This window comes from Petromyzon marinus, unplaced genomic scaffold (genome assembly GCF_048934315.1).
Source record: "Petromyzon marinus isolate PM22_M1 ecotype Great Lakes invasive population unplaced genomic scaffold, UKy_Petmar_22M1.pri1.0 PM_Scaffold_385, whole genome shotgun sequence".
Lineage (NCBI taxonomy): Eukaryota > Metazoa > Chordata > Hyperoartia > Petromyzontiformes > Petromyzontidae > Petromyzon > Petromyzon marinus.
The window spans coordinates 1-72,089 of record NW_027423374.1 but is presented as its reverse complement, the minus strand read 5'-3'; the positions used below and the strand labels follow the sequence as shown (position 1 = coordinate 72,089).

The window sequence follows — 72,089 nt, the reverse complement described above, 5'->3', positions numbered from 1 at the left end:
TGAGTGTGTGTGAGTGAGTGTGTGAGTGTGTGAGTGTGTGGATGTGAGTGTGTGGATGTGAGTGTTTGTGTGAGTGAGTGTGTGAGTGTTTGTGTGAGTGAGTGTGTGTGTGAGTGTGTGTGAGAGTGTGTGAGTGTTAGTGTGAGTGTGTGTGTGTGTGAGTGAGTGTGTGTGTGTGAGTGTATGAGTGTGTGTGTGTGAGTGCGTGGATGTGTGAGTGTGTGTGAGTGTGTGTGAGTGCGTGGATGTGTGAGTGTGTGAGTGTGTGTGAGAGTGTGTGAGTGTTAGTGTGAGTGAGTGTGTGGATGTGTGAGTTTGTGAGTGAGTCTGTGTGTGAGTGTTTGTGTGAGTGAGTGGATGTGTGAGTGTGTGGATGTGTGAGTGAGTGTTTGTGTGAGTGAGTGTGTGTGAGTGAGTGGGTGAGTGGGTGGATGTGAGTGAGTGTGTGTGTGAGTGTGTGAGTGAGTGTATGAGTGTATGAGTGTGTGAGTGTGTGAGTGAGTGTTTGTGTGAGTGTGTGGATGAGTGAGTGAGTGTGTGGATGTGAGTGTGTGAGTGTTAGTGTGAGTGTGAGTGAGTGTGTGGATGTGAGTGAGTGTGAGTGTGTGTGAGTGAGTGTGTGTGAGTGTGTGGATGAGTGAGTGGATGTGAGTGTTTGTGTGAGTGTGTGGATGAGTGAGTGTGTGAGTGTGAGTGAGTGTGTGAGTGTGTGTGTGTGAGTGTGTGGATGAGTGAGTGAATAAGTGTATGAGTGTGTGGATGAGTGAGTGTGTGAGTGTGTGTATGAGTGAGTGTGTGAGTGTGTGTATGAGTGAGTGTGTGAGTGTGTGTGAGTGTGTGAGTGAGTGAGTGTATGAGTGTATGAGTGTGTGGATGTGAGTGAGTGTGTGTGAGTGAGTGTGTGTGAGTGTGTGGATGTGAGTGAGTGAGTGTGTGGATGTGAGTGAGTGAGTGTGTGAGTGTGTGGATGAGTGTGTGTGAGTGAGTGTTAGGGTGTGAGTGTGGATGTGAGTGTGTGGATGTGAGTGAGTGTGTGAGTGAGTGTGAGTGTGTGAGTGAGTGTGTGAGTGAGTGTGAGTGTGTGGATGAGTGAGTGGATGAGTGTGTGTGAGTGTTTGTGTGAGTGTGTGGATGAGTGAGTGGATGAGTGTGTGTGTGAGTGAGTGTGTGTGAGTGTGTGGATGTGAGTGTGAGTGAGTGTTAGTGTAAGTGTGTGGATGTGAGTGAGTGTGTGTGTGGATGAGTGTGTGGATGAGTGAGTCCGGCAAAACAACCCCCTACCTCCTCGCGGTGCCGGACGGGCAACTCTGTCGTGGACAGTGCTGTGGGGGGAGATCAAATTTTGATTGGCTCCTCCCCTCATGGCATATGTGTCCACCACAGGGGCTAAACGGGGGCTCTGGACGGGTGCGAGGGGCTGGTAACCCCTCCACCTTCAATTAATTACCACGAAACCACGAATTAAACTGAAATATGTAACTAAAAAGCTTGTGCCGGAGGCCCCGGGGGGCCAGGCGTCTATGACGTCTCCTGGCCAAACCCCAATTGGCGGAGCCAGGAGATTGAATACCTACCCTCGGGGCTACTCCAGAAACAACGAAAAGCCACTACGGGTGGCCACGTGGAATGTTCGAACGCTCACTGCAGAGGAGAGGCTGCCACTCCTTTGCCGGGAGCTGGACCGGTACCGCTTGGATCTATGCGGCATTCAGGAGGTCCGGTGGACCGGCTCTGGCTCCTGCCACCATGAGGGGTGGACAGTCCTCTACTCGAGGCAGCAGACTGCCAAACAACAGGGTGTGGGTCTTCTTTTGAATAAAAGAATGAAGGGGGCGTGGGAGCGTGGCGGTGAGGTGTGGGAAGCTGTAAGCCCCAGGCTACTTTGGGCTCGCCTTCCCATCAACCGGAGGCGAGGAATGGTGGTCGTGGTTACTTATGCCCCCACCGAAGATGAACATCCGTGGAGGGATGCAGGCAAAGCCGATGAGTCAGATGCCTTCTATGACCTCCTGTCACAGGTGCTGGCTAAAGTGGCCCCTCGGGATAGAGTCATCATGTTGGGTGACTTCAATGCCCGAGTTGGTCATGATACTGGCACCTGGTCTGGAGTGATTGGAGGGCATGGGCCAGATCAGCTCAATAACAACGGTAGGAGGCTGCTAGATTTTTGTGCAGCCCATGGGCTTGTAATTACCAACACGCTGTTCCGGCATCGGCGCATCCACACAACATCATGGATGCATGCCGGGTCCAAGCAAGAACATCTGCTGGACTACATAGTGACGGACCAGCGAATGTGAGCCCATGTCCTTGACACCAGGACCTACCGTGGAGCTGATCTGCCCTCTGACCATCGACTAGTCATCTGTAAGATGCGCCTGCCATTCTTCCACTCCGGTGGTGGGTGTACACCCAGGACCCCATTCCAACATAAAGTGGTCTGGTCTCAGTTATCTGATGAAAGTTGCAAGCGAGAATTTCATCATCGCTTGCGGCTGGGATTGGCATCGTCCCCGACTCCTCCTGATGTCGAGGGTAAATGGGCGAGGTTTAGGACTGTGACTCATTCAGCTGCAATGGCTGCTTTGGGTACGCGGTCGAGACCTCCCCAGAGACCCTGGCTGACAGAGGAGGTGTTCAGGATGGTTGAGAAAAAGCGACAGGCCCACTGTCATCGGCTACAGAATCCCACGTCAGAGAATGAGGAGGCTTACCGCAGCCTTCGCTCGGAGGTTCGGAGAGCCGTGAGGCGCTGCAAGGATGGGTGGTGGTCGCGGGTTGCTGAGGAGATGGAGTCTGCCTCAGTGGCCCGTGATCACAAATCTCTATTTAACTCCATCAAAAAAGTAACCTGCAGCGCCACACCTATTACCATCATTAGGGGAAAAAACGGTGATCCAATCTCCGACCCCCAGGAACAGGTTCGCAGATTTGCTGAGCATTTCTGTGAGGTCCTGGGGGAGGGAAAATCCCTCAGCCAGGAAAACATCGTGGCACAAAGTGAGGATGACCCTGCTGAGGCTGCGGTGCCTCAAATATTGGAAGAAGTCACCCCCTGTGAGTGGCTGGCTGAGGTGCCATCTGCTGAGGAAGTATTGAAGGCGATCCGGAGTCTGAGACCAGGAAAGGCAGCGGGCAGAGATGATCTCCCAAGCGAAATGCTGAGGGAGGGTGGCGTTTGTGCACAGACTGCCCTATATGGCATCATAACAACAGTCTGGACCACTGGACGGGTTCCGCAGGATTGGAAGGATGCCCTGGTGGTCCCCCTTTTTAAGAAGGGGGACCGCACAGACTGTAACAACTACAGGGGCATCTCACTCCTCAGTGTGCCGGGAAAGGTCCTGGCAAGGATTATTCAGCATCGCCTTGCCAGGCACGCTGAGGAGAGGCTTGCGGAGCCCCAATGCGGTTTCAGGAAAGGGCGGTCCTGCACAGATGCCATATTTTCTGTCCGTCTGCTACAGCAGAGGTGTAGGGAATTCCAATAAGACCTACATCTCTGCTTTATTGACCTGGTCAAGGCCTATGATACCATCAGTAGGCCTGGGCTCTGGGTCGTTCTTCGTGCTTTTGGAGTACCTGACCCTCTGCTCACGATCATTAAGGACCTTCATGATGGTGAGCGGGCCCGGGTAAAACTATGTGGCCGGGAGTCAGAGCCATTCCCTGTACACCTTGGGGTGCGACAGGGATGTCCTCTGGCTCCCACATTATTTAACAACTATTTTGACCACGTAGTTCGTGAAGCCTTCAATAGCTGTACCAGGGGAATCTCCATATGGTACAGATATAATGGGAGGCTAATCGATGCCCGGGTGCGGTCAAGGGATGGCTCCCTATTGCTCAACCACGTTATGTATGCTGATGATTTGGTAATAGCTGCTCAGTCAGAGGAGGAGTTGGAGACGCTGCTGCTGAGACTGGAGCGTGCCACTAAGAGGTGGGGCCTTACCATCAGCCCCACCAAAACTAAGCACCTGCCTGGGTATTTTGTACCATCGGACACTCCACCCCCACAACTCCCAATCGGTGATGGGGCAGTTGTGGAGAGAGTGGAGAGTTTCCCATACCTGGGCAGTGTGCTTATGACTGGCTCCAGTTGAACAGCAGAGGTCTCACTCCGAATCAGTCGAGTGGCAATATCTTTTCATCGTTTGCGTAACGCTGTGTGGAAGCTACCTGGTCTGTCGCTCCGCACTAAGCTTCAGGTCTTCTCGGCCACGGTCATTCCCTCCCTTCTCTACGCTTGCGAAACGTGGACCCCCCTAATGGAACATCTTCGCCGGTTAGGAACATTTAGGCTGGCCTGCCTACGATCCATCCTGGGTTTAACCAGACTGGATTGTGTGAGGAGCTCACAAATCCTTGAAAGATCTGGGCAGGGTCCCATCGGTGAGCTCCTCCGGCAGGCAAGGCTGCGATGGCTGGGTCATGTAGCCCGCATGCCCAGCCACCGCATGCAGAAACAGCTTTTGTTTGGCCGGATTGAGGGGGCTAAGCGGGCGCGGCACGGGCTAGAGAAGAGATGGAGTGATGTGGGACAGGAGGACGTGGAGCTGAGTGGACTTGCCGATGACTGGTACCAGCGGTGTCAAGATCGGCCTCTGTGGAGGAGGCTCGTGAAGGACGCTACTGGGCAGTTGGAGGTAGTCGCCCTCCAACAACAACGGAGGGCGGAGGAGCGACGCTCAGAACAACGAGCGGAGCGCCGGGTGGCTAAAGCACAGCAGGTTGGCACAGTAGGGGAAACAGGTGGTGCATCAGCCAGTCATCTCAGTCAGTCGACCCGTGGCACCTGGGTCTGCCCAGTGACCTCCTGCCAGCGGGCGTTCGACACTTCACGTGGCCTCACGGTGCACATAGCCTGGCACAAGCGTCGTGGTGACGTCACCGCCACTTACTGGCGAATGGCGGTTGTTGTTGTTGTTGGATGAGTGAGTGTATGAGTGAGTGTGTGAGTGAGTATTTGTGTGAGTGTGTGAGTGAGTGTTTGTGTGAGTGTGTGGATGAGTGAGTGGATGAGTGTGTGGATGTGAGTGAGTGGATGAGTGTGTGTGAGTGTGGATGTGAGTGTGTGTGAGTGAGTGTGTGGATGTGAGTGAATCCCACACATCACGATACAAACCGCGCTGAGAATTTTGCACATGGAAGTTGAAGGTAGTCGCCCTTCCTTTATTGAAGCTCTCACAAAGGCAAAGTTCCCCCGTGCAGCCTCTAGCAGGCTGCAGGGGCAAGTGCTGTCAGCGAACAGCGCCTGAGAAGGCTTCTGGGACTGTGGCTACACACGAGGGGTGGTTGGTGGCTACCAGCACCACGCCCGGCCGCCTTTGTCTCTCCCCGGTGTTCACCACGACACCAGCAGGTTCTCATGTTGAGGCTGAGTTGACCTAGGGGAGGCCCCAAGGTGGTGGTGGTGGGGGTGGTGGGGGTGGTGGTGGTGGTTGGGGTGGTGGTGGTGGTGGAGGTGGTGAGGGTGGTGGAGGTGATGGTGGTGTTGGCTGTGAGCGGGAATCGAACTCGGGTCGCCGGGTTCGTAGCGCAACGTAGCGCTAACCGCTACACAGTACACACACAGCACACACACAGTACACACACTACACAGTACAGACAGTACACTACACAGTACACACACACAGTACACACACAGTACACACACACAGTACAGACAGTACACTACACAGTACACACACAGTACACACACTACACAGTACAGACAGTAAACTACACAGTACACACACACAGTACACACACAGTACACACACACAGTACAGACAGTACACTACACAGTACACACACAGTACACACACAGTACACACACTACACGGTACACACACACAGTACACACACAGTACACACTACACAGTACACACTACACGGTACACACACAGTACACACTACACAGCACACACACACAGTACACTACACAGTACACTACACAGTACAAACAGCACACACTACACGGTACACACACACAGTACACACTACACAGTACACACACAGTACACACACAGTACACACTACACAGTACACACACAGTACACACTAAACAGTATACACACAGTACACACCACACAGTACACACACACAGTACACACAGTATATACACAGTATACACACAGTATACACACAGTACACTACAGAGTACACACACCACACAGTACACACACAGTACACACACACAGTACACACACCACACAGCACACACACAGTACACACAGTACACACACCACACAGCACACACACAGTACACACACAGTACACACACAGTACACACACCACACAGTACACACTACACAGTACACACACAGTACACACACAGTATACACACAGTATACACACACTACACAGTACACACTACACAGTACACACACCACACAGTACACACTACACAGTACACACACAGTATACACAGTATACACACAATATACACACAGTACACACACACAGTACACACACCACACAGTACACACTACACAGTATACACACAGTACACACCACACAGTACACACACAGTACACACTACACGGTACACACACACACAGTACACACAGTACACACACAGTATACACACAGTATACACACAGTACACACACAGTATACACACAGTATACACACAGAGACAAATATACTCATACACACTGCACGCACTCGGTACACACACAGCACACACAGTACACAGTACACACTCACATACTCACACACAGTACACTACACAGTACACACAGTACACTACACAGTACACACACTACACACTCACACACAGTACACTACACAGTACACACAGTACACTACACAGTACACACACTACACACTCACATACTCACACACAGTACACTACACAGTACACACACTACACAAACACACAGTACACACACACAGTACACACTACAAAGTACACACACAGTACACACACAGTATACACACACACAGTACACACAGTACACTACACAGTACACACACAGTACACTACAGAGTACACACTCAGTCACTCACACACACAGTACGCACACTACACAGTACACACACAGTACACACTACAGAGTACACACACTACACACACAGTACACACACAGTACACACAGTACACAGCACACACAGTACACACACAGTACACACTACACAGTACACACTACACAGTACACATACTACACAGTACACACAGCACACACACAGTACACACACAGCACACTCACATACTCACAAACAGTACACACACAGTACACACACAGTACACACAGTACACACTCAGTCACTCACACACTCACATACTCACAGTACACACAGTACACACAGTACACACTCAGTCACTCACACACTCACATACTCACAGTACACACAGTACACACACAGCACACTCACATACTCACACACAGTACACACTCAGTCACTCACACACAGTACACACACTCACACACACAGTACACACACACACAGCACACATACAGTACACTGCACTACACAGGGTGGGTGACGTCACGCGTCTACGTGTGGCGTCGACGTCATCGCGGGGGCGGGGCGGCGGTGACGTCACTTCTTCACCTGCGACGACACGGACGTGACGTCACGTTACACTGGACAAAGATCCCCCAGGTAGCCTCTAGCAGGGCTGTAGGGGCAAGTGTTGTTAGTAGCAAAGACAAAGATCCCCCAGGTAGCCTCTAGCAGGCTGTAGGGGCAAGTGGCTGTATATTTGGAGTCTGCATCTCTCTCCATCATCACGGTGGCTATGATAAGTTAACTACCTCGCCTGGTGTACAGGAGGTCGTGGGTTCGATCCCGTGACCCTGATAAGATGTTGACTACCTCGCCTGGTTTACAGGAGGTCGTGGGTTCGATCCTAGACCCTGTTAGATGTTGACTACCTCGCCTGGTGTACAGGAGGTTCGTGGGTTCGATCCTGTGACCCTGTGAGATGTTGACTACCTCGCCTGGTGTGCAGGAGGTCGTGGGTTCGATCCTGTGACCCTGTGAGATGTTGACTACCTCGCCTGGTGTGCAGGAGGTCGTGGGTTCGATCCCGTGACCCTGATAAGATGTTAACTACCTCGCCTGGTGTACAGGAGATCGTGGATTCGATCCTCTGACCCTGTGAGATGTTGCCTACCTCGCCTGGTGTACAGGAGGTCGTGGGTTCGATCCCAGACCCTGATGAGATGTTGACTACCTCGCCTGGTGTACAGGAGGTCGTGGGTTCGATCCGTGACCCTGATAAGATGTTGACTACCTCGCCTGGTGTACAGGAGGTCGTGGGTTCGATCCCGTGACCCTGTGAGATGTTGACTACCTCGCCTGGTGTGCAGGAGGTCGTGGGTTCGATCCCAGACCCTGTGAGATGTTAACTACCTCGCCTGGTGTACAGGAGGTCGTGGGTTCGATCCCAGACCCTGTGAGATGTTGACTACCTCGCCTGGTGTGCAGGAGGTCGTGGGTTCGATCCCGTGACACCACGAGATGTTGACTACCTCGCGTGGCCTGCTGCTGCTGCATATTTGGAGTCTGACCTTTGTGGTGACCTCTGCGGTGACCTCTGCGGTGGCATTTGTGACCTATGTGGTTACCTTTGTGACCTCTGCGGTGACCTGTGTGACCTCTGCGGCGACCTTTGTGACCTCTGCGGTGACCTTTGTGACCTCTGCGGTGACCTTTGTGACCTCTGCTGTGGCCTTTGTGACCTCTGCGGTGACCTTTGTTGCCTCTGCGGTGACCTTTGTGACGTCTGTGGTGACCTTTATGACCTCAGCGGTGAATTTTGTGACACCTGCGGCGACCTTTGTGACTTCTGCGGTGACCTTTGTGACCTCTGCGGTGACCTTTGTGACCTCTGTGGTGACCTTTGTGACCTCTGCGGTGACCTTTGTTATCCCTGCGGTGACCTTTGTGACCCCTGCGGTGACCTTTGTGACCTCTGCGGTGACCTCACCGTGGCGTTGGCGGCCGTGGCCACGCTCTGGGCGCCCTGCACCGCCTGCTGGGCGATCGAGTTGGCGCCCTGCACCACGGCCTCGCTGAGCACCCCCACCTGCAGCTTGGTTTGCTCCGTCACTAACGCACGGGTATAGGGCGTGGGGCGTACCAAGTGGGGAACAGAGGAGGAGGGGGGGTATATCAATATACTGAAATGTTATAAGTGGTATCCCCCATGTTGTAATTGGACTGATCCGTCACTAACGCACTGGTATAGGGTGTGGGACATACCAAGTGGGGAACAGAGGGGGGGTATATCAATATATTGCAATGTTAAAAGTGGTATCCCCCATGTTGTACTTGGACTGATCCGTCACTAACGCACGGGTGTAGGGCGTGGGACGTACCAAGTGGGTAACAGAGGGGGGGTATATCAATATACTGAAATGTTAAAAGTGGTGTCCCCCATGTTGTAGTTGGACTGATCCGTCACTAACGCACGGGTGTAGGGCGTGGGGCGTACCAAATAGCAAGATAGGGGGCAGATAACGATATTTCTCAATCTTAAAAATAGTATTCCCCCCCATATTGTAGTTGGACTGATCCGTCACTAACGCACGGGTATAGAGGGTGGAACATACCAAGTTCAATATAGGGGGGAGGGTAAATATTGATGTATCTAAATGGTAAAAGTTCACCTATTTTATTTTTATTGCACCCCCACGTGCAGCTTGGTTTGCTCCGTCACTAACGCACGGGTATAGGACGTGGGACGTACCAAGTGGGGAACAGAGGGGGGGTAGGGTATATCAATATTTTGCAATGTTAAAAGTGGTATCCCCCATGTTATACTTGGATTGATCCGTCACTAACGCACGGGTATAGGACGTGGGACGTACCAAGTGTAAACATGGGGGTATACATTTCAACACGAGGCGTTTCCCGTACGTGTGACTTGGTTTGTTCCATCAGGAACGCACTGGGGATCGGTACTTGGGAGAAACCAACTTTTAATGATAAAAAAGGGGAGACATCGATGCCCCATCAAATACAAAGTTACGGGACGAGGACTGTACCAATTGGTCCACGTGTATGGGGGTGGAAATGTATTCAGCATGAAGTCACCCCTTCTCACCAATTTGGTTTGCTCCGCCACCAACGCACAGGTATAGGAGTTGGGATGTACCAAGTGACTGAATGAGGGTGGCGGGGGGGGTTTACCTGTAGCGAGGCCTTGCTCCAGCTCTGCCTTCGTTTGTTCACCTGCAGGGGATGTGGCGAATAGGTGGAGAGACAAAGACAAAGATCCCCCAGGTAGCCTCTAGCAGGGCTGTAGGGGCAAGTGGCTCTTAGTAGTAAAGACAAAGATCCCCCAGGTAGCCTCTAGCAGGGCTGTAGGGGCAAGTGGCTGTTTGTAGCAAAGACAAAGCTCTCCCAGGTAGCCTCTAGCAGGCTGTAGGGGCAAGTGGCTCTTAGTAGTAAAGACAAAGATCCCCCAGGTAGCCTCTAGCAGGGCTGTAGGGGCAAGTGGCTGTTAGTAGCAAAGACAAATATCCCCCAGGTAGCCTCTTGCAGGGCTGTAGGGGCAAGTGCTGTTAGTAGCAATGACAAAGATCCCACAGGTAGCCTCGAGCAGGCGTTAGGGGCAAGTGGCTCTTAGTAGTAGCGAGGAGCAAAGACTGCTGCTGATGTGCCAGGCTTGGTGCATGAGGACGAGGTCACGTGACAGACCCAACAGGTGCCCATGGGTTGTACTGCTGTTAGGGGCAATTTAAGTGGTAGTTAGGGGCTAGTTGAGTGGTAGTTAGGGGCTAGTTGAGTGGTAGTTAGGGGCTAGTTGAGTGGTAGTTAGGGGCTAGTTGAGTGGTAGTTGAGTGGTAGTTAGGGGCTAGTTGAGTGGTAGTTGAGTGGTAGGTAGGGGTTAGTTGAGTGGTAGTTGAGTGGTAGTTAGGGGCTAGTTGAGTGCTAGTTAGGGGCTAGTTGAGTGCTAGTTAGGGGCTAGTTGAGTGGTAGTTAGGGGCTAGTTGAGTGGTAGTTAGGGGCTAGTTGAGTGGTAGTTAGGGGCTAGTTGAGTTCTAGTTAGGAGCTAGTTGAGTGGTAGTTAGGGGCTAGTTGAGTGGTAGTTGACTGGTAGTTAGGGGCTAGTTGAGTGGTAGTTGAGTTGTAGTTAGGGGCTAGCTGAGTGGTAGTTAGGGGCTAGTTGAGTGGTAGTTAGGGGCTAGTTGAGTGCTAGTTAGGGGTAAGTTGAGTGCTAGTTAGGGGCTAGCGAGTGCTAGTTAGGGGCTAGTTGAGTGGTCGTTAGAGGCTAGTTGAGTGGTAGTTAGGGGCTAGCTGAGTGGTAGTTAGGGGCTAGTTGAGTGGTAGCTAGGGGCTAGTTGAGTGATAGTTAGGGGCTAGTTGAGTGGTAGTTAGGGGCTAGTTGAGTGGTAGTTAGGGGCTAGTTGAGTGGTAGTCAGGGGCTAGTTGAGTGGTAGTTAGGGGCTAGTTGAGTGATAGTTAGGGGTTCGTTGAGTGGTAGTTAGGGGCTAGTTGAGTGGTAGTTAGGGGCTAGTTGATTGGTAGTTAGGGGTTAGTTGAGTGGTAGTTAGGGGCTAGTTGAGTGGTAGTTAGGGGCTGGTTGAGTGCTAGTTAGGGGCTAGTTGAGTGCTAGTTAGGGGCTAGTTGAGTGGTAGTTAGGGGCTAGTTGAGTGGCAGTGCGGGGCTAGTTGAATGCTAGTTAGGGGCTAGTTGAGTGGTAGTTCGGGGCTAGTTGAGTGGTAGTTAGGGGCTACTTGAGTGGTAGTTAGGGGCTAGTTGAGTGGTAGTTAGAGGGTACCGGTGTCCCGGACTCCCTTCTCCGTGGCGGCCGCTGCGTCTACGACTCCCTGGCGCGTGCGGGAGACAGCTTCACCCACACCACGTGACACCTGTACACAGTGTCACACACACACCACGTGACACCTGTACACAGCGTCACACTCACACACACCACGTGACACCTGTACACAGTGTCACCCAAACACCACGTGACACCTGTACACAGTGTCACACACACACACCACGTGACACCTGTACACAGCGTCACACACACACACCACGTGACACCTGTACACAGCGTCACACCCACACCACGTGACACCTGTACACAGCGTCACACCCACACCACGTGACACCTGTACACAGCTTCACCCACACCACGTGACACCTGTACACAGCGTCACACACACCACGTGACACCTGTACACAGCGTCACACACACACCACGTGACACCTGTACACAGCGTCACACACACACCATGTGACACCTGTACACAGCGTCATACACACACCACGTGACACCTGTACACAGCATCACACACACACACACCACGTGACACCTGTACACAGCATCACACACACACACCACGTGACATCTGTACACAGCGTCACACACACACCACGTGACACCTGTACACAGTGTCACACCCACACCACGTGACACCTGTACACAGTGTCACACACACCACGTGACACCTGTACACAGCGTCACACCCACACCACGTGACACCTGTACACAGCGTCACCCACACCACGTGACACCTGTAGTCAGCGTCACACACACACCACGTGACACCTGTACACAGCGTCACACACACACCACGTGACACCTGTACACAGCGTCACACACAAACCACGTGACACCTGTAGTCAGCGTCACACACACACCACGTGACACCTGTACACAGCGTCACACACACACCACGTGACACCTGTACACAGCGTCACACACACACCACGTGACACCTGTACACAGCGTCACACACACACCACGTGACACCTGTACACAGCGTCACACACACACCACGTGACATCTGTACACAGCGTCAAACACACACCACGTGACACCTGTACACAGTGTCAAACACACACGACGTGACACCTGTACACAGTGTCACACACACCACGTGACACCTGTACACAGTGTCACACACACCACGTGACACCTGTACACAGCGTCACACCCACACCACGTGACACCTGTACACAGCGTCACACCCACACACCACGTGACACCTGTACACAGCGTCACACACACACCACGTGACACCTGTACACAGCGTCACCCACACCACGTGACACCTGTACACAGCGTCACACACACACCACGTGACACCTGTACACAGCGTCACACACACACCACGTGACACCTGTACACAGCGTCACCCACACCACGTGACACCTGTACACAGCGTCACACCCACACCACTTGACACCTGTACACAGTGTCACACACACACCACGTGACACCTGTACACAGCGTCACACACACACCACGTGACAACTGTACACAGCGTCACATACACACCACGTGACACCTGTACACAGCGTCACCCACACACCACGTGACACCTGTACACAGCGTCACACACACACACACCACGTGACACCTGTAGTCAGCGTCACACACACACCACGTGACACCTGTACACAGCGTGACACCCACACACCACGTGACACCTGTACACAGCATCACCCACACACCACGTGACACCTGTACACAGCGTCACCCACACACCACGTGACATCTGTACACAGCGTCACACACACACCACGTGACACCTGTACACAGCGTCACACACACACCACGTGACACCTGTACACAGCGTCACACACACACCACGTGACACCTGTACACAGCGTCATACACACACCGCGTGACACCTGTACACAGCATCACACACACACACCACGTGACACCTGTACACAGCGTCACACACACACCACGTGACACCTGTACACAGTGTCACACCCACACCACGTGACACCTGTACACAGTGTCACACACACCACGTGACACCTGTACACAGCGTCACACCCACACCACGTGACACCTGTACACAGCGTCACCCACACCACGTGACACCTGTAGTCAGCGTCACACACACACCACGTGACACCTGTACACAGCGTCACACACACACCACGTGACACCTGTACACAGCGTCACACACAAACCACGTGACACCTGTAGTCAGCGTCACACACACACCACGTGACACCTGTACACAGCGTCACACACACACCACGTGACACCTGTACACAGCGTCACACACACACCACGTGACACCTGTACACAGCGTCACACACACACCACGTGACACCTGTACACAGCGTCACACACACACCACGTGACATCTGTACACAGCGTCAAACACACACCACGTGACACCTGTACACAGCGTCACACACACACCACGTGACACCTGTACACAGCGTCACACACACACCATGTGACACCTGTACACAGCGTCATACACACACCACGTGACACCTGTACACAGCATCACACACACACACACCACGTGACACCTGTACACAGCATCACACACACACACCACGTGACATCTGTACACAGCGTCACACACACACCACGTGACACCTGTACACAGTGTCACACCCACACCACGTGACACCTGTACACAGTGTCACACACACCACGTGACACCTGTACACAGCGTCACACCCACACCACGTGACACCTGTACACAGCGTCACCCACACCACGTGACACCTGTAGTCAGCGTCACACACACACCACGTGACACCTGTACACAGCGTCACACACACACCACGTGACACCTGTACACAGCGTCACACACAAACCACGTGACACCTGTAGTCAGCGTCACACACACACCACGTGACACCTGTACACAGCGTCACACACACACCACGTGACACCTGTACACAGCGTCACACACACACCACGTGACACCTGTACACAGCGTCACACACACACCACGTGACACCTGTACACAGCGTCACACACACACCACGTGACATCTGTACACAGCGTCAAACACACACCACGTGACACCTGTACACAGTGTCAAACACACACCACGTGACACCTGTACACAGTGTCACACACACCACGTGACACCTGTACACAGTGTCACACACACCACGTGACACCTGTACACAGCGTCACACCCACACCACGTGACACCTGTACACAGCGTCACACCCACACACCACGTGACACCTGTACACAGCGTCACACACACACCACGTGACACCTGTACACAGCGTCACCCACACCACGTGACACCTGTACACAGCGTCACACACACACCACGTGACACCTGTACACAGCGTCACACACACACCACGTGACACCTGTACACAGCGTCACCCACACCACGTGACACCTGTACACAGCGTCACACCCACACCACTTGACACCTGTACACAGTGTCACACACACACCACGTGACACCTGTACACAGCGTCACACACACACCACGTGACAACTGTACACAGCGTCACATACACACCACGTGACACCTGTACACAGCGTCACCCACACACCACGTGACACCTGTACACAGCGTCACACACACACACACCACGTGACAGCTGTAGTCAGCGTCACACACACACCACGTGACACCTGTACACAGCGTGACACCCACACACCACGTGACACCTGTACACAGCATCACCCACACACCACGTGACACCTGTACACAGCGTCACCCACACACCACGTGACATCTGTACACAGCGTCACACACACACCACGTGACACCTGTACACAGCGTCACACACACACCACGTGACACTTGTACACAGCGTCACACACACACCACGTGACACCTGTACACAGCGTCATACACACACCGCGTGACACCTGTACACAGCATCACACACACACACCACGTGACACCTGTACACAGCGTCACACACACACCACGTGACACCTGTACACAGTGTCACACCCACACCACGTGACACCTGTACACAGTGTCACACACACCACGTGACACCTGTACACAGCGTCACACCCACACCACGTGACACCTGTACACAGCGTCACCCACACCACGTGACACCTGTAGTCAGCGTCACACACACACCACGTGACACCTGTACACAGCGTCACACACACACCACGTGACACCTGTACACAGCGTCACACACAAACCACGTGACACCTGTAGTCAGCGTCACACACACACCACGTGACACCTGTACACAGCGTCACACACACACCACGTGACACCTGTACACAGCGTCACACACACACCACGTGACACCTGTACACAGCGTCACACACACACCACGTGACACCTGTACACAGCGTCACACACACACCACGTGACATCTGTACACAGCGTCAAACACACACCACGTGACACCTGTACACAGTGTCACACACACACCACGTGACACCTGTACACAGTGTCACACACACCACGTGACACCTGTACACAGCGTCACACACACACCACGTGACACCTGTACACAGCGTGACACCCACACACCACGTGACACCTGTACACAGCATCACCCACACACCACGTGACACCTGTACACAGCGTCACCCACACACCACGTGACATCTGTACACAGCGTCACACACACACCACGTGACACCTGTACACAGCGTCACACACACACCACGTGACACCTGTACACAGCGTCACACACACACCACGTGACACCTGTACACAGCGTCATACACACACCACGTGACACCTGTACACAGCATCACACACACACACCACGTGACACCTGTACACAGCATCACACACACACACCACGTGACATCTGTACACAGCGTCACACACACACCACGTGACACCTGTACACAGTGTCACACCCACACCACGTGACACCTGTACACAGTGTCACACACACCACGTGACACCTGTACACAGCGTCACACCCACACCACGTGACACCTGTACACAGCGTCACCCACACCACGTGACACCTGTAGTCAGCGTCACACACACACCACGTGACACCTATACACAGACCTCACACACACACCACGTGACACCTGTACACAGCGTCACACACAAACCACGTGACACCTGTAGTCAGCGTCACACACACACCACGTGACACCTGTACACAGCGTCACACACACACCACGTGACACCTGTACACAGCGTCACACACACACCACGTGACACCTGTACACAGCGTCACACACACACCACGTGACATCTGTACACAGCGTCAAACACACACCACGTGACACCTGTACACAGTGTCACACACACACCACGTGACACCTGTACACAGTGTCACACACACCACGTGACACCTGTACACAGTGTCACACACACCACGTGACACCTGTACACAGCGTCACACCCACACCACGTGACACCTGTACACAGCGTCACACCCACACACCACGTGACACCTGTACACAGCGTCACACACACACCACGTGACACCTGTACACAGCGTCACCCACACCACGTGACACCTGTACACAGCGTCACACACACACCACGTGACACCTGTACACAGCGTCACACACACACCACGTGACACCTGTACACAGCGTCACCCACACCACGTGACACCTGTACACAGCGTCACACCCACACCACGTGACACCTGTACACAGTGTCACACACACACCACGTGACACCTGTACACAGCGTCACACACACACCACGTGACAACTGTACACAGCGTCACATACACACCACGTGACACCTGTACACAGCGTCACCCACACACCACGTGACACCTGTACACAGCGTCACACACACACACCACGTGACACCTGTAGTCAGCGTCACACACACACCACGTGACACCTGTACACAGCGTGACACCCACACACCACGTGACACCTGTACACAGCATCACCCACACACCACGTGACACCTGTACACAGCGTCACCCACACACCACGTGACATCTGTACACAGCGTCACACACACACACCACGTGACACCTGTACACAGCGTCACACACACACCACGTGACACCTGTACACAGCGTCACACACACCACGTGACACCTGTACACAGTGTCACACACACCACGTGACACCTGTACACAGCGTCACACCCACACCACGTGACACCTGTACACAGCGTCACCCACACCACGTGACACCTGTACACAGCGTCACACACACACCACGTGACACCTGTACACAGCGTCACACACACACCACGTGACACCTGTACACAGCGTCACACACACACCACGTGACACCTGTACACAGCGTCACACACAAACCACGTGACACCTGTAGTCAGCGTCACACACACACCACGTGACACCTGTACACAGCGTCACACACACACCACGTGACACCTGTACACAGCGTCACACACACACCACGTGACACCTGTACACAGCGTCACACACACACCACGTGACACCTGTACACAGCGTCACACACACACCACGTGACATCTGTACACAGCGTCAAACACACACCACGTGACACCTGTACACAGTGTCAAACACACACGACGTGACACCTGTACACAGTGTCACACACACCACGTGACACCTGTACACAGTGTCACACACACCACGTGACACCTGTACACAGCGTCACACCCACACCACGTGACACCTGTACACAGCGTCACACCCACACACCACGTGACACCTGTACACAGCGTCACACACACACCACGTGACACCTGTACACAGCGTCACCCACACCACGTGACACCTGTACACAGCGTCACACACACACCACGTGACACCTGTACACAGCGTCACACACACACCACGTGACACCTGTACACAGCGTCACCCACACCACGTGACACCTGTACACAGCGTCACACCCACACCACTTGACACCTGTACACAGTGTCACACACACACCACGTGACACCTGTACACAGCGTCACACACACACCACGTGACAACTGTACACAGCGTCACATACACACCACGTGACACCTGTACACAGCGTCACCCACACACCACGTGACACCTGTACACAGCGTCACACACACACACACCACGTGACACCTGTAGTCAGCGTCACACACACACCACGTGACACCTGTACACAGCGTGACACCCACACACCACGTGACACCTGTACACAGCATCACCCACACACCACGTGACACCTGTACACAGCGTCACCCACACACCACGTGACATCTGTACACAGCGTCACACACACACCACGTGACACCTGTACACAGCGTCACACACACACCACGTGACACCTGTACACAGCGTCACACACACACCACGTGACACCTGTACACAGCGTCATACACACACCGCGTGACACCTGTACACAGCATCACACACACACACCACGTGACACCTGTACACAGCGTCACACACACACCACGTGACACCTGTACACAGTGTCACACCCACACCACGTGACACCTGTACACAGTGTCACACACACCACGTGACACCTGTACACAGCGTCACACCCACACCACGTGACACCTGTACACAGCGTCACCCACACCACGTGACACCTGTAGTCAGCGTCACACACACACCACGTGACACCTGTACACAGCGTCACACACACACCACGTGACACCTGTACACAGCGTCACACACAAACCACGTGACACCTGTAGTCAGCGTCACACACACACCACGTGACACCTGTACACAGCGTCACACACACACCACGTGACACCTGTACACAGCGTCACACACACACCACGTGACACCTGTACACAGCGTCACACACACACCACGTGACACCTGTACACAGCGTCACACACACACCACGTGACATCTGTACACAGCGTCAAACACACACCACGTGACACCTGTACACAGCGTCACACACACACCACGTGACACCTGTACACAGCGTCACACACACACCATGTGACACCTGTACACAGCGTCATACACACACCACGTGACACCTGTACACAGCATCACACACACACACACCACGTGACACCTGTACACAGCATCACACACACACACCACGTGACATCTGTACACAGCGTCACACACACACCACGTGACACCTGTACACAGTGTCACACCCACACCACGTGACACCTGTACACAGTGTCACACACACCACGTGACACCTGTACACAGCGTCACACCCACACCACGTGACACCTGTACACAGCGTCACCCACACCACGTGACACCTGTAGTCAGCGTCACACACACACCACGTGACACCTGTACACAGCGTCACACACACACCACGTGACACCTGTACACAGCGTCACACACAAACCACGTGACACCTGTAGTCAGCGTCACACACACACCACGTGACACCTGTACACAGCGTCACACACACACCACGTGACACCTGTACACAGCGTCACACACACACCACGTGACACCTGTACACAGCGTCACACACACACCACGTGACACCTGTACACAGCGTCACACACACACCACGTGACATCTGTACACAGCGTCAAACACACACCACGTGACACCTGTACACAGTGTCAAACACACACCACGTGACACCTGTACACAGTGTCACACACACCACGTGACACCTGTACACAGTGTCACACACACCACGTGACACCTGTACACAGCGTCACACCCACACCACGTGACACCTGTACACAGCGTCACACCCACACACCACGTGACACCTGTACACAGCGTCACACACACACCACGTGACACCTGTACACAGCGTCACCCACACCACGTGACACCTGTACACAGCGTCACACACACACCACGTGACACCTGTACACAGCGTCACACACACACCACGTGACACCTGTACACAGCGTCACCCACACCACGTGACACCTGTACACAGCGTCACACCCACACCACTTGACACCTGTACACAGTGTCACACACACACCACGTGACACCTGTACACAGCGTCACACACACACCACGTGACAACTGTACACAGCGTCACATACACACCACGTGACACCTGTACACAGCGTCACCCACACACCACGTGACACCTGTACACAGCGTCACACACACACACACCACGTGACAGCTGTAGTCAGCGTCACACACACACCACGTGACACCTGTACACAGCGTGACACCCACACACCACGTGACACCTGTACACAGCATCACCCACACACCACGTGACACCTGTACACAGCGTCACCCACACACCACGTGACATCTGTACACAGCGTCACACACACACCACGTGACACCTGTACACAGCGTCACACACACACCACGTGACACTTGTACACAGCGTCACACACACACCACGTGACACCTGTACACAGCGTCATACACACACCGCGTGACACCTGTACACAGCATCACACACACACACACCACGTGACACCTGTACACAGCGTCACACACACACCACGTGACACCTGTACACAGTGTCACACCCACACCACGTGACACCTGTACACAGTGTCACACACACCACGTGACACCTGTACACAGCGTCACACCCACACCACGTGACACCTGTACACAGCGTCACCCACACCACGTGACACCTGTAGTCAGCGTCACACACACACCACGTGACACCTGTACACAGCGTCACACACACACCACGTGACACCTGTACACAGCGTCACACACAAACCACGTGACACCTGTAGTCAGCGTCACACACACACCACGTGACACCTGTACACAGCGTCACACACACACCACGTGACACCTGTACACAGCGTCACACACACACCACGTGACACCTGTACACAGCGTCACACACACACCACGTGACACCTGTACACAGCGTCACACACACACCACGTGACATCTGTACACAGCGTCAAACACACACCACGTGACACCTGTACACAGTGTCACACACACACCACGTGACACCTGTACACAGTGTCACACACACCACGTGACACCTGTACACAGCGTCACACACACACCACGTGACACCTGTACACAGCGTGACACCCACACACCACGTGACACCTGTACACAGCATCACCCACACACCACGTGACACCTGTACACAGCGTCACCCACACACCACGTGACATCTGTACACAGCGTCACACACACACCACGTGACACCTGTACACAGCGTCACACACACACCACGTGACACCTGTACACAGCGTCACACACACACCACGTGACACCTGTACACAGCGTCATACACACACCACGTGACACCTGTACACAGCATCACACACACACACCACGTGACACCTGTACACAGCATCACACACACACACCACGTGACATCTGTACACAGCGTCACACACACACCACGTGACACCTGTACACAGTGTCACACCCACACCACGTGACACCTGTACACAGTGTCACACACACCACGTGACACCTGTACACAGCGTCACACCCACACCACGTGACACCTGTACACAGCGTCACCCACACCACGTGACACCTGTAGTCAGCGTCACACACACACCACGTGACACCTATACACAGACCTCACACACACACCACGTGACACCTGTACACAGCGTCACACACAAACCACGTGACACCTGTAGTCAGCGTCACACACACACCACGTGACACCTGTACACAGCGTCACACACACACCACGTGACACCTGTACACAGCGTCACACACACACCACGTGACACCTGTACACAGCGTCACACACACACCACGTGACATCTGTACACAGCGTCAAACACACACCACGTGACACCTGTACACAGTGTCACACACACACCACGTGACACCTGTACACAGTGTCACACACACCACGTGACACCTGTACACAGTGTCACACACACCACGTGACACCTGTACACAGCGTCACACCCACACCACGTGACACCTGTACACAGCGTCACACCCACACACCACGTGACACCTGTACACAGCGTCACACACACACCACGTGACACCTGTACACAGCGTCACCCACACCACGTGACACCTGTACACAGCGTCACACACACACCACGTGACACCTGTACACAGCGTCACACACACACCACGTGACACCTGTACACAGCGTCACCCACACCACGTGACACCTGTACACAGCGTCACACCCACACCACGTGACACCTGTACACAGTGTCACACACACACCACGTGACACCTGTACACAGCGTCACACACACACCACGTGACAACTGTACACAGCGTCACATACACACCACGTGACACCTGTACACAGCGTCACCCACACACCACGTGACACCTGTACACAGCGTCACACACACACACCACGTGACACCTGTAGTCAGCGTCACACACACACCACGTGACACCTGTACACAGCGTGACACCCACACACCACGTGACACCTGTACACAGCATCACCCACACACCACGTGACACCTGTACACAGCGTCACCCACACACCACGTGACATCTGTACACAGCGTCACACACACACACCACGTGACACCTGTACACAGCGTCACACACACACCACGTGACACCTGTACACAGCGTCACACACACCACGTGACACCTGTACACAGTGTCACACACACCACGTGACACCTGTACACAGCGTCACACCCACACCACGTGACACCTGTACACAGCGTCACCCACACCACGTGACACCTGTACACAGCGTCACACACACACCACGTGACACCTGTACACAGCGTCACACACACACCACGTGACACCTGTACACAGCGTCACACACACACCACGTGACACCTGTACACAGCGTCACCCACACCACGTGACACCTGTACACAGCGTCACACACACACCACGTGACACCTGTACACAGCGTCACACACACCACGTGACACCTGTACACAGCGTCACCCACACACCACGTGACATTTGTACACAGCGTCACACACACACCACGTGACACCTGTACACAGCGTCACACACACACCACGTGACACCTGTACACAGCGTCACACACACACCACGTGACACCTGTACACAGCGTCACCCACACACCACGTGACACCTGTACACAGCGTCACACACACACCACGTGACACCTGTACACAGCGTCACCCACACCACGTGACACCTGTACACAGCGTCACACACACACCACGTGACACCTGTACACAGCGTCACACACACACCACGTGACACCTGTACACAGGGTCACACACACACCACGTGACACCTGTACACAGCGTCACCCACACCACGTGACACCTGTACACAGCGTCACACACACACACCACGTGACGCCTGTACACAGCGTCATACACACACCACGTGACACCTGTAGGCAGCGTCACACACACACCACGTGACACCTGTACACAGCGTCATACACACACCACGTGACACCTGTACACAGCGTCACACACACACCACGTGACACCTGTACACAGTGTCACACACACACCACGTGACGCCTGTACACAGCGTCATACACACACCACGTGACACCTGTAGGCAGCGTCACACACACACCACGTGACACCTGTAGTCAGCGTCACACCCACACCACGTGACACCTGTACACAGCGTCAAATACACACCACGTGACACCTGTAGTCAGCGTCACACACACACCACGTGACACCTGTACACAGCGTCACACACACACCACGTGACACCTGTACACAGCGTCACACACACACCACGTGACACCTGTACACAGGGTCACACACACACACCACGTGACACCTGTACACAGCGTCACCCACACCACGTGACACCTGTACACAGCGTCACACACACACACCACGTGACACCTGTACACAGCGTCACACACCACGTGACGCCTGTACACAGCGTCATACACACACCACGTGACACCTGTACACAGCGTCACACACACACCACGTGACACCTGTACACAGTGTCACACACACACCACGTGACGCCTGTACACAGCGTCATACACACACCACGTGACACCTGTAGGCAGCGTCACACACACACCACGTGACACCTGTAGTCAACGTCACACCCACACCACGTGACACCTGTACACAGTGTCACACACACCACGTGACACCTGTACACAGCGTCACACCCACACCACGTGACACCTGTACACAGCGTAACCCACACCACGTGACACCTGTACACAGCGTCACACACACACCACGTGACACCTGTACACAGCGTCACACACACACACCACGTGACACCTGTACACAGCGTCACACACACACCACGTGACACCTGTACACAGCGTCACCCACACCACGTGACACCTGTACACAGCGTCACACACACACCACGTGACACCTGTACACAGCGTCACACACACCACGTGACACCTGTACACAGCGTCACCCACACACCACGTGACATCTGTACACAGCGTCACACACACACCACGTGACACCTGTACACAGCGTCACACACACACCACGTGACACCTGTACACAGCGTCACACACACACCACGTGACACCTGTACACAGCGTCACCCACACACCACGTGACACCTGTACACAGCGTCACACACACACCACGTGACGCCTGTACACAGCGTCACCCACACCACGTGACACCTGTACACAGCGTCACACACACACCACGTGACACCTGTACACAGCGTCACACACACACCACGTGACACCTGTACACAGCGTCACACACACCACGTGACACCTGTACACAGGGTCACACACACACACCACGTGACACCTGTACACAGCGTCACCCACACCACGTGACACCTGTACACAGCGTCACACACACACACCACGTGACACCTGTACACAGCGTCACACACACCACGTGACGCCTGTACACAGCGTCATACACACACCACGTGACACCTGTACACAGCGTCACACACACACCACGTGACACCTGTACACAGTGTCACACACACACCACGTGACGCCTGTACACAGCGTCATACACACACCACGTGACACCTGTAGGCAGCGTCACACACACACCACGTGACACCTGTAGTCAGCGTCACACCCACACCACGTGACACCTGTACACAGCGTCAAATACACACCACGTGACACCTGTAGTCAGCGTCACACACACACACCACGTGACGCCTGTACACAGCGTCACACACACACCACGTGACACCTGTAGTCAGCGTCACACCCACACCACGTGACACCTGTACACAGCGTCACACACACACCACGTGACGAGGGTGAGTGTGTAGGTGAGTGTGTGGGTGAGTGAGAGGGTGAGTAAGTGAGTGTGAATGTGAGTGAGTGTGAAGGTGAGTGAGTGTGTAGGTGAGTGTTTAGGTGAGTGAGGGTGAGTGTGTAGGTGAGTGAGTGTGTAGGTGAGTGTGTAGGTGAGTGTGTAGGTGAGTGAGTGTGTAGGTGAGTGAGTGTGTAGGTGAGTGAGGGTGAGTGAGTGTGTAGGTGAGTGAGTAGGTGAGTGTGTGGGTGAGTGAGTGAGTTTGTAAGTGAGTGTGTAGGTGAGTGTAGGTAAGTGAGTGTGTTGGTGAGTGGGTGAGTGAGTGTGTAGGTGAGTGAGTGTGTAGGTGAGTGTGAAGGTGAGTGAGTGAGTGTGTAGGTGAGTGAGTGAGTGTGTAGGTGAGTGAGTGTGTAGGTGAGTGTGAAGGTGAGTTAGTGTGTAGGTGAGTGTATAGGTGAGTGAGTGTGTAGGTGAGTGAGTGAGGGTGAGTGAGTGTGTAGGTGTGTGTGTAGGTGAGTGAGTGAGTGTGTAGGTGAGTGTGTAGGTGAGTGAGTAGGTGAGTGAGTGTGTAGGTGAGTGAGTTAGTGAGTGAGTGAGTAGGTGAGTAGGTGAGTGTGTAGGTGAGTAAGTGAGTGAGTGTGTAGGTGAGTGTGTAGGTGAGTGAGTGAGTGAGTAGCTGAGTGTGTAGGTGAGTGTGTAGGTGAGTGAGTACGTGAGTGAGTGAGTACGTGAGTGAGTGAGTACGTGAGTGAGTGTGTAGGTGAGTGTGTAGGTGAGTGAGTAGGTGAGTGAGAGGGTGAGTATTTGACCTGTGTAAATGCGTCCTTGAGGAAGTCCATTGTTGATTGAGAACTCCGATGAGACAAACTCACGACTCCAACTCCTCGCACAGAGAGAGGGAGACGGTGGGGGGAGAGGGAGGGGAGAGGGAGGGGTGAGGGTGAGGGGAAGGGGAGATGGAGCAAGGGGTGAGAGGTGAGATATAAAGAGAGCGGGAGAGAGAGAGAGTTGGATGAAAGGGGAGTAAGTGGGAAGATGGGTGAGGGAGAGAAAGAGTGAGTGGGTGTGTAGGTGAGTGTGTAGGTGAGTGAGTAGGTGAGTGAGTGTGTAGGTGAGTGTGTAGGTGAGTGTGTAGGTGAGTGAGTGAGTGTGTAGGTGAGTGAGTGAGTGTGTAGGTGAGTGTGTAGGTGAGTGAGTAGGTGAGTGAGTGAGTAGGTGAGTGTGTAGGTGAGTGTGTAGGTGAGTGAGTAGGTGAGTGAGTGTGTAGGTGAGTGTGTAGGTGAGTGTGTAGGTGAGTGAGTGAGTGTGTAGGTGAGTGAGTGAGTTTGTAAGTGAGTGTGTAGGTGAGTGTAGGTAAGTGAGTGTGTAGGTGAGTGTGTAGGTGAGTGTGTAGGTGAGTGTGTAGGTGAGTGTGTAGGTGAGTGAGTAGGTGAGTGTGTAGATGAGTGGGTGAGTGAGTGTGTGAGTAAGTGGGAAGATGGGTGAGGGAGAGAAAGAGTGAGTGAGTGTGTGAGTGGGTGAGTAGGTGAGTGGGTGATTAAGTGGGTGAGTAAGAGGGTGAGTGTGTGAGTAAATGGGAAGATGGGTGAGTAGGTGGGTGAGTAGGTGGGTGAGTGTGTGAGTGAGTGAGCGAATGGGTGAGGGAGAGAAAGAGTGAGTGAGTGTGTAGTTGGGTGAGTAGGTGAGTGAGTGGGCGAGTGAGTGGGTGAGTAGGTGGGTGAGTGCGTGAGTGAGCGTGTGAGTGAGTAAGTGGGTGAGTAGTTGGGTGAGTAGGTGGGTGAATGGGTGACTGAGTGTGTGAGTGGGTGACTGAGTGGGTGAGTGAATGGATGATTTGGTGAGTGAATGTGAGTTAGTGTGTGAATTAGTGGGTCAGTGAGTGATTGACACTGAACCCTGTGGGAGTCTCAGTCTGGCTCTGTGAGCCTCAGTGATTAACACTGAACCCTGTGCAAGCCTCAGTCTGGCGCTGTGAGCCTCAGTGATTAACACTGAACCCTGTGGGAGCCTTAGTCTGGCTCTGTGAGCCTCAGTGATTAACACTGAACCCTATGGGAGCCTTAGTCTGGCTCTGTGAGTCTCAGTGATTAACACTGAACCCTGTGAGAGCCATAGTCTGGCTCTGTGAGCCTCAGTGATTAATACTGAACCCTGTGGGAGCCTTAGTCTGGCTCTGTGAGTCTCGGTGATTAACACTGAACCCTATGGGAGCCTTAGTCTGGCTCTTTGAGTCTCGGTGATTAACACTGAACCCTGTGGGAGCCTCAGTCTGGCTCTGTGAGCCTCATTGATTAACAATGAACCCTGTAGGAGCCTTAGTCTGCCTCTGTGAGCCTCACTGATTAACACTGAACCCTGTGGGAGCCTTAGTCTGGCTCTGTGAGCCTCAGTGATTAACACTGAACCCTGTGGGAGCCTTAGTCTGGCTCTGTGAGTCTCAGTGATGAACACTGAACCCTGTGGGAGCCTTAGTCTGGCTCTGTGAGTCTCAGTGATGAACACTGAACCCTGTGGGAGCCTTAGTCTGGCTCTGTGAGCCTCAGTGATAAACACTGAATCCTGTGGGAGCCTTAGTCTGGCTCTGTGAGTCTCGGTGATTAACACTGAACCCTATGGGAGCCTTAGTCTGGCTCTGTGAGCCTCAGTGATTAACACTGAACCCTGTGGGAGCCTTAGTCTGGCTCTGTGAGTCTCAGTGATGAACACTGAACCCTGTGGGAGCCTTAGTCTGGCTCTGTGAGTCTCGGTGATTAACACTGAACCCTGGGGGAGCCTTAGTCTGGCTCTGTGAGTCTCAGTGATTAACACTGAACCCTGTGGGAGCCTCAGTCTGGCTCTGTGAGCCTCAGTAATTAACACTGAACCCTGTGGGAGCCTTAGTCTGGCTCTGTGAGTCTCGATGATTAACACTGAACCCTGTGGGAGTGAGCCTTAGTCTGGCTCTGTGAGCCTCAGTGATTAACACTGAACCCTGTGGGAGCCTCAGTCTGGCTCTGTGGGCCTCAGTGATTAACACGAACCCTGTGGGAGCCTTAGTCTGGCTCTGTGATTCCCAGTGATTAACACTGAACCCTGTGGGAGCCTCAGTCTGGCTCTGTGAGTCTCAGTGATTAACAACTGAACCCTGTGGGAGCCTTAGTCTGGCTCTGTGAGCCTCAGTGATTAACACTGAACCCTGTGGGAGCCTTAGTCTGGCTCTGTGAGCCTCAGTGATTAACACTGAACCCTGTGGGAGTGAGCCTTAGTCTGGCTCTGTGAGCCTCAGTGATTAACACTGAACCCTGTGGGAGCCTCAGTCTGGCTCTGTGGGCCTCAGTGATTAACACGAACCCTGTGGGAGCCTTAGTCTGGCTCTGTGATTCCCAGTGATTAACACTGAACCCTGCGGGAGCCTCAGTCTGGCTCTGTGAGTCTCAGTGATTAACAACTTAACCCTGTGGGAGCCATGGTCTGGCTCTGTGAGCCTCAGTGATTAACACTGAACCCTGTTGGAGCCTTAGTCTGGCTCTGTGAGCCTCAGTGATTAACACTGAACCCTGTGGGAGCCTTAGCCTGGGTCTGTGAGCCTCAGTGATTAACACTGAACCCTGTGGGAGCCTCAGTCTGGCTCTGTGAATCTCAGTGATTAACACTGAACCCTGTGGGAGCCTTAGTCTAGCTCTGTGAGTCTCAATGATTAACACTGAACCCTGTAGGAGCCTTAGTCTGGCTCTGTGAGTCTCAGTGATTAACACTGAACCCTATGGGAGCCTTAGTCTGGCTCTGTGAGCCTTAGTGATTAACACTGAACCCTGTGGGAGCCTTAGTCTGGCTCTGTGAGTCTCAGTGATTAACACTGAACCCTGTGGGAGCCTTAGTCTGGCTCTGTGAGTCTCAGTGATTAACACTGAACCCTGTGGGAGCCTTAGTCTGGCTCTGTGAGCCTCAGTGATTAACACTAAACCCTGTGGGAGCCTCAGTCTGGCTCTGTGAGTATCAGTGATTAACACTGAACCCTGTGGGAGCCTTAGTCTAGCTCTGTGAGTCTCAGTGATTAACACTGAACCCTGTAGGAGCCTTAGTCTGGCTCTGTGAGTCTCAGTGATTAACACTGAACCCTGTGGGAGCCTCAGTCTGGCTCTGTGAGTCTCAGTGATTAACACTGAACCCTGTGGGAGCCTTAGTCTAGCTCTGTGAGTCTCAGTGATTAACACTGAACCCTGTAGGAGCCTTAGTCTGGCTCTGTGAGTCTCAGTGATTAACACTGAACCCTGTGGGAGCCTTAGTCTGGCTCTGTGAGCCTCAGTGATTAACACTGAACCATGTGGGAGCCTTAGTCTGGCTCTGTGAGTCTCAGTGATTAACACTGAACCTTGTGGGAGCCTTAGTCTGGCTCTGTGAGTCTCAGTGATTAACACTGAACCCTGTGGGAGCCTTAGTCTGGCTCTGTGAGCCTCAGTGATTAACACTGAACCCTGTGGGAGCCTCAGTCTGGCTCTGTGAGTCTCAGTGATTAACACTGAACCCTGTGGGAGCCTTAGTCTGGCTCTGTGAGTCTCAGTGATTAACACTGAACCCTGTGGGAGCCTTAGTCTGGCTCTGTGGGCCTCTATTTATAGTCGAGGCGGTCCACGTGAACCCCGTGTCGACGTTTCGCGTCTATTTATAGTCGCCCGTGGCAGGCGGTGGGTGTCTGCTGCTCCCACAAAGGCAAATGATGCCCAGGTAGCGCGCACTCACAGCTGGGGCAAAGTGCCCGTGGTGACCCTGAGGGATGTTGACTACCTCGCCTGGTGTACAGGAGGTCGTGGGTTCGATCCCGTGACCCTGGTGAGATGTTGACTACCTCGCCTAGCATGCTGCTGCTGCTGTATATTTGGGGTCTGCGTCTCTCTCCCCGTGGCGGTGACCGCGTTGATGTGTCTCAGTGTCCTCGTCCCGTTCATCCCCTCCATGTCGCCACGCGTCCACGGTTATTCGGCTGCCACTCTCCATGTTTTTTTGTTTTGTTGTAGTACGGAGTTTAGACCGATGGCTTTAATCTAAGTTGTCTTGTGGTGGTTGTTGTTGTAGTACGGAGCTAGACTGACGGCCTTAACCTAAGTTGTCTTGTGGTTGTTCTTGTAGTACGGAGTTAGACTGATGGCCTTAATCTAAGTTGTCTTGTGGTTGTTGTTGTAGTACGGAGTTATACTGACGGCCTTAATCTAAGTTGTCTTGTGGTGGTTGTTGTAGTACGGTGTTAGACTGATGGCCTTAACCTAAGTTGTCTTGTGGTGGTTGTTGTAGTACGGAGTTAGACTGACGGCCTTAATCTAAGTTGCCTTGTGGTTGTCGTTGTAGTACGGAGTTAGACTGACGGCCTTAATATAAGTTGTCTTGTGGTGGTTGTTGTAGTATGGAGTTAGACTGATGGCCTTAATCTAAGTTTTCTTGTGGTTGTTGTTGTAGTACGGAGTTAGACTGACGGCCTTAATCTAAGTTGTCTTGTGGTTGTTGTTGTTGTAGTACGGAGTTAGACTGATGGCCTTAATCTAAGTTGTCTTGTGGTTGTTGTTGTAGTACGGTGTTAGACTGATGGCCTTAATCTAAGTTGTCTCGTGGTTGTTGTTGTAGTACGGATTTAGACTGATGGCCTTAATCTAAGTTGTCTTGTGGTTGTTGTTGTAGTACAGAGTTAGACTGACGGCCTTAATCTAAGTTGTCTTGTGGTTGTTGTTGTAGTACGGAGTTAGACTGATGGCCTTAATCTAAGTTGTCTTGTGGTTGTTGTTGTAGTACGAAGTTAGACTGATGGCCTTAATCTAAGTTGTCTTGTGGTGGTTGTTGTTGTAGTACGGAGTTAGACTGACGGCCTTAATCTAAGTTGTCTTGTGGTTGTTGTTGTAGTACGGAGTTAGACTGATGGCCTTAATCTAAGTTGTCTTGTGGTTGTTGTTGTACGGAGTTAGACTGATGGCCTTAATCTAAGTTGTCTTGTGGTGGTTGTTATAGTACGGAATTAGACTGACGGCCTTAATCTAAGTTGTCTTGTGGTGGTTGTTGTAGTACGGAGTTAGACTGATGGCCTTAATCTAAGTTGTCTTGTGGTTGTTGTTGTAGTACGGAGTTAGACTGATGGCCTTAACCTAAGTTGTCTTGTGGTGGTTGTTGTAGTACGGAGTTAGACTGACGGCCTTAATCTAAGTTGTCTTGTGGTGGTTGTTGTAGTACGGAGTTAGACTGATGGCCTTAATCTAAGTTGTCTTGTGGTGGTTGTTATAGTACGGAGTTAGACTGATGGCCTTAATCTAAGTTGTCTTGTGGTGGTTGTTGTAGTACGGTGTTAGACTGATGGCCTTAATCTAAGTTGTCTTGTGGTTGTTGTTGTAGTACGGTGTTAGACTGATGGCCTTAATCTAAGTTGTCTTGTGGTGGTTGTTGTAGTACGGACTTAGACTGATGGCCTTAATCTAAGTTTTCTTGTGGTGGTTGTTGTAGTACGGAGTTAGACTGACGGCCTTAATCTAAGTTGTCTTGTGGTTGTTGTTGTTGTAGTACGGAGTTAGACTGATGACCTTAATCTAAGTTGTCTTGTGGTTGTTGTTGTAGTACGGAGTTAGACTGATGGCCTTAATCTAAGTTGTCTTGTGGTTGTTGTGTAGTACGGAGTTAGACTGATGGCCTTACTCTAAGTTTTCTTGTGGTTGTTGTTGTAGTACGGAGTTAGACTGACGGCCTTAATCTAAGTTGTCTTGTGGTTGTTGTTGTTGTAGTACGGAGTTAGACTGATGGCCTTAATCTAAGTTGTCTTGTGGTTGTTGTTGTAGTACGGTGTTAGACTGATGGCCTTAATCTAAGTTGTCTCGTGGTTGTTGTTGTAGTACGGATTTAGACTGATGGCCTTAATCTAAGTTGTCTTGTGGTTGTTGTTGTAGTACAGAGTTAGACTGACGGCCTTAATCTAAGTTGTCTTGTGGTTGTTGTTGTAGTACGGAGTTAGACTGATGGCCTTAATCTAAGTTGTCTTGTGGTTGTTGTTGTAGTACGAAGTTAGACTGATGGCCTTAATCTAAGTTGTCTTGTGGTGGTTGTTGTTGTAGTACGGAGTTAGACTGACGGCCTTAATCTAAGTTGTCTTGTGGTTGTTGTTGTAGTACAGAGTTAGACTGATGGCCTTAATCTAAGTTGTCTTGTGGTTGTTGTTGTACGGAGTTAGACTGATGGCCTTAATCTAAGTTGTCTTGTGGTGGTTGTTATAGTACGGAATTAGACTGACGGCCTTAATCTAAGTTGTCTTGTGGTGGTTGTTGTAGTACGGAGTTAGACTGATGGCCTTAATCTAAGTTGTCTTGTGGTTGTTGTTGTAGTACGGAGTTAGACTGATGGCCTTAACCTAAGTTGTCTTGTGGTGGTTGTTGTAGTACGGAGTTAGACTGACGGCCTTAATCTAAGTTGTCTTGTGGTGGTTGTTGTAGTACGGAGTTAGACTGATGGCCTTAATCTAAGTTGTCTTGTGGTGGTTGTTATAGTACGGAGTTAGACTGATGGCCTTAATCTAAGTTGTCTTGTGGTGGTTGTTGTAGTACGGTGTTAGACTGATGGCCTTAATCTAAGTTGTCTTGTGGTTGTTGTTGTAGTACGGTGTTAGACTGATGGCCTTAATCTAAGTTGTCTTGTGGTGGTTGTTGTAGTACGGAGTTAGACTGATGGCCTTAATCTAAGTTTTCTTGTGGTGGTTGTTGTAGTACGGAGTTAGACTGACGGCCTTAATCTAAGTTGTCTTGTGGTTGTTGTTGTAGTACGGAGTTAGACTGATGACCTTAATCTAAGTTGTCTTGTGGTTGTTCTTGTAGTACGGAGTTAGACTGATGGCCTTAATCTAAGTTGTCTTGTGGTTGTTGTGTAGTACGGAGTTAGACTGATGGCCTTACTCTAAGTTGTCTTGTGGTGGTTGTTGTAATACGGAGTTAGACTGACGGCCTTAATCTAAGTTGTCTTGTGGTTGTGGTTGTTGTGGTGGTTGTGGTGGTTGTTGTTGTTGTGGTGGTTGTGGTGGTTGTTGTTGTTGTGGTGGGTGTGGTTGTTGTAGTACGGAGTTAGACTGACGGCCTTAATCTAAGTTGTCTTGTGGTGGTTGTTGTTGTGGTGGTTGTGGTTGTTGTAGTTGTTGTTGTTTGACTTTGCATCCCACTGGGATTTCCTTTACACGCAGCGTTCGTGGTGTAACCGTGCTTTTTTCTGGAATATTTTGCCGTTGTTGTTTTTTTCCATGGATTTTCTGTTTGCTCAAAGTCAGACGCAGTCACTTTAAGATGTTTTTCTTGTTCGTGTTTTTTGTTTTTTTTGTTTGGTGCGGTTGCCAAATGGCTCACGGGGGCGATACCAAAATAAATAAACTGAAACTGAAAACCGAAAATTGACGACGACGATGACACCTGCCACTCGTTCGAGCTGCAATCGTTTTTGCGTTGACCCAGGTCGCTTCTTGTGAATCAGCTGCACAGCAGCGAGCTCAGTGACGCCTTGCAGCCTGGGAATAATAAAAATACAGCGTTTCGTTTATGAGTCTGCATCTATATGGGTCTCTATCGGCCATTCACTCCCTCACCAACTCACTCACTCACCAACTCACTCACCTACTCACCCACCAACTCACGCACCCACTCACTCACCAACTCAGTCACCAACTCAGTCACCCACCCACTCACCCACCCACTCATCCACCCACCCACCCACGCACCCACCCACTCAATAACTCACTCACCCACTCACTAACTCACTCAACAACTCACTCACCAAATCACCCACCCATCCACCCACCCACCCACTCACTCACCCACCCACCCACTAATCCACCCACCCACCCACTCACCCACCCACCTACTCACCCACTCACCCACCCACTCACCCACTCACTCACTCAATCACCCACCCACTCACTCACTCAATCACCCACCCACTCACTTACTCACTCACTCACCCACCCACCCACCACTCACCCACCCACTCACCCACTCACTTACTCACTCACTCATCCAGCCACCCACCACTCACTCACCCACTCACCCACCCACTCATCCACTCACCCACTCACCCACCCACCCACCCACTCACTCACCACTCACCCAACCACTCATCCACCCACTCACCCACCACTCAACCACCCACTCACCCACCCACTCACCCACCCACTCATCCACCCACTCACCCACCCACTCACCCACTCACCCACCCACTCACCCATCCACCCACTCACTCACCCATCCACCCACTTACCCATCCACCCACTCACTAACCCATCCACCCACTCACTCACCCACCCACTCACCCACCCACTCATTCACCCACCCACTCACCCACCCACTCACCCACCTGTCCACTCATCCACCCACTCACCCACCACTCACCCACCCACTCATCCACCCACTCACCCACCCACCCATCCACTCACCCATCCACCCACTAACTCACCCATCCACCCACTTTCCCATCCACCCACTCACTCACCCAACCACCTACCCACTCACTCACTCACCCACTCACCCACCCACTCACCCACCCACTCACCCACCCACCCACTCACTCACTCACCAACCCGCCCACCCGCCCACTCACCCGCCCACCCACTCACCCACCCACTCACTCACCCACCCACTCACCCACCCACCCACTCACCCACCCGCCCACCCGCCCACTCACCCGCCCACCCACTCACCCACCCACCCACCCACTCAGTCACCCACTCACTCATTCACCCACTCATCCACCCACTCACCCACCCACCCACTCATCCACTCACCCACCCACCCACTCACCCACTCACTCATCCACCCACTCACTCACCCATCCACCCACTCACTCACCCATCCACCCACTCACTCACCCATCCACCCACTCACTCACCCACCCACCACTCACCCACCCACCCACTCACCCACCCACCCACTCACCCACTCACTCACTCATCCACCCACTCACTCACCCATCCACTCACTCACTCACCCACCCACCCACCACTCACTCACCCACTCACCCACCCACCCACCCACTCACCCACTCACTCACTCACCCACCCACCACTCACTCACCCACTCACCCACCCACCCACTCACCCACTCACTCACTCATCCACTCACCCACCCACCCACTCACTCACTCACCCATCCACCCACTCACCCACTCACTCACCCATCCACTCACTCACTCACTCAATCACCCACCCACCCACTCACTCAATCACCCACCCACCCACTCACTTACTCACTCACTCACCCAGCCACCCACCACTCACCCACCCACTCACCCACCCACTCATCCACTCACCCACCCACCCACCCAACCACTCATCCACCCACTCACCCACCACTCAACCACCCACTCACCCACCCACTCACCCACCCACTCATCCACACACTCACCCACCCACTCACCCACCCACTCACCTACCCATCCACCCACTCACTCACCCACTCACCCACTCACTCACCCACCCACTCACTCACCCACTCACCCACCCACTCACCCAATCACCCACTCACCCACCCACCCACTCACTCACTCTCCCACTCACCCACCCACTCACCCACTCACCCACCCACCCACTCACCCACCCACTCATCAACTCACCCACCACTTGTATAAGAAATCAGAATAAATTTATTGGGTTAAACATTTGCAATGGTTGAACAAGAGTCGCCTGTATACCTTCCCATCATCTCCATGGCAACTGCCCCCATCATCTCCATGGCGACCGCCCTCATCATCTCCATGGCGACCACCCCTCTCATCTCCATGGTGACCGTCCCCATCATCTCCATGGCGTCCGCCACCATCATCTCCATGGCGACCACTCCTCTCATCTCCATGGCAACTGCCCCCATCATCTCCATGGCGACCGCCCTCATCATCTCCATGGCGACCACCCCTCTCATCTCCATGGTGACCGTCCCCATCATCTCCATGGCGACCGCCACCATCATCTCCATGGCGACCACCCCTCTCGTCTCCATGGCAACCACCCCATCATCTCCATGGCGACTGCCCTCATCATCTCCATGGTGAACGACCCCATCATCTCCATGGTGAAAACACCTCATCTCCATGGCATCCACCCCATCATCTCCATGGCGACTGCCCCCATCATCTCCATGGTGACCCCTCCACACTCCCCCCCTCATCTCCATGGCGATCACTCCCCCTCACTCTGGCTTCCCACAATGCTGTGCGGCGCTGTCTCCCACCTCCTTCCTGCACGAGGGAGGGAAATCAGCAAATTCATTATTTAATTATTCACATGTGGCCTGCTCCAGGCCTCAGGGCCCAGGCCAAGGCCCCAGGCCCCCAGACCCCCAGGCCCCAGGGACCAAGGCCCCAAGGCCCCAGGGCCCTAGGCCCCAAGGTCTCAAGGCTCCAGGCCCCAGGCCCCAGGAACCAAGGCCTCAAGGCGCCAGGACCCCCAGGCCCCAAGGCCCCCAGGCCCCAAGCACCAGGCCCCAAGCCCCCAGGCCCCAAGCCCCCAGGCCCCCAGGCCCCAAGGCCTCAAGGCCCCCAGGCCCCCAGGCCCCAGGCCCCAGGGCCCCAGGCCCCAGGGCCCTAGGCCCCAAGGCCCCAAGGCCCCAAGTCCTCAAGGCCCCAGGGCCCCAAGGCCCCAGGCCCCAAGGCCTCAAGGCCCCAGGCCCCAGGCCCCAAGGCCCCAGGCCTCAGGCCCCAAGACCCCAGGCCCCAAGGCCTCAAAGCCCCAGGGCCCAGGGCCCAAGGCCCCAGGGCCCTAGGCCCCAAGGCCCCCAGGCCCCAAGCACCAGGCCCCAAGCCCCCAGGCCCCAAGCCCCCAGGCCCCCAGGCCCCAAGGCCTCAAGGCCCCCAGGCCCCCAGGCCCCAGGCCCCAGGGCCCCAGGCCCCAGGGCCCTAGGCCCCAAGGCCCCAAGGCCCCAAGTCCTCAAGGCCCCAGGGCCCCAAGGCCCCAGGCCCCAAGGCCTCAAGGCCCCAGGTCCCAAGGCCTCAAGGCCCCAGGCCTCAGGCCCCAAGACCCCAGGCCCCAAGGCCTCAAGGCCCCAGGGCCCAGGGCCCAAGGCCCCAGGGCCCTAGGCCCCAAGGCCCCAAGTCCTCAAGGCCCCAAGTCCTCAAGGCCCCAAGGCCTCAAGGCCCCAGGGCCAAAGGCCTCAAGGCCCCAGGCCCCAAGGCCTCAAGGCCCCAGGCCTCAAGGCCCCAGAGCCCAAGGCCTCAAGGCCCCAAGGCCCCCAGGCCTCAAGGCCCCAGGGCCCCCAAGGCCTCAAGGCCCCAGGCCCCCAGGCCCCAGGGCCCTAGGCCCCAAGGCCCCAAGGCTCCAGGCCCCAGGCCTCAAGCAGTTTGATTTCTGGCTCCGTGACTCAAAATTCTTGATTAAATTTTACACCGCATACTGTACAGCCCGTTACCATGGCGATGATGGTGATGCTGCTGCTGATAATGATTCTGATGATACTGCTGATGATGCTACTGATGATGCTGTTGATGATAATTATGCTAATGATGATGTTGCTGTACTTACGGCTGTTTGTGGACATCTTTCACAACAACCTCCTCATCCTCATCTGTTTCATCCTCATCTGTCTCATCCTCCTCCTCCTCACTGAGCGTAGATTCGGTCTGGGAGTTGAACCCAGGACCAGCCAACTCTGGGGTGGAGGTGGTGGAGGTGGTGATGGGCGATGGGGGCTTCTCAGTGGGCGGGCTCAGCGGAGCGTTGAGAAAGAGTTCGATGTAGCGACGGCCTGCAACACACACACAGATACACACACACAGACACACACGTAGATATATATACACACACACAGATACACACACAGATATACACACACAGACACACACATAGATATATATACACACACACAGATACACACAAACACAGGCACACACACAGACACACACGTAGATATATACACACACACAACAACAACCGCCATTCGCCACTAAGTGGCGGTGACGTCACCACGACGCTTGTGCCAGGCTATGTGCACCCTGAGGCCACGTGAAGTGTCGAACGCCCGCTGGCATGAGGTCATGGGGCAGACCCAGGTGCCACGGGTCGACTGACTGAGATGACTGGCTGATGCACCACCTGTGCCCCCTACTGTGCCAACCTGCTGTGCTTTGGCCACCCGGCACTCCGCTCGTTGTTGTGAGCGTCGCTCCTCCGCCCTCCGTTGTTGTTGGAGGGCGACTACCTCCAACTGCCCAGTAGCATCCTTCACGAGCCTCCTCCACAGAGGCCGATCTTGACACCGCTGGTACCAGTCATCGGCAAGTCCACTCAGCTCCACGTCCTCCTGTACCACATCACTCCATCTCTTCTCTAGCCCGTGCCGCGCCCGCTTTGCCCCCTCAATCCGGCCGAACAAAAGCTGTTTCGGCATGCGGTGGCTGGGCATGCGGGCTACATGACCCAGCCATCGCAGCCTTGCCTGCCGGAGGAGCTCACCGATGGGACTTTGCCCAGATCTTTCAAGGATTTGTGAGCTCCTCACACAATCCAGTCTGGTTACACCCAGGATGGATCGTAGGCAGGCCAGCCTAAATGTTTCTAACCGGCGAAGATGCTCCATTAGGGGGGTCCACGTTTCGCAAGCGTAGAGAAGGGAGGGAATGACTGTGGCCGAGAAGACCTGAAGCTTGGTGCGGAGCAACAGACCAGGTAGCTTCCACACAGCGTTACGCAACCGATGAAAATATATTGCCGCTCGACTGATTCGGAGTGAGACCTCTGCTGTTAAACTGGAGCCGGCGATAAGCACACTGCCCAGGTATGGGAAACTCTCCACTATTTCCACAACTGCCCCATCACCGATTGGGAGTTGTGGGGGTGGAGTGTCTGATGGTACAAAATACCCAGGCAGGTGCTTAGTTTTGGTGGGGCTGATGGTAAGGCCCCACCTCTTAGTGGCACGCTCCAGTCTCAGCAGCAGCGTCTCCAACTCCTCCTCTGACTGAGCAGCTATTACCAAATCATCAGCATACATAACGTGGTTGAGCAATAGGGAGCCATCCCTTGACCGCACCCGGGCATCGATCAGCCTCCCATTATATCTGTACCATATGGAGATTCCCCCGGTACAGCTATTGAAGGCTTCACGAACTACGTGGTCAAAATAGATGTTAAATGTGGGAGCCAGAGGACATCCCTGTCGCACCCCAAGGTGAACAGGGAATGGCTCTGACTCCGGGCCACGTAGTTTTACCCGGGCCTCTCACCATCATGAAGGTCCTTAATGATCGTGAGCAGAGGGTCAGGGACTCCGAAAGCACGAAGAACAACCCATAGCCCAGGCCTACTGATGGTATCATAGGCCTTGACTAGGTCAATGAAGCAGAGATGTAGGTCCTGTTGGAATTCCCTACACCTCTGCTGTAGCAGACGGACAGAAAATATGGCATCTGTGAAGGACCGCCCTTTCCTGAAACCGCATTGGGGCTCTGCAAGCCTCTCCTCAGCGTGCCTGGCAAGGCGATGTTGAATAATCCTTGCCAGGACCTTTTCCGGCACACTGAGGAGTGAGATGCCCCTGTAGTTGTTACAGTCTGTGCGGTCCCCCTTCTTAAAGAGGGGGACCACCAGGGCATCATTCCAATCCTGCGGAACCCGTCCAGTGGTCCAGACCGTTGTTATGATGTCATATAGGGCAGTCTGTGCACAAACGCCACCCTCCCTCAGCATTTCGCTTGGGAGATCATCTCTGCCCGGTGCCTTTCCTGGTCTCAGACTCTGGATCGCCCTCAGTACTTCCTCAACAGATGGCACTTCAGCCAGCCACTCACAGGGGGTGACTTCCTCCTCCAATATTTGAGGCACCGCAGCCTCGGCAGGGTCATCCCCACTTTGTGCCACGATGTTTTCAAGGCTGAGGGATTCCCCCTCGCCCAGGACCGCACAGAAATGCTCACCAAATTTGCAAACCTATTCCTGGGGGTCGGAGATTAGATCACCGTTCTTTCCCCTAATGATGGTAATAGGTGTGGTGCTGCAGGTTACCTTTTTCATGGAGTTAAATAGGGATTTGTGATATAGATACACACACAGATATACAGACACACGGAGAGATAGATAGATAAATACACATATAGTATCTGCTGCCTCTACAGTAGTATCTACTGACTATGTCTCTGTGTGTGGCTGTGTGTCTCTGCGTGTGTGTTTGTGATCTCCGTGTGTATCCGTGTGTGTCTCTTTGCCTCCGTGTCTCTGTGTGTCTCCATGTCTGTGTCTCTGTGTCTGTGTCTGTCTGTGTGTGTCTCTGTGTGTATCTCTGTGTGTCTCTGCGTGTGCCTCTGCGTCTGCGTGTGTCTCTGCGTGTGTCTCTGCGTGTGTCTCTGTGCGTGTCTCTCTGTGTGTGTCTGTGCATGTCCCTGTGCGTGTCTCTCTGTGTGTCTCTGCGTGTGTCTCTGTGTGTGTCTCTGTGCGTGTCTCTCTGTGTCTGTGAGTGTCTCTGCGTGTCTCTCTGCGTGTCTGTGTGTGTCTCTGCGTGTGTCTCTGTGTATCTCTGTGTGTCTCTGTGTGTGTCTCTGCGTGTGCCTCTGTGCGTGTCTCTGTGTGTCTCTGTGTGTCTCTGCGTGTGTCTCTGTGTGTCTCTGTGTGTCGCTGTGCGTGTCTCTGTGTCTCTGCGTGTGTTTCTGTGTCTCTGTGTGTGTCTCTGTGTGTCTCTGTGTGTGTATCTGTGTGTGTCTGTGTGTGTCTCTGTGTGTGTCTCTGTGCGTGTCTCTGTGTGTCTGTGCGTGTCTCTGCGTGTTCAGCACCCATGTGTTTGTGGTCTCGCTCCATGGCTGTGACGGCGTCTCCGCTGGTGCTGAACTCCACGTCCGCCTCGCCGGTCGGACGGCCGGAGCGAGACACGGACACAGACACACGCACTGGGACAAGCGGGGAGAAGAACTACACAGGCAGAGACACGGGGAGAGAGAGAGACGGGGAGAGAGAGACATGGGGAGAGAGAGACACGGGGTGAGAGACACGGGGATAGAGACACGGGGAGAGAGACACACGAGGAGAGAGACGCGGGGAGAGAGACACGGGGAGAGAGAGACACGGGGAGAGAGAGACACGGGGAGAGAGAGACACGGGGAGAGAGAGACACGGGGTGAGAGACACGGGGATAGAGACACACGGGGAGAGAGACACGGGGAGAGAGACACGGGGAGAGAGAGACACAGGCAGAGACACGGGGAGAGAGAGACACGGGGAGAGAGAGACACGAGGAGAGAGAGACACGTGGAGAGAGAGACAGGGGGAGAGAGAGACACGGGGATAGAGAGAGACACGGTGAGAGAGAGAGACACGGTGAGAGAGAGAGACACGGTGAGAGAGAGAGACACGGTGAGAGAGAGAGACACGGGGAGAGAGAGACACGGGGAGAGAGAGACACGGGGATAGAGACACGGGGAGAGAGACACACGGGGAGAGAGAGACACGGGGTGAGAGACACGGGGATAGAGACACGGGGAGAGAGACACACGGAGGGAGAGAGACACGGGGAGAGAGACACGGGGAGAGAGACATGGGGAGAGAGACACGGGGATAGAGACACGGGGAGAGAGACACGGGGAGAGAGACACGGAGAGAGAGACACGTGGAGAGAGAGAGACACGGGGGGAGAGAGACACGTGGAGAGAGAGAGAGACGGGGAGAGAGAGACACGGGGAGAGAGACACATGGAGAGAGAGACACGGGGAGAGAGAGACACGGGGAGAGAGAGACACGGGGAGAGAGACACGGAGAGAGAGAGACGCGGGGAGAGAGAGACACGGGGAGAGAGAGACACGGGGAGAGAGAGACACGGGGAGAGAGAGACACGGGGAGAGAGACACGGGGAGAGAGAGAAACACGGGGAGAGAGAGACACGGGGAGAGAGAGACACGGGGAGAGAGAGACACGGGGAGAGAGAGACACGGGGAGAGAGAGACACGGAGAGAGAGACGCGGGGAGAGAGAGACACGGGGAGAGACACGGGGAGAGAGACACGGGGAGAGAGAGACTCTGTCTCTCTGTCTCAGCATCTCTCTCCGTGTCTCTGTGTCTCTATGTCTCTCTCTCGCTCTCTCCGTGTCTCTGTCTCTCTGTGTCTCCGTGTCTCTCTGTGTGTCTCTCTCTGTCTCTCTCCGAGTCTCTGTCTCTCTGTGTCTCATCATCTCTCTCCGTGTCTCTGTCTTTATGTCTCTCTCTCTCTCTGTCTCTCTCCGTGTCTCTCTGTGTCTCAGTATCTCTCTCCGTGTCTCTCTGTGTCTCTATGTCTCTGTCTCTCTCCGTGTTTCTGTGTGTCTCTCCGTGTCTCTGTCTCTCTGTGTCTCCGTGTCTCTCTCCATGTCTCTCTGTGTGTCTCTCCGTGTCTCTGTCTCTCTGTGTCTCCGTGTCTCTCTCCATGTCTCTCTGACCTCCCGGATGTCTTGCTCCGTGGCTTCAAAAGGCAATCCTCGCATGTGAACACAGAACCCGGAGCCTGGACACACACAGACACACACAGATACACACTCAACAACAACAACCACCATTCGCCACTAAGTGGCAGTGACGTCACCACGATGCTTGTGCCAGGGTATGTGCACCCTGAGGCCACATGAAGTGTCGAACGCCCGCTGGCAGGAGGTCACGGGGCAGACCCAGGTGCCATGGGTCGACTGACTGAGATGACTGGCTGATGCACCACCTGTGCCCCCTACTGTGCCAACCTGCTGTGCTTTAGCCACCCGGTGCTCCGCTCGTTGTTGTGAGCGTCGCTCCTCCGCCCTCTGTTGTTGTTGGGAGGGCGACTGCCTCCAACTGCCCACTAGCGTCCTTCACGAGCCTCCTCCACAGAGGCCGATCTTGACACCGCTGGTACCAGTCTTCGGCAAGTCCACTCAGCTCCACGTCCTCCTGTACCACATCACTCCATCTCTTCTCTAGCCCGTGCTGCGCCCGCTTAGCACCCTCGATCCGGCCGAACAAAAGCTGTTTCGGCATGCGGTGGCTGGGCATGCGGGCTACATGACCCAGCCATCGCAGCCTTGCCCACCGGAGGAGCTCACCGATGGGACCTTGCCCAGATCTTTCAAGGATTTGTGAGCTCCTCACACAATCCAGTCTGGTTAAACCCAGGATGGATCGTAGGCAGGCCAGCCTAAATGTTTCTAACCGGCGAAAATGTTCCATTAGGGGGGGTCCACGTTTCGCAAGCGTAGAGAAGGGAGGGAATGACCGTGGCCGAGAAGACCTGAAGCTTAGTGCGGAGCGACAGACCAGGTAGCTTCCACACAGCGTTACGCAACCGATGAAAAGATATTGCCGCTCGACTGATTCGGAGTGAGACCTCTGCTGTTAAACTGGAGCCGGTCAGAAGCACACTGCCCAGGTATGGGAAACTCTCCACTCTCTCCACAACTGCCCCATCACCGATTGGGAGTTGTGGGGGTGGAGTGTCCGATGGTACAAAATACCCAGGCAGGTGCTTCGTTTTGGTGGGGCTCATGGTAAGGCCCCACCTGAATTTGGAGCTTTTGCGACTGCAGGAATTATTCTTTGTTTGTTATTTTTTTCGGTAAAGTCACGTAGAAATAATAAAATAACATAATAGTGTACGACGTTTCGATTGCAACACAAGCAATCATCATCAGGTACAGAAGAGCTAAATTTACGAGAGAGAGGAGACACATAACCGCAGATATATATATACAGACACAGATACAACAGGGGATAAAGAGAGAGAGAAACGTGGGAGCACACTAAATCAAACAGGTTTTAGCAAGATTTGGAAACTATATAACGCAACACAGACGGTCGGTCAAAACACAATTAACGCAAGGTCAGGTTGATTACGTTATTTCAAAGATTGCTAGATTGTAAGTTAAGTGTGAAATATGGTTTCCAAATCTTGCTAAAACCTGTTTGATTTAGTGTGCTCCCACGTTTCTCTCTCTCTGTATCCCCTGTTGTATCTGTCTGTATATATATCTGCGGTTATGTGTCTCCTCTCTCTCGTAAATTTAGCTCTTCTGTACCTGATGATGATTGCTTGTGTTGCAATCGAAACGTCGTACACTATTATGTTATTTTATTATCTCTACGTGACTTTACCGAAAAAAAACACAAAGAATAAAGATCCCAACCTCTTAGTGGCAAGCTCCAGGTTCAGCAGCACTGCCTTCAACTCCTCCTCTGAGTGAGCAGCAATTGCCAGATCATCGGCATACGTAACGTGGTTGAGCAATAGGGAGTCATCCCTTGACCGCACCCGGGCATCGATAAATCTCCCACTGTATCTGTACCAGATGGAGATTCCCCCCGTACAGCTATTGAAGGCTTCACAAACTACGTGGTCGAAATAGATGTTAAATAATGTGGGAGCCAGAGGACATCCCTGTCGCACCCCAAGGTGTACAAGGAATGGCTCTGACTCCCGGCCTCGTAGTTTTACCCGGGCCCGCTCACCATCATGAAGGTCCTTAATGATCGTGCGCAGAGGGTCAAGGACTCCAAAAGCACGAAGAACAACCCAGAGCCCAGGCCTACTGATGGTATCATAGGCCTTGACCAGGTCAATAAAGCAGAGATGCAGGTCTTGCTGGAATCCCCTAAACCTCTGCTGTAGCAGACGGACAGAAAATATGGCATCTGTGCAGGACCGCCCTTTCCTGAAACCGCATTGGGGCTCCGCAAGCCTCTCCTCAGCATGGTGCCCGACAAGGCGATGTTGAATAATCCTTGCCAGGACCTTTCCTGGCACACTGAGGAGTGAGATGCCCCTGTAGTTGTTACAGTCTGTGCGGTCCCCCTTCTTAAAGAGGGGAACCACCAGGGCATCCTTCCAATCCTGCGGAACCCGTCCAGTGGTCCAGACTGTTGTTATGATGTCATATAGGGCAGTCTGTGCACAAACGCCACCCTCCCTCAGCATTTTGCTTAGGAGATCATCTCTGCCCCGCTGCCTTTCCTGGTCTCAGACTCTGGATCGCCTTCAATACTTCATCAGCAGCTGGCACCTCAGCCAGCCACTCACAGGGGGTGACTTCATCCAATATTTGAGGCACCGCAGCCTCAGCAGGGTCATCCCCACTTTGTGCCACAATGTCTTCCTGGCTGAGGGATTTCCCCTCCCCCAGAACCTCACAGAAATGCTCAGCAAATCTGCAAACCTGTTCCTGGGGGTCGGAGATTGGATCACCGTTTTTTCCTCTAATTATGGTAATAGGTGTGGCGCTGCAGGTTACTTTTTTGATGGAGTCAAATGGAGATTTGTGATCGCGGGCCACTGAGGCAGACTCCATCTCCTCAGCAACCCACGACCACCACCCATCCTTGCAGCGCCTCACGGCTCTCCGAACCTCCGAGCGAAGGCTGCGGTAAGCCTCCTCATTCTCTGACGTGGGATTCTGTAGCCGATGACAGTGGGCCTGTCGCTTTTTCTCAACTATCCTGAACACTTCTTCTGTCAGCCAGGGTCTCTGGGGAGGTCTGGACCGCGTACCCAAAGCAGCCATTGCAGCTGCATGAGTCACAGTCCTAAACCTCGCCCATTTCCCCTTTACATCAGGAGTGGGGGACGATGCCAACCCAAGCTGCAAGCGATGATGAAATTCTCGCTTGCAACTTTTATCAGATAACTTAGACCAGGCCACTTTAGGTTGGAATGGGATCCTGGGTGTACACCCACCACCGGAGTGGAAGAATGGCAGGCGCATCTTACAGATGACAAGTCGATGGTCAGAGGGCAGATCAGCTCCACGGTAGGTCCTGGTGTCAAGGACATGGGCTCCCATCCGCTGGTCCGTCACTATGTAGTCCAGCAAATGTTCTTGCTTGGACCCGGCATGCATCCATGATGTTTGTGTGGATGCGCCGATGCAGGAACAGTGTGTTGGTAATTACAAGCCCATGAGCTGCACAAAAATCTAGTAGCCTCCTGCCATTGTTTTGAGCTGATCTGGACCATGCCTTCCAATAACTCCCGACCAGGTGCCAGTATCATGACCAACTCGGGCATTGAAGTCACCCAACAAGATGACTCTATCCCGAGGGGCCACTTTAGCCAGCACCTGTGACAGGAGGTCATAGAAGGCATCTGACTCATCGGCCTTGCCTGCATCCCTCCACAGATGTTCGTCTTCGGTGGGGGCATAAGTAACCACGACCACCACTCCTCGCCTCTGGTTGATGGGAAGGCGAGCCCAAAGTAGTCTGGGGCTTACAGCATCCCACACCTCAGCGCCACGCTCCCACGCCCCCTTCATTCTTTTGTTCAAAAGAAGACCCACACCCTGTTGTTTGGCAGTCTGCTGCCCCGAGTAGAGGACTGTCCACCCCTCATGGTGGCAGGAGCCAGAGCCGGTCCACCGGACCTCCTGAATGCCACAGAGATCCAGGCGGTACCGGTCCAGCTCCCGACAGAGGAGTGGGAGCCTCTCCTCCGCAGTGAGCGTTCGAACATTCCACGTGGCCACACGTAGTGGTTTAATGTTGTTTCTGGAGGAGCCCCGAGGGTAAAGATTCAGTCTCCTAGACAGAGACACACGCAGACAGAGACACACTAAGAGACAGACGCAGATAGACAGACACGGAGAGATAGGCATGAAGATAGATGCACACAGATAGACACACAGATAGACACACGCAGAGAAAGACACACACATACACACACAGATACACACATACACACACATATACACACACACAGATACACACACACATACATACACACACACATACATAAACACACATACATACACAGATACACACACATACACATACATACACACAAAGATACACACATACACACATACACAACAACAATAACAACCGCCACTCGCCACCGATTTACGGTGACGTCACCACAATGCCTGTGCCAGGCTAGGTGCATGAGGAGGTCACGGGACAGACCCAGCAGGTGCCATGGGTTGACTGCTGCTGCTGTGCCAGGCTAGGTGCACGAGGAGGTCACAGGACAGACCCAGCAGGTGCCATGGGTTAACTGCTGCTGTGCCAGGCCAGGTGCATGAGGAGATCACGGGACAGACCCATAGACCCATAGAGACCCACAGAGACTCCTACAGAGATTGATATAGTCCTATAGAGACACCCAGACCCATACAGACCCACAGAGACCCAGAGACATCCATACAGACCCACATATTAGCACAACACACACTACACTACGCGCTACACACTACACTACACACACTAACTAGACGCTACACTACACACACTACACTACACACACTACAATACACACACTACACTACAATACACACACTACACTACACACACTACACTACGCACTACACACACTACACTACACACACTAACTAGACACTACACTACACACACTACACTACACACACTACACACACTACACTACACTAACTAGACACTACACTACACACACTACACACTACACTACACTACATTCTCCACTACACTACACACACTACACACAATACACTACACTACGCACTACAGACACCACACTACACTACACACCACACTACACACCACACTACACTACACACCACACTACACACACTACACTACGCACTACAGACACTACACTACACACACTACACACCACACTACACTACACACCACACTACACACCACACTGCACACAACACTACGCACTACACACACAGACACAATCCAGATCCTCACTCTGCTCTCCATGGCTCCGCTCCAGGTTTTGGTAAACTCCGTCTCGCCACACTCCGCCGCCACCCCCCCAGGGCCCCGACGCCCGACGAGAGCGGGGAGCCCTCCCAAAGCCCGGAGCGGGATCCACAAACCGGGATCCGGAGCCCGAGTCCGGAAATTGTTTATTCTGCTTCTGGAATCCCGGATTTGGATTTTGGAATCCCGGATTGGGATTCTGGAATCCAGCATTGTGATTCTGGAATCCCGAATTGGGATTCCGGAAACCAAGATGCGGATTCTGGAAACCTGGATTCGGATTCTGGAATCCAGGACTGGGATTCTGGAATCCAGGATTGGGATCCGGGTTCTGGAATCCAGGATTGGGATTGTGAAATCTAGGTGGGGAGTTTTGTAATCCCGTGGCCGGGTTTTGAAAGTTCGGGTTGGAGTATCCAAAATCCGGGCCGGAGTTCCAATCTCCGGTTCGGGGATTCCGGAATCCCGAAGCGGCATTGGGGATTCTGGCTCCGGGATTTGCGGACTTCTGCCGGAGAGCCTTGGAGGGGATGACGGTGACGATGTCCTCACTGCGGCAGCGATAGACCTCCACCATCCTGCAACAACAACAACAACGTCAACAACAACGTCAACAACATCGTCAACAACATCAACATCGTCAACAACAACAATGTGAACATCGTCAAAATCAACAACGTCAACAACAACAACATCGTCAACAACAACAACATCGTCAACAACAACAACATCGTCAACATCGTCATCATCAACATCGTCAACAACATCAACAACGTCAACGTCAACAACAACATCGTCAACAACATCAACATCAACAACATCGTCAACAACAACATCAACAACATCGTCAACAACAACATCAACAACGTCAACAACAACATCAACAACAACATCAACAACAACGTCAACAACATCAACATCGTCAACAACATCAACATCAACAACATCGTCAGCAACAACATCAACAACGTCAACAACAACAACATCGTCAACAACATCAACATCAACAACATCGTCAACAACAACATCAACAACGTCAACAACAACATCAACATCAACAACATCGTCAACAACATCAACAACGTCAACAACAACATCAACAACATCGTCAACAACATCAACAACGTCAACAACAACATCAACAACAACATCGTCAACAACATCAACAACAACGTCAACAACATCAACATCGTCAACAACATCAACATCAACAACATCGTCAACATCAACAACGTCAACAACATCAACAACATCAACATCAACAACAACGTCAACAACAACAACATCGTCAAGAACATTAACATCAACAACATCGTCAACAACATCAACAACATCAACAACGTCAACAACAACATCGTCAACAACATCAACAACATCAACAACGTCAACAACAACAACATCAACAACATCAACAACAACGTCAACAACAACGTCAACAACAACAACATCAACAACGTCAACATCAACAACAACGTCAACAACAACATCGTCAACAACATCGTCAACAACAACATCAACAACAACATCGTCAACAACATCGTCAACAACAACATCAACAACAACATCAACAACAACGTCAACAACAACATCAACAACGTCAACATCAACAACGTCAACAACAACAACATCGTCAACAACAACATCGTCAACAACATCAACAACGTCAACAACAACATCAACAACATCGTCAACAACAACATCAACAACGTCAACAACATCAACAACAACATCAACAACATCGTCAACAACATCAACAACAACGTCAACAACATCAACATCATCAACAACATCAACAACATCGTCAACAACAACAACATCAACAACGTCAACAACATCAACAACATCAACAACATCAACAACAACGTCAACAACAACAACATCGTCAAGAACATTAACATCAACAACATCGTCAACAACATCAACAACATCAACAACAACAACATCAACAACATCAACAACAACGTCAACAACAACGTCAACAACAACAACATCAACAACGTCAACATCAACAACAACGTCAACAACAACATCGTCAACAACATCGTCAACAACAACATCAACAACGTCAACGTCAACAACAACAACAACATCAACAACATCAACAACGTCAACATCAACAACGTCAACAACAACAACATCGTCAACAACAACATCGTCAACAACATCAACAACGTCAACAACAACATCAACATCAACAACATCGTCAACAACATCAACAACGTCAACAACAACATCAACAACAACATCAACAACATCGTCAACAACATCAACGTCAACAACATCAACGTCAACAACATCAACATCGTCAACAACATCAACAACATCGTCAACAACAACAACATCAACAACGTCAACAACATCAACAACATCAACAACATCAACAACAACGTCAACAACATCAACAACATCAACAACATCGTCAACAACATCAACAACATCGTCAACAACAACAACATCAACAACATCAACAACGTCAACAACATCAACAACATCAACAACATCAACATCAACAACAACGTCAACAACAACAACATCGTCAAGAACATTAACATCAACAACATCGTCAACAACATCAACAACGTCAACAACAACAACAACATCAACAACAACGTCAACAACGTCAACAACAACAACATCAACAACGTCAACATCAACAACAACGTCAACAACAACATCGTCAACAACATCGTCAACAACAACATCAACAACAACATCAACAACAACGTCAACAACAACAACAACAACATCAACATCAACAACGTCAACAACAACAACATCAACAACAACATCAACAACAACGTCAACAACAACAACATCGTCAACAACAACAACATCGTCAACAACATCAACAACATCGTCAACAACATCAACGACATCGTCAACAACAACTTCTTCACATCCACCTTTGTATCCCCTCCCCCCCCCCCACTCTCTCACCTGTAGCCCCCACTCACTCACCTGTAGCCCCCCACTCTCCTGTGCCCCCCACTCTCTCTCACCTGTAGCCCCCCACTCTCTCACCTGTAGCCCCCCACTACCTGTAGCCCCCCACTCTCTCACCTGTAGCCCCCCACTACCTGTAGCCCCCCACTCTCTCACCTGTAGCCCCCCACTACCTGTAGCCCCCCACTCTCTCACCTGTAGCCCCCCAATACCTGTAGCCCCCCACTCTCTCACCTGTAGCCCCCCACTCTCTCTCCTGTGCCCCCCACTAACTGTAGCCCCCCCACTCTCTCTCCTGTAGCCCCCCACTCTCTCACCTGTAGCCCCCCACCCACCTGTAGCCTCCCACTCTCTCACCTGTAGCCCCCCACTCTCTCTCCTGTAGCCACCCACTACCTGTAGCCCCCCACTCTCTCTCCTGTAGCCCCCCACTACCTGTAGCCCCCCACTCTCTCACCTGTAGCCCCCCACCCACCTGTAGCCCCCCACTCTCTCACCTGTAGCCCCCCACTCTCTCTCCTGTAGCCACCCACTACCTGTAGCCCCCCACTCTCTCACCTGTAGCCCCCCACTACCTGTAGCCCCCCATTCTCTCTCCTGTAGCCCCCCACTCACCTGTAGCCCCCCACTCTCTCTCCTGTAGCCCCCCACTCACCTGTGCCCCCCACTCACCTGTAGCCCCCCACTCTCCTGTGCCCCCCACTCTCTCTCACCTGTAGCCCCCCACTCTCTCACCTGTAGCCCCCCACTACCTGTAGCCCCCCACTCTCTCTCCTGTAGCCCCCCACTACCTGTAACCCCCCACTCTCTCACCTGTAGCCCCCCACTACCTGTAGCCCCCCATTCTCTCTCCTGTAGCCCCCCACTCACCTGTAGCCCCCCACTCTCTCTCCTGTAGCCCCCCACTCACCTGTGCCCCCCACTCACCTGTAGCCCCCCACTACCTGTGCCCCCCACACTCAACTGTGCCCCCCACTACCTGTGCCCCCCACTACCTGTGCCCCCCACTACCTGTGCCCTCCACTCACCTGTGCCCCCAACTCACCTGTGCCCCCCACACTCACCTGTGCCCCCCACTACCTGTGCCCCCCACACTCACCTGTGCCCCCCACACTCACCTGTAGCCCCCCACTACCTGTGCCCCCCACTACCTGTGCCCCCCACACTCACCTGTAGCCCCCCACTACCTGTGCCCCCCACTCACCTGTGCCCCATCATCTCTCCGTGTCTCCGCGTGGCTCTCTCAGCGGTCTCTGGGCTGTCAAAGACCACGAAGCCCAAGCCGGAGCCTCTCCCAAACTCGTCCACACACAGAGTCACCGACTCTGTCTCTACGGGGATGTCTACACACAGACACAGAGACACAGAGACACGGGGAGAGAGACACACTCACTCATACACTCACTCATACACTCACTCATACACTCACTCACTCAAACACTCACTCACTCATACACTCACTCACTCATACACTCACTCACTCGCTCACACACTCACTCACTCACTCATACACTCACTCACTCACACACTCACTCACTCACACTCTCACTCACTCGTCCACACACAGAGTCACCGACTGTGTCTCTACGGGGATGTCTACACAGAGAGACACAGAGACACAGAAACACACTCACTCACTCACTCATACACTCACTCACTCACACACTGACTCACTCATACACTCACTCACACACTCACTCACTCACACACTCACTCACTCACTCATACACTCACTCACTCACTCACCCACTCACTCATACACTCACTCACTCACTCACCCACTCACTCACCCACTCACCCACCCACTCACCCACTCACCCACCCACTCACTCACTCACTCACCCACTCACTCACCACTCACTCACTCATACACTCACTCATACATTTACCCACTCACTCACCCACTCACTCACTCTCTCACTCACTCATTCACTCACTCACTCACTCATACACTCACTCACTCACACACTCACTCACTCACTCACACTCTCACTCACTCGTCCACACACAGAGTCACCGACTGTGTCTCTACGGGGATGTCTACACAGAGAGACACAGAGACACAGAAACACACTCACTCACTCATACACTCACTCACTCACACACTGACTCACTCATACACTCACTCACACACTCACTCACTCACTCATACACTCACTCACTCACTCACCCACTCACTCATACACTCACTCACTCACTCACCCACTCACTCACCCACTCACCCACCCACTCACCCACTCACTCACTCACCCACTCACTCACTCATACACTCACTCATACATTTACCCACTCACTCACCCACTCACTCACTCTCTCACTCACTCATTCACTCACTCACCCACTCACTCACTCACCTACTCACCCACTCACGCACCTACTCTCTCACTCACTCACCCACCAACTCACTCACTCACCCACCCACCCACTCACCTACTCACCCACTCACCCACCTACTCTCTCACTCACTCACCCACCAACTCACTCACCCATTCACTCACCCACCCACTCACCACCCACCCACCCACCCACTCTCTCACTCACCAGGAAAGAAGAGTTGAACGTCGTGGACTGAGGCTTCGTAGAGGAGTCCCCGCAGCCGGACGCAGCGCTCCCGGGCGAGAGAGACTCTCCAAGTCTCCTGGGCGAGCTCCAGCTGAGACAGCGAGGACTGAGTGACTGGGGAGAGAGTGGGGAGAGTGGGTAGAGAGTGGGGAGCGTGGGTGGGGAGAGAGTGGGGAGAGAGTGGGGGGAGAGTGGGGAGAGAGTGGGTGGGGAGAGAGTGGGGAGAGAGTGGGGAGAGAGTGGGTGGGGAGAGAGTGGGTGGGGAGAGAGTGGGGAGAGTGGGGAGAGAGTGGGTGGGGAGAGTGGGTGGGGAGAGAGTGGGTGGGGAGAAAGTGGGGAGAGAGTGGGGGGAGAGTGGGTGAAGAGAGAGTGGGGGGAGAGTGGGGAGAGGGTGGGGAGAGTGGGGAGAGAGTGGGGAGAGAGTGGGGAGAGAGTGGGGGGAGAATGGGGGGAGAGTGGGGAGAGTGGGGAGAGAGTGGGTGGGGAGAGAGTGGGTGGGGAGAGAGTGGGTGGGGAGAGAGTGGGTGGGGAGAGTGGGGAGAGAGTGGGGAGGGAGTGAGTGAGTGAGTGGTGAGTGAGAGACTGAGTGAGTGACTGAGTGAGTGAGTGACTGAGTGAGTGAGTGTGTGAGTGAGTGAGCAAGTGAGTGAGCAAGTGAGTGAGTGGGTGAGTGACTGAGTGAGTGAGTGTGTGAGTGAGTGACTGAGTGAGAGACTGAGTGAATGTGTGAGTGAGTGACTGAGTGAGTGGTGAGTGAGTGAGAGAGTGGTGAGTGAGAGACTGAGTAAGTGACTGAGTGAGAGACTGAGTGAGTGAGTGACTGAGTGAGTGAGTGTGTGAGTGAGTGAGCAAGTGAGTGAGTGTGTGAGTGAGTGGGTGAGTGACTGAGTGAGTGAGTGTGTGAGTGAGTGACTGAGTGAGAGACTGAGTGAATGTGTGAGTGAGTGACTGAGTGAGTGGTGAGTGAGTGAGAGAGTGGTGAGTGAGAGACTGAGTAAGTGACTGAGTGAGAGACTGAGTGAGTGACTGAGTGAGTGAGTGACTGAGTGAGTGAGTGTGTGAGTGAGTGAGCAAGTGAGTGAGTGGGTGAGTGGGTGGGTGAGTGACTGAGTGAGTGAGTGACTGAGTGAGTGAGTGTGTGAGTGAGTGACTGAGTGAGAGACTGAGTGAGTGAATGACTGAGTGAGTGACTGAGTGAGTGACTGAGTGAGTGAGTGACTGGGTGGTGAGTGACTGAGTGAGTGAGTGAGTGACTGAGTGAGTGACTGGGTGGTGAGTGACTGAGTGAGTGACTGAGTGAGTGAGTGACTGAGTGAGTGACTGAGTGAGTGAGTGAGTGACTGAGTGAGTGACTGAGTGACTGAGTGAGTGACTGAGTGAGTGACTGAGTGAGTGAGTGTGTGACTGAGTGAGTGACTGAGTGAGTGAGTGAGTGACTGAGTGAGTGAGTGAGTGACTGAGTGAGTGAGTGACTGAGTGAGTGACTGAGTAAGTGACTGAGTGAGTGACTGAGTGAGTGACTGAGTGAGTGACTGACTGACTGAGTGAGTGACTGAGTGAGTGACTGAGTGACTGAGTGAGTGACTGAGTGACTGAGTGAGTGAGTGAGTGACTGAGTGACTGAGTGAGTGACTGAGTGAGTGAGTGACTGAGTGAGTGACTGAGTGAGTGAGTGACTGAGTGAGTGAGTGAGTGACTGAGTGAGCGAGTGAGTGACTGAGTGAGTGAGTGAGTGACTGAGTGAGTGACTGAGTGACTGAGTGAGTGACTGAGTGAGCGAGCGAGTGACTGAGTGAGTGACTGAGTGAGTGACTGAGTGAGTGACTGAGTGACTGAGTGACTGAGTGAGTGAGTGACTGAGTGACTGAGTGACTGAGTGACTGACTGAGTGAGTGACTGAGTGACTGAGTGAGTGACTGAGTGACTGAGTGAGTGACTGAGTGACTGACTGAGTGAGTGACTAAGTGACTGACTGAGTGAGTGACTGAGTGAGTGAGTGACTGAGTGAGTGACTGAGTGAGTGACTGAGTGTGTGACTGAGTGAGTGACTGAGTGAGTGACTGAGTGAGTGACTGAGTGACTGACTGAGTGAGTGACTGAGTGACTGACTGAGTGAGTGACTAAGTGACTGACTGAGTGAGTGACTGAGTGAGTGTGTGACTGAGTGACTGAGTGAGTGAGTGACTGAGTGAGTGACTGAGTGACTGAGTGAGTGACTGAGTGACTGACTGAGTGAGTGACTGAGTGAGTGACTGAATGACTGACTGAGTGAGTGACTGAGTGAGTGTGTGAGTGACTGACTGAGTGAGTGACTGAGTGAGTGACTGAGTGAGTGAGTGACTGAGTGAGTGACTGAATGACTGAATGACTGAGTGAGCGAGCGAGCGAGCGGCCGACCCGCCATCCCCTCCCTGCCCCTCACCCGTCACGTATCTCCCGCCCATGCGGTCGCCGTTCCGTGCCAGCGCCTTGCTCAGCTCCTCCTCCGCGCCCTCCGGGCCCCCGCCGACCACCACGAAGCTCTCCCCTCGGGGCAGGCCCGAGGGGAGGAAGGTCGGCACCAGGAGACGGAGCGTCACACCGGGCCCCAGAAAGGCCGCTACGCGCGGTCCGCTGGCTGAGCTGGCGTACGGCAGCCCGGACAGCAGTAGCACCGCCACCGGTGGTGGTGGTGACGGGGGTGGTGGTGGTGGTGGTGGTGGAGACGCGGAGGTGGTGGTGGTGGTGCTGTGGGGGAGATGGTGGGGAGGAGAGGGGAGAGAGGGTGAGGTGGCGGTGGTGGTGGTGGTGGGGGTGGTGGTGGTGGGGGTGGTGGTGGTGGGGGTGGTGGTGGTGGTGGAGGTGGTGGTGGTGGAGGTGGTGGTGGTGGAGGTGTTGGTGGTGGTGGTGGAGGTGTTGGTGGTGGGGGTGGTGGTGGTGGAGGTGGTGGTGGTGGAGGTGGTGGTGGTGCTGGGGGTGGTGGTGGTGGTGGTGGAGGTGGTGGTGGGAGTAATGGTGGTGGTGGTGGAGGTGGTGGAGGTGGTGGTGGTGGCGGTGGTGGCGGTGGAGGTGGTGGTGGTAGTGGTGGAGGTGGTGGTGGTGGAGGTGGTGGTGGTGTTGGTGGAGGTGGTGGTGGAGGTGGTGGTGGAGGTGTTGGTGGTGGGGTTGGTGGAGGTGTGATGGTGGCGGTGGTGGGGGTGGTGGTGGAGGTGTTGGTGGTGGGGTGGTGGTGTGGGGGAGAGAGATGGGGAGATGAGGAGAGGAGGTAGGGGAGGCTGCGGATGATACTGATTATGATGATGCTGATAATGATACTGCTGATGATACTGATTATGATGATGCTGATGATACTGCTGATACTGATTATGATGATGCTGATGATGATGATACTGCTGATACTGATTATGATGATGCTGATGATACTGCTGATACTGATTATGATGCTGATGATGATACTGCTGATGATGCTGATGATGGTGCTGCTGCTGATGATGTTGATGATAATGGTGCTGATGCTGATTATGATGATGTTGATGATGATGGTGCTGATGTTGATGATGATGGTGTTGATGCTGATTATGATGATGCTGATGATGATAATGATTCTGATGATGCCGATGATGATGATGCTGATGATGCTGCTGATGATGATGCTGCTGATGATGCTGCTGATGATGCTGATGATGATGCTGCTGATGATGGTGATGCTGCTACTGCTGATGATGCTGCTGATAATGATGCTGCTGATGATAATGATTCTGATGATGATGATGCCGATGATGATGATGCTGATGATGCTGCTGATGATGATGCTGCTGATGATGATGCTGATGATGCTGCTGATGATGGTGATGCTGCTACTGCTGATGATGATGCTGCTGCTGATGATGCTGCTGATGATGATGCTGGTATCATACTCTGCCCTCTGCTTGTCGGTGTCTCTGAGGGGGTACTCGGGAAGCGGTGGATAACCTCCTCCTCCACCTCCATCATCATCATCATCAGCAGCAGAGGAGGAGGAACCCTACACACATCATCATCATCAGCACCACCACCTTCATCATCATCATCACACACACAGACACACACACAGACACACACATACAACAACAACAACCGCCATTCGCCACTAAGTGGCGGTGACGTCACCACGATGCTTGTGCCAGGCTATGTGCACCCTGAGGCCACGTGAAGTGTCGAATGCCCGCTGGCAGGAGGTCACGGGGCAGACCCAGGTGCCACGGGTCGACTGACTGAGATGACTGGCTGATGCACCACCTGTGCCCCCTACTGTGCCAACCTGCTGTGCTTTAGCCACCCGGCGCTCCGCTCGTTGTTCTGAGCGTCGCTCCTCCGCCCTCCGTTGTTGTTGGAGGGCGACTACCTCCAACTGCCCAGTAGCTTCCTTTCACGAGCCTCCTCCACAGAGGCCGATCTTGACACCGCTGGTACCAGTCATCGGCAAGTCCACTCAGCTCAACGTTCTCCTGTACCACATCACTCCATCTCTTCTCTAGCCCGTGCCGCGCCCGTTTAGCCCCCTCAATCCGGCTGAACAAAAGCTGTTTCGGCATGCGGTGGCTGGGCATGCGGGCTGCATGACCCAGCCAACGCAGCCTTGCCTGCCGGAGGAGCTCACCGATGGGACCGTGCCCAGATCTTTCAAGGATTTGTGAGCTCCTCACACAATCCAGTCTGGTTAAACCCAGGATGGAGCGTAGGCAGGCCAGCCTAAGAAGATGTTCCATTAGGGGGTCCACGTTTCGCAAGCGTAGAGAAGGGAGGGAATGACCGTGGCCGAGAAGACCTGAAGCTCAGTGCGGAGCGACAGACCAGGTAGCTTCCACACAGCGTTACGCAACCGATGAAAAGATAATGCCGCTCGACTGATTCGGAGTGAGACCTCTGCTGTTAAACTGGAGCCGGTCATAAGCATACTGCCCAGGTATGGGAAACTCTCCACTCTCTCCACAACTGCCCCCTCACCGATTGGGAGTTGTAGCGGTGGAGTGTCCGATGGTACAAAATACCCAGGCAGGTGCTTAGTTTTGGTGGGGTTGATGGTAAGGCCCCATCTCTTAGTGGCACGCTCCAGTCTCAGCAGCAGCGTCTCCAACTCCTCCTCTGAATGAGCAGCTATTACCAAATCATCGGCATACATAACGTGGTTGAGCAATAGGGAGCCATCCCTTGACCGCACCCGGGCATCGATCAGCCTCCCATTATATCTGTACCAAATGGAGATTCCCCTGGTACAGCTATTGAAGGCTTCACGAACTATGTGGTCAAAATAGATATTAAGTAATGTGGGAGCCAGAGGACATCCCTGTCGCACCCCAAGGTGTACAGGGAATGGCTCTGACTCCCGGCCACGTAGTTTTACCCGGGCCCGCTCACCATCATGAGGGTCCTTAATGATCGTGAGCAGAGGGTCAGGGACTCCAAAAGCACGAAGAACAACCCAGAGCCCAGGCCTACTGATGGTATCATAGGCCTTGACCAGGTCAATAAAGCAGAGATGTAGGTCTTGCTGGAATTCCCTACATCTCTGCTGTAGCAGATACACAGACACACACAGACACACACACAGACACACACACATACATACACAGACAACAACAACAACCGCCATTCGCCACTAAGTGGCGGTGACGTCACCACGACCTTGTGCCAAGCTATGTGTACCTTGAGGCCACGTAGAGTGTCGAACGCCCACTGGCAGGAGGTCACGGGGCAGACCAGGTGCCACGGGTCGACTGACTGAGATGACTGAGATGGCTGGCTGATGCACCACCTGTGCCCCCTCCTGTGCCAACCTGCTGTGCTTTAGCCACCCGGCACTCGGCTTGTTGTTGTGAGCGTCGCTCCTCCGCCCTCCGTTGTTGTTTGAGGGCGACTGCCTCCAACTGCCCAGTAGCGTCCTTCACGAGCCTCCTCCACAGAGGCCGATCTTGACACCGCTGGTACCAGTCATCGGCAAGTCCACTCAGCTCCACGTCCTCCTGTACCACATCACTCCATCTCTTCTCTAGCCCGTGCCGCGCCCGTTTAGCCCCCTCGATCCGGCCGAACAAAAGATGTTTCGGCATGCGGTGGCTGGGCATGCGGGCTACATGACCCAGCCATCGCAGCCTTGCTTGCCGGAGGAGCTCACCGATGGGACCGTGCCCAGATCTTTCAAGGATTTGTGAGCTCCTCACACCATCCAGCCTGGTTAAACCCAGGATGGAGCGTAGGCAGGCCAGCCTAAATGTTTCTAACCGGCGAAGATGTTCCATTAGGGGGGTCCACGTTTCGCAAGCGTAGAGAAGGGAGGGAATGACCGTGGCCGAGAAGACCTGAAGCTTAGTGCGGAGTGACAGACCAGGTAGCTTCCACACGGTGTTACGCAACCGATGAAAAGATATTGCCGCTCGACTGATTCGGAGTGAGACCTCTGCTATTAAACTGGAGCCGGTCATAAGCACACTGCCCAGGTATGGGAAACTCTCCACTCTCTCCACAACTGCCCCATCACCGATTGGGAGTTGTGGGGGTGGAGTGTCCGATGGTACAAAATACCCAGGCAGGTGCTTAGTTTTGGTGGGGCTGATGGTAAGGCCCCACCTCACCACACAGACACACACACAGACAGACACATACACACACACAGACACACACACAGACACACAGACACACACACACAGACACATACACACACTTACCGAGCAGAATGTCCTGCAGCTGGTGTGGACTCTGAGATGATGACTCCTAATCACAACTGATGATGCTGCTGCTGATGATGAGTGATGTGTAGCAGCTATAATAGCAGCAGCAGCAGCAATTCTCATAGGATTAGCAGCTATAGGACGAGCTGCTATAGGATTAGTAGGAATAGGAGCTGTAGGAGTAGCTGCAGCTATAGGGTGAGTAGCTGCTGCTATAGGGTGAGTAGCTGCTGCTATAGGGTGAGTAGATGCAGCTATAGGGTGAGTAGCTGCTGCTATAGGGTGAGAAGCTGCTGCTATAGGGTGAGTAGCTGCAGCTATAGGGTGAGTAGCTGCAGCTATAGGGTGAGTAGCTGCAGCTATAGGGTGAGTAGCTGCAGCTATAGGGTGAGTAGCTGCTGCTATAGGGTGAGTAGCTGCTGCTATAGGGTGAGTAGCTGCTGCTATAGGGTGAGTACCTGCTGCTATAGGGTGAGTAGCTGCTGCTATAGGGTGAGTAGCTGTTGCAGTTCTGTGGATGATTGCCACAGCATAGCGACCGGATAGCAACCTACACATAGACATCGTGTCTGTGTGTCTCTGTGTGTGTATGTGTGTGTGTCTCTGTGTGTCTGTGTCTGTGTGTGTCTCTGTGTGTGTCTGTGTGTGTCTGTGTATGTGTCTGTGTGTCTCTCTGTGTGTCTCTGTGTGTGTCTATCTGTGTGTGTCTGTGTGTGTCTGTGTCTCTCTCTGTGTGTCTGTGTGTGTCTATCTGTGTGTGTCTGTGTCTGTGTGTGTGTGTCTGTGTGTGTGTCTGTGTGTGTGTCTCTCTCTGTGTGTGTCTCTGTGTGTCTGTGTCCAGTAACCCCGGAGGTACAATGCGGTAACCTAAGATGCTGCTGCTGCTGCTGCCACCCCACGTGCTGCTGCTGCTGCTGATGATGATGACTCTGCTGCTGATGCTGATGACTCTGCTGCTGCTGATGATGACTCTGCTGCTGCTGATGATGACTCTGCTGCTGCTGATGATGCTGCTGATGATGATGTTGCTGCCACCCCACGTGGTGCCGTGGGGGTGCCCGCCAGAGCGGTTCAGAGGGCGTCCGGTCAAGCACGTGGAGGGGGCGGTACCGCCCGGTGTGATGACGTCATGTCACCCACCAAGTGTGTTATGACGTGACCGAGTGTGTGTGAACCGGCGGCCATGTTGGCTAGGGGCGGGTGGAAGGGGAGCATGCGTGATGACGTCACGTATACGGGGGGGTTGTCTAATGACGTCATGTACACGGGTGTGTGTGGTGACGTCACCGAGCGTGTGTGTGACCGGTGGGATGGCGGGGGGGTGGCAGAGAGAGGAGCCATGTGTGCTGACGTCACGCTGTCTCGTTTGCGCGACAACGTCACGTCACCAAGTTTTCGCGAGCAACGTCACGCCACCGAGTGTGCGCGATGATGTGACGTCACCGAGTGTGCGCGATGACGTCACGTCACCGAGTAATGTGTGTCTGTGTGTGTGTGGGGAGCGGTGGCTCCAGTTTAACAGCAGAGGTCTCACTCCCAATCAGTCGAGCGGCAATATCTTTTCATCGGTTGCGTAACGCTTTGTGGAAGCTACCTGGTCTGTCGCTCCGCACTAAGCTTCAGGTCTTCTCGGCCACGGTCATTCCCTCCCTTCTCTACGCTTGCGAAACATGGACCCCCCTAATGGAACATCTTCGCCGGTTAGAAACATTTAGATTGGCCTGCCTACGATCCATCCTGGGTTTAACCAGACTGGATTGTGTGAGGAGCTCACAAATCCTTGAAAGATCTGGGCAGGGTCCCATCGGTGAGCTCCTTCGGCAGGCAAGGCTGCGATGGCTGGGTCATGTAGCCCGCATGCCCAGCCACCGCATGCCGAAACAGCTTTTGTTTGGCAGGATTGAGGGGGCTAAGCGGGCGCGGCACAGGCTAGAGAAGAGATGGAGTGATGTGGTACAGGAGGACGTGGAGCTGAGTGGACTTGCCGATGACTGGTACCAGCGGTGTCAAGATCGGCCTCTGTGGAGGAGGCTCGTGAAGGATGCTACTGGGCAGTTGGAGGCAGTCGCCCTCCAACAACAACGGAGGACGGAGGAGCGACGCTCACAACAACGAGCGGAGCGCCAAGTGGCTAAAGCACAGCAGGTTGGCACAGTAGGGCGCACAGGTGGTGCATCAGCCAGTCATCTCAGTCAGTCGACCCGTGGCACCTGGGTCTGCCCCGTGACCTCCTGCCAGCGGGCGTTCGACACTTCACGTGGCCTCAGGGTGCACATAGCCTGGCACAAGCGTCGTGGTGACGTCAGCACCACTTAGTGGCGAATGGCGGTTGTTGTTGTTAGGGAGCGGTGAGTGTAGTGGTTAGCGCTACGCTGCGCTACGAACCTGGCGACCCGAGTTCGATTCCCGCTCACGGCCACCACCGCCACCACCACTCAGTGACAGCGATTATCTGAACCGGTACCTGGGCCTCCCCTAGGTCGACTCAGCCTCAAGTGAGTAGTAACCTGTAGCGGTGTAGTGCAGTGACCATCGCTGGGGCTGGGGGAGACAAAGGCGGCCGGGCGTGGTGGTGCTGGTGGCCACCCCCTCTGTGTAGCCACAGTGCCGGGAGCCTTCATAGACGCTGCTACTAACAGCACTTGCCCCTACAGCCCTGCTAGAGGCTACCTGGGGGATCTTTGTCTTTGCTACTAACAGGACTTGCCCCTACAGCCCTGCTAGAGGCTACCTGGGGGATCTTTGTCTTTGCTACTAACAGCACTTGCCCCTACAGCCCTGCTAGAGGCTACCTGGGGGAGCTTTGTCTTTGCTACTAACAGCCACTTGCCCCTACAGCCCTGCTAGAGGTTACCTGGGTGATCTTTGTCTTTGCTACTAATAGCACTTGCCCCTACAGCCCTGCTAGAGGCAGCATGGGCGGGGCTGCTTATGTTAATGTGGCCCATGCGCGTCGGCAGCATGGGCGGGGCAGCTTATGTTAATGTTGCCCAAGTGTGTCGGCAGCATGGGCGGGGTAACTTATGTAAATGAAGCCCAAGTTTGTCAGCAGGATGGGCGGGGCAGCTTATGTTAATGTCGCCCAAGTGTGTCAGCAGCATGGGCGGGGCAGCTTATGTTAATGTAGCCCAAGCGCGTCAGCAGCATGGGCGGGGCAGCTTATGTTAATGTAAGTGATGGGAGGAGTTGGAAATCAATGCACCTCGTTTTACACAATCATACTGCTGACGGTGCAGGTTGCTGCTAGTGGTGATGGTACTAGTGGGTAGTGATGGTACTGGTGGGTAGTGATGGTAATAGTGGGTAGTGATGGTAGTAGTGGGTAGTGATGGTGGTGGTGGTGGGCTTGCACCAGTAAAGGGCTACAGCTAGTAGTGATGGTAGTAGTGGGTAGTGATGGTACTAGTGGGTAGTGATGGTACTAGTGGGTAGTGATGGTACTAGTGGGTAGTGATAGTACTGGTGGTGGTGGGCTACCACCAATGAAGGACTACAGCTAGTGGTGATGGTAGTAGTGGGTAGTGATGGTACTGGTGGTGGTGGTGGTGAGCTACCACCAATGAAGGACTACAGCTAGTGGTGATGGTACTAGTGGGTAGTGATGGTACTGGTGGTGGTGGTGGGCTTGCACCAGTAAAGGGCTACTGCTAGTGGTGATGGTACTAGTGGGTAGTGATGGTACTGGTGGTGGTAGTGGGCTTGCACCAGTAAAGGGCTACTGCTAGTGGTGATGGTACTAGTGGGTAGTGATGGTACAGGTGGTGGTGGTGGTGGGCTACCACCAATGAAGGACTACAGCTAGTGGTGATGGTACTAGTGGGTAGTGATGGTACTGGTGGTGGTGGTGGGCTACCACCAATGAAGGACTACAGCTAGTGGTGATGGTACTAGTGGGTCGTGATGGTACTGGTGGTGGTGGTGGGCTACCACCAGTAAAGGGCTACTGCTGGTAGTGATGGTACTAGTGGGTAGTGATGGTACTGGTGGTGGTGGTTGGCTACCACCAATGAAGGACTACAGCTAGTGGTGATGGTACTAGTGGGTAGTGATGGTACTGGTGGTGGTGGGCTTGCACCAATGAAGGACTGCCAGGTCTAAAATGGAAACATTACAGCCATTTGACTTGAACTGGTTGATAATGTCCCATCATGTCGGTTGAAATTGTGTCTATGTCTGTATATGTTGATGGCTTCATGAACGAATCTTTGTTGATAGCCAGTGGGTTCATATTCTTGGTTCTTTCGGTAAAGTCACAAACCACGTTAGAAGGGAAACAATAAAATAATAAAAATATAAAACAATACAATTCTCACGACGTTTCGACTTCACAAGAAGCAATCATCATCAGCTGTGAAAACCACAGCAAGAACATTTGAAAAAAGTGGCGGTGTTTTTTCAAATGTTTTTGCTGTGGTTTTCACAGCTGATGATGATTGCTGCTTTGTGTTGCAGTCGAAACGTCGTGAGAATTTTATTGTTTTATTTTTATTTATTATTTTATTGTTTCCCTTCTAACGTGGTGGTGACTTTACCGAAAGAACCAAGAATAATAATTTTATTGTTTTACAATAATTTTATTGTTTTATATATTTTTATTATTTTATTGTTTCCCTTCTAACGTGGTGGTGACTTTACTGAAAGAACCACGAATAATAATTTTATTGTTTTACAATAATATTGTTTTATATTTTTATTATTTTATTGTTTCCCTTCTAACGTGGTGGTGACTTTACCGAAAGAACCAAGAATAATAATTTTATTGTTTTATATATTTATTATTTTATTGTTTCCCTTCTATAACGTGGTGGTGACTTTACCGAAAGAACCAAGAATGTGAATCCCTGCAGTCACGAAAGCTTTAAACCGAAATTTAGCCGGTGGGTTTGCAAAGCACCTTCCTCTTAGAGAAATCAATTTCGTGCGTGCCAGCCGCATCAGCCACGGCAGAAGTATTGGTCCTAGGGGCCGTCCCATAAATGACGTCACGCACCTGGGGGTGCTTGGGGGGGGTCAGACATTTATGACGATGCGTGACGAGAGGGGGGGGGGTGAGAAATGTGACGTCACATCAAAATGCGAAACTTTATCAATAAATACAGACAACACGTTCTACTTGAATTAAGTTGACTTTTTTTAAAATAAATGTTTTTCTTAAATTTTGATTTAAAGCTTTCGTGACTGCAGTGATTCATATTCTTGGCTCTTTCGGTAAAGTCACGTTGAAGGGAAACAATAAAATAATAAAATATATACAATATATATGTTTTATATATACTTTATTATATAAAGTAATAAAATATATAAAATAAATATGTTTTATATATTTTATTGTTTCTTTTCAACGTGACTTTGAAGGGAAACAACAATAAAATAATAAAAAAATATATAAAATATATGTTTTATATATACTTTGTTATATAAAATAATAAAATATATATAATATATGCTTTATATATGTTTTATTATTTTATTGTTTCCCTTCAACGTGACTTTACCGAAAGAGCTAAGATAATAAATGTTTGTCTCCCACAACATCAGAGTGCGGCGCCTACGTTAAATACGCAACTACGATGGCAATCGTTTTAAAGCGATTTGAAGCACCTTTTATTTTCAAAATGTAAATATGGTTTTGGTGGGGGGCGGAGCCGGTTCACGCCCACTTCACGTCATTCATATGCAGTCTCCGCCCCCTTGCCTCAAGGTTGATTGACGTGGAGTGGGCGTGGTTCATACCCATACATGGGCATGGGCGGGGGGCACGAGGTTGATTGACGTAAAGTGGGCGTGGGCATACCCATATATGGGCAAATGGGGGGGGGCACGATTATGATTGACGTAGAGTGGGCGGGGTTTATACCCATACATGGGCGGGGGCGGGCACGAGGTTGATTGACGTAAAGGGGCGCTAGGCATACCCATACATGGGCAAATAGGGGGGGGGGGGCACGATGATGATTGACGTGGAGTGGGCGGGGTTTATACCCATACATGTGCACGAGGGGGCGTGGCTCAAAAATGATAGCCGTGGAGTAGGCGTGGTTTATGTCCATATATGGGCATGAGGAGGGCGGGACTTTGAGGTTGATTGACGTGAGACTCCTCCCCCTTCTCGTCGTTCTAAGATGGCGACTCTGTGAAGAGAGAAGCCGTGGTTCGCGATTTGGTAACGGAAGCCGCCACGATTTTTACTTTTTAACTTCTTTAAACTTCTTTAATTAAACAAAAAATGTGAACGTAGAACTAATGAAAGTTAAGTCGTTGGTTTTTTTGTATTTTGTCTTAATTTTAAAGCGAAAAAATTCGCTTTAAAATTTGTTGAAATCCCCTCACGACTACTTTCACCACTCTCACCATCACCATCATCACTCTCACCACCATCATCACCATCACTCTCACCATCACCACTCTCACCCTCACCACCATCATCACCACTCTCACCCTCATCACTCTCACCCTCATCACCATCACTCTCACCATCATCACTCTCACCCTCACCACCATCATCACCATCACTCTCACCATCACCACTCTCACCCTCACCACCATCATCACCACTCTCACCCTCATCACTCTCACCCTCATCACCATCACTCTCACCATCATCACTCTCACCCTCACCACCATCATCACCATCACTCTCACCATCACCACTCTCACCCTCACCACCATCATCACCACTCTCACCCTCATCACTCTCACCCTCATCACCATCACTCTCACCATCATCACTCTCACCCTCACCACCATCATCACCATCACTCTCACCATCACCACTCTCATCATCACCACCATCACCACTCTCACCCTCATCACTCTCACCCTCACCATCATCATCATCACCTCACCCTCACCACCATCATCATCACTCTCACCATCATCACTCTCACCACCACTCACCACCATCACCACCACCATCACCCTCACCACTCTCACCCTCACCACCACCATCATCATCACTCTCACCATCACCACTCTCACCCTCACCACCATCATCATCACTCTCCCTCACCACCATCATCACCACCACCATCACCTCACCATCACCACTCTCACCATCACCACTCTCATCACCACTCTCACCATCACCACCACCATCACTCTCACCATCACCACTCTCACCCTCACCACCATCATCACCACCACCATCACTCTCACCATCACCACTCTCATCATCATCATCACCCTCACCACCATCACCACCATCATCACCATCACTCTCACCACTCTCACCATCATCACTCTCACCCTCACCACCATCATCATCACTCTCACCACCACTCACCACCATCATCACCACTCTCACCCTCACCACCACCATCACCATCATCACCACTCTCACCCCCATCATCATCACTCTCACCATCATCATCATCACTCTCACCCTCACCACCATCATCATCACTCTCACCACCACTCACCACCATCATCACCACCATCACTCTCACCATCACCACTCCTCATCATCATCACTCTCACCCTCACCACCATCACCACCATCATCACCATCACTCTCACCACTCTCCACCACCATCACCACTCTCACCATCACCACTCTCATCACCACTCTCACCATCATCACCACCATCACCACCATCACCACTCTCACCACCACCATCATCACCATCACTCTCACCACTCTCACCACCATCACCACTCTCACCATCACCACTCTCATCACCACTCTCACCATCATCACCACCATCACCACTCCTCACCATCACCACCATCACCACTCTCATCATCATCACCACCATCACCACTCTCACCATCACCACTCTCATCACCACTCTCACCATCATCACCACCATCACCACCATCACCACTCTCACCATCACCAACTCTCATCACCAATCTCACCATCATCACCATCATCACTCTCACCACCACTCACCATCACCATCATCACCCTCACCATCATCACCATCACTCACCACCATCACCACTCTCATCACTCTCACCACCATCATCACCCTCATCACTCTCACCATCACTATCACCACCACTCTCACCACCCTCACCATCACCACTCTCACCATCATCACCACTCCACCATCATCACCACTCTCACCATCACCACTCTCCACCATCACCACTCTCACCATCGCTCCACCATCACTCTCACCACCACTCTCACCATCACCATCTCCACCATCACCACTATCACCATCACCACTATCACCATCACCACCATCACTCTCACCACCACCACTCTCACCATCACCACTATCACCATCACCACCATCACTCTCACCATCATCACTCTCACCATCACCACTCCACCATCACTCCACCATCACCACTCTCACCCTCACCATCACCACTATCACCATCACCACCATCACCATCATCACTTCTCACCATCACCACTATCACCACCATCATCACTCTCACCATCACCATCATCATCACTCTCACCACTCTCACCCTCACCACCATCATCACCATCATCACCATCACTCTCACCATCATCACCACTCTCACCATCACAACTCTCACCCTCATCACCATCACCACTCTCACCCTCACCACCACCACTCTCACCCTCATCATCATCACTCTCACCACCATCATCACCATCACTCTCACCACTCTCACCATCACCACCATCATCATCACTCTCACCATCATCATCACTCTCACCATCATCATTACTCTCACCATCATCACTCTCACCATCACTCTCACCATCATCACTCTCACCATCACCACTCTCACCATCACCACTCTCACCACCACTCACCATCACCATCACTCTCACCACTCTCACCACCATCACCATCAGCACCATCACTCTCCACCACTCTCACCATCACCACCACCATCATCACTCTCACCATCACTCTCACCACTCTAACCACCATCACTCTCACCACCATCACCACTCTCACCATCACCACTACCACTCTCACCACCACTCATCACCATCATCATCACTCTCACCATCACCACCATCATCACTCTCACCACTCTCACCCTCACCATCATCACCATCATCACACTCACCATCATCATCACACCACCATCATCACCATCACTCTCACCACTCTCACCATCACCATCATCACCATCATTACCATCACCACTCTCACCATCACCACTCTCACCACCACTCATCACCATCATCATCACTCTCACCATCACCACCATCATCACTCTCACCACTCTCACCCTCACCATCATCATCACCATCATCATCATGACACTCACCATCATCACCATCATCATCATGACACTCACCATCATCATCACCCACCATCATCACCATCACTCTCACCACTCTCACCATCATCACCATCACCACTCTCACCACTCCACCACCATCATCACTCTCACCACTCGCACCATCACCACTCTCACCATCATCACCATCACTCTCACCATCACCACTCTCACCCTCATCATCATCACCATCATCACCACTCTCACCATCACCACCATCATCACTCTCACCACTCTCACCCTCACCACCATCACTCTCACCACTCTCACCATCATCACCCTCAACACCATCATCACCATCATCACTCACCATCACACCATCATCACTCTCACCACCATCATCATCACCACTCTCACCATCACGACTCTCACCATCACCACTCTCACCACCATCATCACCATCACACTCACCACTCTCACCATCATCACCCTCACCACCATCACCACCATCACCACTCTCACCATCATCACCATCATCACTATCACCATCACCACTCTCACCACCATCACCACCATCATCCTCACCACCATCACCACCACCATCATCACCACTCTCACCATCATCACCCATCACCACTCTCACCATCATCACCACTCACCACCCTCACCACCATCATCACCACTCACCACCATAACCATCACCCTCACCACCATCACCACCATAACCAGCACCCTCACCACTCTCACCACCATCACCACTCTCACCACCCTCACCACTCCTCACCCTCACCACCATCACCACCCATCACCATCATCACCACCACCATCATCATCACCACTGTCACCATCACCACTCTCACCATCATCACCCTCACCTCACTACTCTCACCATCACCAATCACCACCATCACCACTCTCACCACCACTCTCACCACTCTCACCAACATCACCCTCACCACCACCATCACTCTCACCACCATCACCACTTATCACCCTCACCACTCTCACCACCATCATCACTCATCACCCTCACCACTCTCACCACCATCATCACCATCATCACCACTCTCACCCTCACCACTCACACCACCATCATCACCACTCTCACCATCACCGCCATCACCACCATCACCACTCTCACCATCACTCTCACCACCATCACCACTCTCACCATCACCACCATCATCACACCATCACACACCATCATCACTCTCACCCTCAGCACCATCACCACTCACCATCACCACCATCATCACCATCACCACCATCATCATCACCACCACCATCATCACTCTCACCCTCAGCACCATCATCACCACTCACCATCACCACCATCATCACCATCACCACTCTCATCACCACTCTCACCACCATCATCACCCTCACCACCATCACCCTCACCCTTATCACCATCACCACTCTCACCCTCACCACTCACCATCACCACCACTCTCACCATCACCACCATCATCACCATCACCACCATCACCCTCCCCACTCTCACCACTCTCACCATCACTACCATCATCACCATCACCACCATCATCACTCTCACCCTCACCACCATCATCACCACTCACCACCATCATCACCACCATCATCACCACTCACCACCATCATCACCATCCTCACCACCACCATCAGCACCATCACCACTCTCACCATCATCACTCTCACCACCATTACCACCATCACCCTCACCCACTCTCACCACCATCACCACTATCATCACCACCCTCACCACCATCACCACTACCACCATCACCACCACCCTCACCACCACCATCGTCATCTTAATTCTTCCTCCGCGGTGTTAAACGCAACGCCACAATGTATCGATCCCGTCCAGGGAGAGAGATGGGGGGGGAGGGAGGTTTACTGATAAAGTAAATGTAATAATTAAACTTAATGTAATTAACGCTACTAACTACGACAACAACAATAATAATAATAAACTACTTCAATAATAAACTACTAAAAACTGCCGACGGGTTTGCTCGGCGAGAGAGATCGGAGACGATTTTTTAAAGTTTTTTTTGTTTAAATATCAAAGTCGCTCTTTTCTCGCTCCTACCGCGGCGCGAGAGACTGTAGAGTGCACGGAGGGGGGTTACTGTACGCGCACTGTACCAGACGCCACTACGCGCACTGTACCAGACGCCACTGTACTAAACAACACTAATAAACACACCGCACTGTACACACCACCAACCACTGTACGCGCACTGTATGCAATTGCGCGTACAGTAGCGTCACGGACGCCATCGGCACTGCGGTACAGTGCGTACTGTACTACAGTGCGTACTGTGCCGCAGTGAACAGTTCGAGCGCACTGTGCCTTGTACAGTGAGGCAGGTATTGTGGCTAACTGGTGATGGTGGTGGTGTTGATGGGGTGTTGATGGGGGTGATGATGGGGGTGTTGATGGTGGTTGTGTTAGTGGTGATGATGATGGTAGTG

At 52.9% G+C, this 72,089-nt stretch overlaps 1 protein-coding gene across 1 annotated transcript; it reads right to left on the bottom strand.

Annotated features, from left to right (window-relative positions):
• Nucleotides 1-36,255: 36,255 nt before the first annotated feature.
• On the bottom strand, nucleotides 36,256-61,621 carry LOC116938030 (uncharacterized). Its single transcript, XM_076064332.1, has 10 exons — nucleotides 60,468-61,621; nucleotides 57,681-57,787; nucleotides 56,207-56,511; nucleotides 53,764-53,898; nucleotides 52,427-52,565; nucleotides 48,265-48,857; nucleotides 43,020-43,084; nucleotides 41,388-41,523; nucleotides 38,149-38,371; nucleotides 36,256-36,869 (listed from the first exon to the last, which is right to left on the bottom strand). Exons 1-10 carry the CDS (start codon nucleotides 61,032-61,034, stop codon nucleotides 36,821-36,823), a joined length of 2,319 nt encoding a protein of 772 aa, XP_075920447.1. The 5' UTR covers nucleotides 61,035-61,621; the 3' UTR covers nucleotides 36,256-36,820.
• Nucleotides 61,622-72,089: the final 10,468 nt, after the last annotated feature.

What these genes read in the sequence shown, in the direction of transcription:
- LOC116938030 (XM_076064332.1), bottom strand. Translation starts at nt 61,034, where the DNA reads ATGTCTATGTGTAGGTTGCTATCCGGTCGCTATGCTGTGGCAATCATC. An exon ending in GCTGCAGGACATTCTGCTCG is followed by an intron (nt 57,788 to 60,467) that starts GTAAGTGTGTGT and finishes TGATGTGTGTAG; the next exon opens with GGTTCCTCCTCCTCTGCTGC. An exon ending in GCGGAGCCATGGAGAGCAGA is followed by an intron (nt 43,085 to 48,264) that starts GTGAGGATCTGG and finishes GTGTGTGTCCAG; the next exon opens with GCTCCGGGTTCTGTGTTCAC.